Below are 72,089 nucleotides of genomic sequence, written 5' to 3'. Positions count from 1 at the left end.
AATCCTCAACACCAAGCACATCGGCATCATATGGTTGCCAAAATCGAACAATGTGAAGAAAACCTCACCACTGACTTTAACCCCAACAACTTCACCTAAATCTCGACAAGAATGGAGGCCCAAGCAACAAGAAGCAAATCACTCAACCACTCTCATACATTCAGCACCAACAAAAGAGCTTGTCTGTTCAAGGCAAATAATCAGCAGTCTTCCCTATTGCCTCGACAACATTTGAGCAACAAATTCAAGAATCAATACCCATGTCTGCAACAACAATGGAGACTTATGAGTGCATTAAGAACAAAATAACAATGCTCTTATCACCCATCTAGAAGTGAGAAATTAGTGCACAAGAACTCGTTGATCGCAAATCAGGACCTAGTTGTCCCATAAAATCAATATAAAATTTAAAAAAATTTAAAAAAACAAACAAACAAAGCCCATCGAGGTAAAAACCTACAACTTCACGGGGTCAATACGACCTACAGTCTCACGGCTTAAGAACCTGTACTTTCACGATTTAAGTCTCATCCACGAATTAAGCCATATAATGCAATAGCCATTATATATTTGTTAAGCTTATTGCTTACTATTCTTTTGGCTAAATTAATATAGCAGCTGCTCCATGAGTACCTATCCATACTCATGCACTGGAGAACATTTCCACCAAAGCCTCACCATCGATAACTTCCAGGTACATCTCTGGATGGAGTGGCCATGGTGAGCAAAAGCCTGGTCAATGGTACAACCCATCGCCTGGAATTTTCCTTCAAATTACAAACCTCTCCAAACGACGCCACAATCTTCACAAATCAATGATCTTCAATCCTTAGTGAAGATATCTATATTAGCCCCGCAAGTCGACGTAATTATTTCAATCCTCACCAACAAGTGGCTACTTCAACACAGAGAAGTTCAATAAGAGTCTATATGACTCAATTCTTGCACTTCATGTAAATCTGCTTCATAAGAGCACTTAAATATGCATAAAAATATAAAAAGCGCATGGACAGAAGAAGACAGGATCAAATCCTACTTAACAACATTTGACAAGAATCCTGCCACACACAAAGGGACATCATCACAAGCCAATTACTTCAAATGATGAATGTCGCTTCAATGAATCAAATGATAAACTGAGAATCACCATCTCGTTCTGATAAACATTCCTTTGGATCCTTCTCTCTCTTCTCACCCATTATAAATCACATGTAACCTTGCCGATTATTCCCAAAAACAAATTAAGCCCCCTCCCCCTCTCTGCAAAAAAAAAAACAAAAGAGGGGATCACACAAATATAAAAAGGCAATCATTCGCAAAAAACCCCAACCCCCACCACGTTAAGAATTCCCAATACACCACTAACCTATTCATTCATTAACTAGCTTTTCTTATTCCTTTCGGAGGAACAAAGACCATCGAATGTCACTCAACATCAACGCCATCGACAAATCTTGTTCATTCTCCCCAACACAAAGGTCTTCAACGTGATCACGAGGACGCGATCCATCAGGAAGGGGGGGGGATGTTAATCCAATTCTAGGATTAACAAGAGCTACCGCCATTATCTTATATCAAGGAGTCACGGTAGATACACCAAAGGGTCATACATTCAAGATATGAATCAATAGTGTCCAAAGCTACAACTTGGACGAGTGCCCGTAATGGTGTGACGGAGTATTCATGGTAATTCCCGCTTCAAAAGCGTGTGGTGGCAAGATAGGATGAAGTCCTAAGTGATGTACTTCATGGATATATTATGAGAGTAGTCATTGTAATAGCATTAGGTCTCTTATGAGCCTAAAGTGCCCGGCCGGCCATAGTTTAAGTAAGTGTGAACACTTATGGCCATGTATATAAGTGAATTTCTCTCATAATACAACATACTCTCCCATTGTGCAATTGAGTCTTGCTCTTGCTAATCTCTCCCTAATGCATGCTAGTGAGTGTGTGTGTGAGTGAAGTGAGGTGAGAGGAGGGACGAGCACCCATAGTGCAACATGGCGGTGTGACAATGCTTGCGGCTGGAGATGCGGTGCAATTGCTTCTCTCAAGGAGTTGTAGAGCTTGGAGACCTCAAGGGTTATAAGCTCGGCCATCAAAAAAATCCTCACGAGCGACAGTTGCGGTTCACCAAGTAATCTCTTTTTGGATGTGTTTCAAGGAGAGTTAGGGTGAGCCATAACATCTCTCTCTCTCTCTCTCTCTCTCTCTCTCTCTAACGTGGAGGAAAGGAAGAGAGAGGGAGTGGAAGAGAGGACAATGACACAGGTAGATGGATATATATATATATATATATATATATGTAGAGAGAGAGAGAGAGAGAGAGAGAGAGAGAGAGAGAGAGAGAGGAATAGGAGAGGGGAGGGACAGTCAGATAAAGAGAGAGAGTGAGAGGAAGAGAGAGAGAGAGAGAGAGAGAGAGAGGAGAAGCAGAGGGGCATGGAGAATTAGAGAGAGAAAGAGGGAGAGATAGGAGGAGGAGAGGGGGAGGGGTAATTAGAGAGAGACAGAGGGAGAAATAGGAGGAGGGGGAGGAGAAGGAGAAGAGAGAGAGAGAGAGAGAGAGAGAGAGAGAGAGAGAGAGAGAGAGAGAGAGAGAAATGAAGAAGAAGAAGTTGTCGTAAAGTAAATTACATCAACTCCTCTATCAAGCATCTTAAAATTATTTATTATATAAAAATGAATGAATGCTGCCTAATCCATTATATTAAGCATTTCATATCTCTTTTCTAGCATTTAAAAGGGCTTCTAGAGCTATATAGAAAGGTTTCACAAACAACTGAGCATTTAAAAGGGCTTCTAGAGCTATATAGAAAGGTTTCACAAACAACTGAGCATAAACAATTAAGCATTTTAATATTAAAACAATGGTTTCTTTACCTCTGGTTTTCGAACATCACACACAAAGAGAGAATACGTTTTTCACCTAAGAGGGAATAGAAGAATCAGGGAGTGATTAGAGAGAGTGGGTGAGCAATTTGGAAAGTCTTCATGCTTACAAAGAAGAAAAATGAGAGCTACTAATTCTTGTTCTTTTTCCATATGAAGAAGGTGAGATGAAAGAGGGAGGAAAATATAAGGCTCGGGGTGAGGTGGAAGGAGAAGAGTGGAGAGGGGGAGAGAAAAGAGCAGCCCCTACGGGGATGTGGTGAATTAGTCAAAATGAATTATTATAATAATTTTTTAATTTTTTCTTAAAAATAAGAAATACATAATATCACCATTAATTTATACCATAACCATAAAAAATGAAGCATTGTAGGTGGCCACAATTCTTGAGCATAGAGAGGCAAGTCATGGATTCGATTCTCATCTCTTGCACTCTTCTTTTTTAAATTTTATTTTAAGAGTCTTGTCGAATATTTTATTCAAAAATTAATCTTTTTCACATTTGACCAAGCTATGGGACTCATATTTGAATATGAGATTCTTGAATTTTCTGAGAGATAAACTTTAAGAGGCCGCATGACTCCAAATGCCCATTGTTCAAAATTTTTCAAAATCCGATCCCGTTCATGGTTCGTGCCAATTTCATAACTTTTGAAAATATGGACCTAATAGAGTCCAAGTCGAAAATTGAGCATATAGACAGGTTCCTTGGATATAGGATAAACTTTTCAAATGATAAAAATTTGAAAACCAACTTTCTATCTCTAAAATTTATAACTGAGAAAGAAGTGGCTTTCTAGATACCTAGGATGATCCTAAGAGAGAGGGATCTTACACATTCAATGTGTTTGTTTTACTTTGCTCATGGAGAGATCGGAATAGAGATGCCTAAATTCAAGAGCGGATGGCATTATGCATGCATTGGCCGTATTATAAGATATTATAGATACTAGTGGGTTGACCCGTGCTTTGCACGTATATAATTGGCTGTCTCATTGGTGCAACAAATAGGCAAGTGATAGGGAATATATTCTTGTTGTCGGTGGAGTGGACAAAGCTATTGTCAAAGGTTTGGAAGCAGGATTCCCAGCTTGATATTTTTCAAATCCTAGAGTAATAGGAGTCTACTCCACTCTCTCTCTCTCTCTCTCTCTCTCTCACACACACACACACACACACACACATTGCCCCGCAACACAAAAAAACAAAGCGTTTGCAGTCCCTAGCTTACACATGACTACACACAGTGCTCTCTTCCCTTGTCCTACCATGTGTCACTCCTCTCCTTTGTGCTTAATAGATAGTATAAAAAAGTATATAAATATAGAAGAAATAAGAGACTTGCATGTTGCTACAACACATAAAATGAATATTCTTACACGTATGTGTGTCTCTCTCTATGTTATATACACGTGTGTGTGTGTGTTTCTATGTGACATACATGTACATACATCTCTCTCTCTCTCTCTCTCTCTCTCTCTCTGTCTCTCTCTCTCTCTCTCTCTCTCTCTCTCTCTGTGCCCATGAAAAATAAGCATAAACATGTGTCTGTATTACTAATATCATTGAATAAGTAACGATATCCAAATAAACATGAAAAGAATATCCTCTCTATGTAGCAAAAAAATAAAAAAATAAAAAATAGTAAAAGCGGCGAGAATCAATCGATCCATCTAATGATCAGTAGAAAAGTGAAGCTTCCGCTTCCTAGAGCCATCAACCATTGGTAATGTATGACGTTGCCCGTGGTTGATGACGCTAGGATATATATATATATATATATATATATATATATATATATATATATATATATATATATATATACATACATGTATACATGTATAGTATATATATGTACATTTATATATGTGCATGTATATATGTATATGTGCACATATACATATATACATGTATAGTATATATATATACATATATATGTATATATATACTATGTAGTATATATAAACATATACATATATATGTGTGTGTGTGTGTGCGTGTGTGTGTGTGTATGTATGTATGTATGTATATACATACATACATATACTCAGATATGTGTATATACACGTACATACGTGTATATACGTGTACATACCTGTATATACTTATATATATATGCATATGTGTATGTTAAAACATCTTTATCTTTATTTTTTAAAACCAAAAATAAAAAATTTCAATCTAATTCTACTAATTCTCTCTCTCCCTCTTCTCTCATCCCCCCCTCCTCTCTCTCTCTCTCTCTCTCTCTCTCTCTCTCTCTCTCTCTCTCTCTCTCTCTCTATTTTCTATTTATTTAAAAACACAACATCAAGAAAAAAAGAGGTACCTATTTTGTATTTATTTAAAATAAAATGAACATTTAATCAAATACACATATGTAAATATAGACTACACACACATAGACGTGTATATGTCTATATATTTACATCTCTCTCTCTTCCTCTTGATGTATACACACACACACACACACACACACACACACACACACACATATATATATATAATATGCATGCATGCATGTGTGTATGTATGTATATACACATATATGCATGTATATATATGTGCATATATATGTATGTATATGTACATATACTCATATATATATGTATATGTGTATGTTAAAACATCTTTATCTTTATTAAAAAAAATAAAAAATAAAAAATTTCAATCTAATTCTACTCTCTCTCTCTCTCTCTCTCTTCCTATTTTTTATTTATTTAAAACAAAATGAACATTTAATCAAATGCATATATGTAAATATAGACAATACACACACACACACACACACACACACACACACACACACACACACACACACACACACACACATACACACACACACACACACATACATACATACACACACACACACACACACACACACACACACACACATATATATGTCTATAGAGTTACAGCTCTCTCTCTTCCTCTTGATATATACATACATATATATGTATATGTGTGTGTGTGTGTGTGTGTGTGCGTGTGTGTGTGTATGTATATACATATATATATACATGTGTATTGTTATATGTATTTTATCTCCTTCTCTCTCTATATATATAGAGAGGGAGGTAAAGATAATAAAATACACATATTTAAATATAGATAATATACATACATATATTTACATATGTGTATATATATATATATTTACTTATAATTTTTTATTTATTTAAAACAAAACAACACACACACACATATGTATATGTATATGTATTCTATACATATATATATTTACACATTTGTAAATATATATACATATACATATACATATACATATGCACATATATATATTTACACATTTGTAAATATATATACATATACATATGCATATATATATATGTATATATTTACAAATAAAATCTTAAAACACATAAGCACATAATATATAATATAAGTACATAATCCTTAATCTTAAAAAAAACATTTTCTATTTATAACACCCTTTATTTTATAAAAACATTTTCTATTTATAACACCCTTTATTTTATAAAAACAAAATATTCAAACAAAAGGATAACATATTTTAGTCGAATACTATTTTTAAAATATATATAAAAAGAAACTAACGTGATCGCTGTGGCGATGCATGTCACAGGAGCTTGGGTAAGCGTGCAACGATAGTCAGAACCAGGGCCTAAATTTTATGGGTGTTTTACCTATCAAGGGCGATTTTGCGTGTCAAAAAAGGAAAAAAAAATATTACTATGTCAAAAAACATGCAATGCCCTAGAATTAACTTTTCACTCTGAAATACAGTAATTTCAAATGCCTTTTAAATGACGTCATTTTTTAAAAAGTGCTTTTCATTTTTTTTGATATATATATATATATATGTGTGTGTGTGTATGTATATATATATAATACAATGTATTATATAATACATAATGCACACATGACACATCTATAACAACTCCACTAACCACTATAACCACTACTTAGTAGTAAGTCACTAGTAACCACTAACCACTAGTAGCCAATATTAAGTTTTAACCACCTTAGGGATGTGTGTGGCCCCGGTAATAGTGTGGGATTTGTGGGAATTGATTAATTAATCAATATTAATAAATATTCACATTTTATTACATGAATTTACAAAATTACATGATTGCATGATGCATCATTTGCATGTTTTGCCTTGAACACAACTAGTGAGTAGGTTGTACTAGGGTGTCTAAGCCCATTTTGGCAAGCTGGACACACATTTCTGATGGTTGGGCAGCTAGACACATTTCAGATGGCTTTTTCAAGAAATAGTCATAGATATGTCTATATGTAATACAAGGATAAGCTATTGCGTATCTCTTGCATTAGTACTTTCATAGCATAAGTATTACATTGAAGCCTTTTGTTTGTAGATTGGATGCCTTATGTATATACAAGTTTCATCAACAATTATACCTAAATTTTCACTTAAAAAAAAGCTTGTTTGTAGATTGATTGTTTTATTACATATAGTTTTTTAGTTTTTAAAAAAGCTTCAGCTGGAAAGATGGTTGTGGGCGAGCTAGGTTGTGATGGGTGAAGGTTTAAACAACTGGCTTTGGTAATCCTGGACGAAAGTTGTCTCCTCGACTTCTAGTCTGGCTCCTCGGTTTCTCGTCTGGCTCGTCTAGGGGGAAGCCACCACACATGGCAAGCTCCTGGTAAGCTCATTTGCATAGGTGAACGATGAACGGCAAGCTCCTATCAAGTATCTAGATAGAAGGCTGGCATTGAAAGTGGGTGGCACTACGTGGCAAGCTGTAGGATTTGGGTATAGTGAGGCAAAGTTGAGTACCTAGTTCTGAGGTGATGGTGATGCAGTAAAGGTTTTGCTTAGGGAGCTCATGTCAGGGTTGGCCGCTACACCCGCTCACCCTCTCTTGCAAGCCTTGTGCGTTCTCCTTCATAGCACATGGCTATCCCTATTTTGATGTTGCGGATGGCAAACGACCTCCCATGGCAGCTAGTGTGTTTGTGGCAGCAGGGGGATGTAGTGCTGCTACCAAATCATCATATGAGATCCGTCGAATGGCAGCAATGCTGGTGCTTTGTAGCAAGTGCTGCTCTAAAACCCCTCGCTCTTTCGAGCCATCCTCAAGGCCAAGGCCAAGGCCTCAAAGTAATATTCACATATGGGTTCTGCTACATCCTTTCAACCCTTGTTGACAGCGCTATTAATTGAAAGCTACAATCCCTCCTTTCAACCCTTGGCAGAGCTATTAATTAAAATCTGGAAGAGGCAGCCTTTTTAAAAATTAAAATTTTGAAACTATTTGTTTTTATGAAATATAAAAGTCAATGTTAAAAGTTAAAAGGGGCTAAAAGAACACACGTTTCATTTTAACATCGCTTGTGCTTCTGCTACATGGCTGTCTCCTTAATGTATAGCTTCATCAAGAGCATACTTTAGGTTCTTATCTATTCAAGCTCAAATGATTGTAGAGTTGAAATCATACTTAGATCCTCAAATCTCCTCAAGCATATACTCTATTTTTTCTAGAACACCACACTTGTCATGCATGTCATGCTAGCATACTTACCATATAGTACCATAAGCTTGTAGGACCTCATGTCATATGACCCCTACTACACAAATGGTGCACGGCCACTGATAATTCACTACTATGGCCAACAATCAACTGTATGTAATGTCCTCGTTGGTTAAAGCCTAGTAAAGCTTAGCTACTTTTGATGGTGTTTATAGATAAAATCAAAGGTAATATGAAGAGTGCTCCAACAAGAAATAATAGCCAATACCTCCCTATTTATTTTCTTTTTGTTAAATATGATGCTTGCCTGATTGATATGCAATGTGCATACCAATGTTAAAAAAGAAAGCAAAACATAAGGTTAATAGGGACTTACCATTACTATGTTTCAGAAATTAAAAAAGCAAACACACTGTAATGTTAATCGTATGTTTCAAAAATAAAGAAAGCAAAATATTGACAAGGATGGACATAGCTATGTTTCAAAAAGAAAAAAAGCAAACATGTTACACACTGTTGTTGACAGGCAAACATCACATAAGCTTTTGAATAAGAATTAGAATTTAGGAGAAATAAGAGCAATGTACCTAGCAAGGTCGAGACTCGAGGGCGCCTGGCAAAGGTGCACATGTTGAGAGTCGAGACGGAGGTGGACTCTGGGTAGATCATAGAATACAAGAGGGTGAGGGTTGAGGTCATGCGCAGCTTGCAGAGAAATAGAGGGAAAGAGATCGCAAGCTTGATGGCGCTCTTTTACGAAAGTGAGGGTTTTCAAATTGCATAATGCATTCGTTTCACAAAGATGAAGTTAGATTAGTGAATTCAAACTTCAAAGCCAAAGTATATTGGCCTGCCCGGCTAGAAGTTCCATATATATATATATATATATATATATATATATATATATATATATATAAACCCTAATGGTAATTATTCCAAAAATATAAGTTACCAAATGGTAACTTATTTGAAACCTTGAGTTACCATTATGTAACTCGATCCCCAAGCCAAGTTACCAAATGGTAACCCCAATTGGAGCTCGGGTTACAATTGGTAACTTTTTTGGCCTTTGGTTACAAGGTGGTTACCAAATTTATGCAGTGTTTCCCACTCTTTTAATTCGCCTCACCGGCCAGACAGTCGTGTCGTGGGTCGGACGATCGACGCTTCTCCCGGCAACAACCCATTTCCCACTCTCTCCTGGATGCCCTCCAGCTCGCCTAAGGTGCGGATGATCATCCTGCGACAACCACCCATTTTTCAATCTCACCTGGACGCCCTCCAACTCGCCTCAGGCAGCGCTCTTGACTAGAGACTGTCCGCCCCAACATTCGCAACAGCCCTTCTTCCATCCCTGTCTCACTAATGTTTCATCCCCTTGTCAAGACATTGCTGCCATAAAACATGAAGGGACACACAGAGCACGATCCACATCACTCAAGGCCTTTACACACCGCCTCTCTCCCACCTACACACGTGGTGCTGGGCCAATCAAATACCATGCCATGCGTGTCTGCCTTACATACGCCTCGCGCCCACCTAATTCGTTTGCTATCGTGGCCTCCACCTCCTGCCTCTGTTTCACCTCTGCGTGGGCGACCGAGCTTGGCTGCCCAAACTTGCGCGCACCTATCTCCAACCAATCGCCCTCTATTTGGTGGACCATGTTGCATTCCTTCCCACCATTCTGCAATGATAAATCGACCGTGTTGCTTGGGGGCTGCTGCAGACCGATTTCCAGCACACCGCCTCGATTTGCAAAGCGATCTCCATCCAGGTAAGCCTTGCGTTTTTTTTCCTTGCTCCTCTCTCTTCGTATCTTCTGTATTTGCTGCATGCTGTATTTTCTGCATGTTGTCTTTTCTTCTGTATTTTCTACATGTTGTATTTTCTGCATGCTATATTTTCGGCAATGTGCTGTATTTTCTGCATGTTCTGTATTCCTCTCTCTCCGTATCTTATGTATTATCTGCAACATATTGTATTTTCTACACTTAGCATAGTTGAGCCTGATGCTCTGATTACGAATGAGACATGTGGAAGTTTGGATAGTCTTCTCTCATCCCTAAGCACTTCATAGGAACTCTCGATGCAAGAATAATCAACATAGATAGAGAATCGAGAGCAAGAAATAGCTTTGTATTTAGTATATTCATATGATACAACAAAGTACATCTTCTGTGGCCTTTGGCCTTTCCAAAAGGATAACCCCGTATCTTCTGTATTTTCTGTATCCCTCCCTTGGTGTAGATTGGCAAAAGAAGTATTCTGGATCTCTTTGTTCTGCATGTTCTGTATCATTCTTGTTCTGTATCCAACAGTGTGTAAAGGGGGCGCCCATACATAGGCGATCACTTTTTTAATAAACGCAAGAATGGGCAGTTGGTGTGTAATGGGGTACGTCCATTCAAGAGTGCACAAGGCACTTTTTGGCTGCCCACATGTTGGGCAATATTGTGACACCCTTTGGCGGTTTGTATCCAGCCTCAACATGAAACGTGATTGTCATCCTTCTAGGAAGAGGGGTTCATTGGAGCCTGCCAGGTGGTTGAGACGCTCCTGGCCTCGTGGAAAGTTTCTAGTAATATATTATTTAAAGTAGATATTAGGTCATATTATAAGGCACGGATATATTAAGATATATTAAGCCACTAAGTCCCAGGTAATGGAGAAACTGGATAATTAGAACTTAAGCACACAAGGGGGAAGGCCTGGGGAATATAAGCTGCGTCTATTACTCACCGCGTTTGACAGTCTCACGCGTTAGGAGTTACCAACGAGGAGGAAATTGAATCATTATTTTTTTTAATCAAAAATTGTTATCACCACGTCGTGCGACGTGTACGCTGTGTAGTGCATGTAATCAATTACCGCACGTGCCTGCGCTGACTTGGGATGAGGAGACAGCTCATTTCTGATTGGCTAGTCGCCGCCTTTTTAGCGTTTTTTTAACAACAGTTCATGAATCATGAGCACTGCATAAATTTGAAATTTCTTTACAATTACCACTGGTAACAAATTCAAAACCTTTGGTTACCATATGGTAGCTAATTCAAATCCTCCAGTTACCATGTGGTAACAAAATCAAAACCTTCAAGCATAGTATACTTGAAAAATTTATAGAGTTTCAAAATTTTTATTTGGTTTTGTTTGCTCCAAATCTTCTTGCTCAACTTGCCTAAAATAGGCAGCCCTATGCCCTACCTATACTCTCTACCTAGCCCCTCTAGAATATGTGCTCTCCGTCTTTCAATGAACCATCCAATGTTAGTCTTAGTTATACTAGTAAAACCGCCGCCCCGCATGTTCTCTCTCTCTCTCTCTGGTTAGATGATAGATCGCTTTGGTCTCTTCAACGACTCACGAGTCACGAGTGTTCCTAGAAAGTTTCAAAGTTATATTCTTCTTCTCTTCTTGTTCTTCTCTCTTCTCTACTCTCTATCTTGTTCTTCTCCTTCTCTCTCTCACACACTCTCTCTCTTCAATGTAGTCGATAAAATTTATTCTTCAAGATGTCTTTTACCAACCTGGAACATGAAAAAGAGAGACTTAAGCGATCTTCTTTAACATATCAAACACATTACTACACAATTTCAATATTATGTAACCTCCTAACCTTGCATACACTAAACACTCAAAGCACTTTTATCCTCGATTGGTAGAACTCCATAGAAAAACTTTGTCTATCTCTTCTAGCCTTGGTAGGAATCAGTTGCGGCCTCAGTTTGTAACATTCTATGGTTAATTCAAATCAAGCTCGACAAAGAACTTCTAAAAAAATAAACACTTAGAGTACAAACAAGACACCTCTTTGCTTAACCTTGCAAGCATACCAAGTCGTAATAAAAAGGCACTTGTATTGGGTACACGCTAACAATCAAAAAGACATAAAACAAATGACAAATTCACACAGTATCAAAGATAAATATGAGAGCTCTTTTCTTAACATAACATAGCACTTAATTGAACGGATTCTTTGAATGCCATTAAAAACAGAAGCATGGAGCATAATTGATAGATATCACGGATGATGTACACTCTTTCATAATTGATAGATATCACAGTTTATGAGTGATCCTGGAGTGTTCCGAGGATTAATCGTGAGCATGATGAAGCTAATGGAAACGCTGATGAGGTGAAGCCAATGAATGTGCAGCCCAAACAGGGGAAGAATCAGAGAAGAATTGTTTTGGTGCGTGTTTACGGCAAGGACGTCGATAACTTCTTCAATCGTGAGGATGAGATCTGCACCTTTTAAGCTATGTCTAAAGCTCGGCAAGGGCCTCGTCCGCTTTGCCACGGGACGTATTGAGGAATTTCTGTATGCCAGGGTGAGTCGGCTCTTCTTATCCTTTTCTGTGTCGTGATCAAGCATGTTGAGGTGCATGTTCGTGCTTCTAATCCCCGACTAGGCTAGTGGTTCTACTATGTGCATGTCTGGGTGTTTGTGCTTCTGTACAAGTGCAATTACCACATGTGTAAATGTGTTCCTTGTTAGGCTTATAAGCCATCGTTTATAGATCCTTGATAGTTTAACAAGCCTGCTGAGCCAGACATCAACCATGGCAAAGAAACAAGCCATATGTTTTGTTAGCCCACCCCTCAGCCTTATGATCCTGCTCTACAAGCTGTTTTCTAATTTATTCTATGTGACTATCTACCCCACATACCTTAACTGCACAAGACTTACGAGATTATGATGTATCAACTAAGATTGCTGTGAAGCTGAGGGAATTTCATCAACTTTCCATGCCGGTGTCAAACGAGCCTAGAATTTGGAAGCGCCTCAAGTAAGCCTCTGCACAAATATTTTTTGCTCAACTGTTTACATCATCTAATAGGCATTCTCTGGTGCATGCAGTATGCTTCAGTCCATCAAGAAAGCTAAAGTTCTCTGTGTCATGCAGGGATTGGCTCTGAAGGAGGCTCTCAGCATTAGGACATTAATGCATGTAGCAGAGTTTCACCTCTCCATACAAAGATAGAGCGGGCAAGAATCTGGGCATGGCAATAGCGGCAAGAGGGGTTGCCAGCATGACGTTGAGCCCATAGCTCAAACATGTCCATCTACTGAGCTGGGCTCCACTCGAAGGCTTCAAGAAGCATGGCCAGAAAGAGATGCAAGTTGAGCAACACCTCCTGCCACCACTGCCAAAGTGCACGAGCTAGAAATGGTGGCCCGTCTCCTCCACTTTGCTACCTAGAAATTACCTCTCAAGTTAGAAGGAGAGGGGCTCCTCCCACGTGTTGGGGTCCCTGCCAATGGCATACTTGTTTACATAGGCGCATATACCGGCCTGATCATAGCCAACCATGTGCAAGCCTACGAGGCTCCCACGACACTAGCAAAGGTGCCATTGGGTGCATTCGGAACCTACCTGCAGGTATGGTAGCTTGTCCACCAGCCGCTCTCTTCCTACCAGGAACCACCCTGTCTAGCTCCTCCTACACTCCCTTCAGAACCACTGCCCGCCTGCCCGCCTGCCCGCAGGTATGGCAGCTCGCTGCTCTCTTCCTACCACCCTATCTAGCTCCTCCTGCACTCCCTTTAGAACCTCGGGGTGTCGCAACAGCTCAACAAGAGCCCACTCCACTGCAATGGCAATTGTACAAGCTCTCCCCAAGTACATATCCTGTAAAAGACACAAGCCGTGATTGCATCAGGTGTAAGTGATAGAAATTCACTAATCTACAGTCATATACAACTCTAGATTCTAGTAATCTTACCATTATGAGTGCTATTGTCAGTTATTTGCACTTTAGAATTGGCCTTCTACGCCTCAGTTGACACCACCTCCAGCAACACGTCCAACAGATCCTCAAGGCGATCTGGCCCACTCCTCACGTAGTTCTCAGCCCTCCTCCTCTGCTGGATAATCTCCCCCATCGCTTGCTGCATCTTCTTCCCCACGGCTTTCATCCTCCTTTCCCAGCCCTGCAGATCCATCCATGCCAAGGTGGGGATGAAGTCTCCCACGTTGGGCACCCCGAGCAGCATCATAGGGTATAGCCATTGTCTCCCTCTTGTCTCCCTATTTCAACATAGAGGTAGAAATAGGGAGATAAGACAATGGCTATACCCTACAATGCAACGCTCATGGATTGCTCGGGTCATATATAGATGTGAATCACGAGATTATTGTGGCACAAAACAACAACCAAGAGCATCAAATTATCTTGAGACAACAAAAAGAAGCACAAAAGAGATACAAGTTCTGTGGAATGGTAAGCACATAATACATTGGGTGAGACATAATACATTGGGTAAGGAGCTGACTCATTACATACAAAAAATAATAATCAGATAAATGCACAAAAATTATTATGCTCGTGAAGACTTGATGTTTGTTCCCTCTAAGCTCCTCGTATGTAGTTCAATGTAGAACTTGCTGGACAAAAAATGATGCTGGAGTTATTTTGCTTCAAACTTGCTGGAAAAAAAATGATGCTAGAGTTACGTTGAAGCAAAATAACTCAAGCAAAGATACAAAAATTTGAATTGTTTTATGTCTTGAACTGATTCTTCATGCTATCTACCATGGCCTTCGCCCGTGCTCCTTTAACGCTTTCCATATTTGTTCCACTCTTTTCCAGTCCACCTTCTCATATGGAATCCTTGTCATAGAAATCATCATATGAGCATCCAATGTGTCAAGATGCAAGTCGCTTCTTAGCTTTGATTTCACTTCACTTTGTTTCCAAAACCCGCTTTCACAGGTTGCCGTACTCACCGGAACAACCAAAATCCTTTGCCACAATCTCATTATTGTAGGAAAGTCTTCAAACCACTTTTCTTTTAGAAGCCCATCTTTTGAATAACTCACATCTGAAATGCAGTATCTCCAGGCACCAAGCATACTTTTGTGAGGACAAGCATTGTACAAGGTCTCCACAAAGCCTTCTCTTTCAGCATAACATGTTGAGGAATCTGCTCCTCTAGCACTAAAATGCTCGAAAAGAGTCTTCAACCATGTAGAAGTTGATTCACCTCGTCTTCCTGCAATATCTGGATACCCAACTCTTTTCGAGCACTAAAATGCTCGAAAAAAGAGTCTTCAACCATGTAGAAGTTGATTCACCTCGTCTTCCTACAATATCTGGATACCCAACTGGCTCAAAAAATTTCATAGCCTTGAATACTTCAAGGTCCTCAAGTCTAGTGTCTAAAGCTTGAAGAAGACGTTGCACGTGTTGCTTTGCTATGTTCTTACAGTCTTCAAAGTGATCCAGATTCAGCATTTTTAACATTTTCTCCCGTTACCTGATCATGTATTGATCTCCAGGTGATGGGAAAACTTTTAATGCCGCCACCTGATGTTTCAAACCCCATGAATCCAATGGAGCTTGTACCTTTCATGAATTTATTAAGCCTCGAGTCTTTGGCAAACTCACTTTGCGGGTCCAAGTACTTGGTTTGTAATATGTTTTTGGTTTTTTGAAACTTTGCTCCAAGCGTTGAAACATCAACGATGTTTTCCTGAAAAACTTTGCTCAATATGTTCAATTGCTCCAAAACATCAGCAAGGTAGTGAAATAAAAACTGAACTTGATAAAGCAGCATATTCCCATAATCTGGTTCCAAAGTTCCAATATAGCTGGCATTACCTCTACAATTCTGGCCATAACCAAACCTCTTGAAAGCCATCGAACACTGTGAAGTTGTAGAATTTTCAAGTCATGGACTTGAAACTCTTTCAAAAGCTTTGAAAATTCAGCATGTCGATTACTAGATTTTCCCAGCCAAGTGTATACTTTTCCTGCTAATTTGTCCATATACTCCAATTCTAGAAATTGATCAACAGCATCTTTGGCAGCTAATGCCTCTCTATGTGCAATGCAATGAACAACAATTAGAGAGGGAAACAGCCTTTTCAATCTAGCCACTACACCAGTTTTCTTCCCTGTCATGGTGCTACAACCATCAGTGGGTGGCAATGGCGACAAATCTTCTTATGTCGAGTTTCAAATCCTTGAAGAGCTTAACGATGCTATTGAAAATTGTTTTAGCATCAGCCTTTTCTATTTCCAATAGCTGCAAAAAATTCACCTCAACCTCAAGTTGTGATGTTAAGTAAGTCACATAAACAATCAAGTGCTTCTCCAGGCGGCGTCGATCTGTGCTTTCATCGATGGACAAAGAGAAAAACTGACTTCTTCTCAGCTTTGTTAGTAATTCACCTCTTACATAATCACAGATAGCCTGTAGCATCTCCCTTGCAGCCATAGCATTTCCATAAGTCCCATAACTATCACTAATAGGGATAAAAGGTGTCTGCATGAATCTTAAGAATTCTATAAGCCTTGGGATACCATGCAAGCTCTTTCCTTCTAAAGCTTTATAGTAAACTGCCTGCATAATAACACTTATGACTTGAGACCTGTAAACTTCCCCACTTCTTTGCAAGCCTGTATCCATTGCTCCAACTATTTGTCCTCCACTTTTTAGAAGCTTCTCTTTTATCCTCTCGGCACTTTGGTGCTGATTCGTACTTTCATGTTTTCTGAATGCTGCAAGGTGCATAACATCTGATCCTGTGCTTGCAAATTTGTTTCTTTTCTTTGCTGCTATACAGACCTGGCATTTCACAACTAATTCACCATTTTTGGAATCTGGCAGCACCCAACCGTGAAAAAACCTCCAGGAGTCTCTGAACTTTCTTTTTGATCCAACCTTTGGCTTTGAGGTATTAGCTTCTGTGGCTTCATTACTTTCTTCTATCTCAGCCAAAAGCTCATCGTTCCCTTCGGAAGTAGATGACATTTCTCCAAATAACTTTGCAAACATTTGATTGTGTGCATCTTGCTCAGATTTTTGCACCTCGGAAGGGACTAGATGTGAGCGTGCTAAAATCCAGCTCTTCAAATTCAATTGTTTTAAAGTTCCTGTTTTGACAAGATTCTACATAAATATGCAAACACAAAAAAAACGGTAGACAAGACACAAGAGAGGCAGTAGGCTGGTCAAAGTTAAAGCATGATTACCTTTGCTTCTAGCCATATCTTCTTATGCAGATATCTTCTCACGCAAAACATGAATCTTTCAAAGAACCATAAGAGGGTCAGCTGCACATTTTGTGATAAAAAGCTTAGTTTTTTTATCTTATCAATATTTCATGCAAGCATTTAATTATGCTTCTTTAGGATTTATACCCATATATTACTCAGCCAAGAAATACATCATCTATTCATGATAGAAATTAACTCGACATATTAATTAGTAGGATTTCTTCTTTTGATCAGCATTATATTCAAGAAGTTTATGGTCAGTATCAGATTGACTTGGCTCATGACACCATCTCGTTATTTATAACGGGATGGCATAAGTGGCCCGGGTATGAAGCACACACGTGTTTCAATTGGCGGAGGGCATAGCACTCTGGACTATGTACTTGGATCTAAGGAGACCACACATCTTCCAGAATCTAACCATAGTAGTAACCACAGCACTCGATAGGACTAGACCATACATACCTATCACTATCATAAGCTTCTTCAGCTCACATGGTATCCTTTGAGCCTACCCCCACCATCCACTTCACCATAGACCTGGCAGACATATATGAGCACCATGTAAGACAGTATGTCAAATCAGTGTGAGCCGTGTTGATGCCAGATCGCCAGAAGTATCTATATACGTTCAGTAGGGAAGATAGTATATCTTGCAGGAGGTTATGAATGTATGCACACATGTTCTAGTACTACCTCCCAGGATGTGCAGTAGCTCTCTCTCTCTCTCTCTCTCTCTCTCTCTCTCTCTCTCTCTCTCGCGGAAAAGATCATATCTTATATATACCCTAAGTATAGAGATCTCCATGAGTGCTGGATCCGGCCTGCTCATGCAGTATACAGACTGTCAGACATGAATGTGGACTCTAGGTCTCTGATTGTGTATCGATCATGGTGCAAAATGTGACGAGTGGAGGATGAACCATCTCGACGGAGAGTACTCCCATCTGATATGCCCACCTAAGGGATCCTCTCTCTCTCTCTCTCTCTCTCTCTCACACACACACACACACACACACACACACACACACACACACACAAGGCATACAACTAGAATCTCCCTTGCTTCAGCACACTTCATAAGCTGGGAACCACCCCCATAACACAAAGTTTGATTAAGAAGTCCCATCGCTTTATTGCTCAGCAATGGAAGGGAACACTTATTTAGTTACCTCCTTCCGAAGACAAAACCCGAAGAGAGTATCTGAGGCAAAGACAAAAGGGCATTCATCAAATGTAGACTTTCAGTGATGGAACCTTTCTAGCAATGGTATTGTAAAGGTGCACCTCGTGTAAGAAAAATCACTGTCAAATTGCCCCTCCTTTCATTCTCTTACATCTTGGTGCCAATTCTTGGGAGCAATCTCTGCAAATATAGAGTAAGGAGGAGATATGGATTCTGATCTCCACATCTGTAACACGTTTCCTTCTATTCTCTTTCGTTTATTTGCAGGGCCCTGAAATTCAATTGAGAGAGAGAGAGAGAGAGAGAGAGAGAGAGAGAGAGAGAGAGCTCTCGTCCTCTAGGACGCTCGACCTCCCTCTGCTCCCATGGAAGCTTAAAGCTTACTTGCAAGCAAATGAATTTCCTCAGTAGCACAAACCTGAAGAGAATTTTGAAGCACAAGTATAGATTTTGAAAATTCTCCTATGGGTCCAAACTACGGAAAGAGCAGTCCGATAGTAGACCTGCACATATCCCACACACACGCACACCGACGACATGAGAGAGAGAGAGAGAGAGAGAGAGAGAGAGAGAGAGAGAGAGAGAGAGAGAGAGAGAGAGAGAGAGAGAGAGAGAGAGAGAGAGACTTCCTAATGTGCTGGTTGACCTCTATGGCATGGATATAATGATGGGTAAGGATTGGTACAATTTGCAAGAGCTCAAATAGCAATGCATCCTCCATGTGGCCCTGTGAGTGGAGATGTAGATAGGATATATTATAATGATGGCGATGTACTCATGATCCGCCTTTGTGAGCTTCCCTAGCCTCCTCTTAACTGCTCGAACTTCCATATCATTCACCACACTGTTGTTGAATGCCCAAAATGGTGCCCCGAAAGGAATGATTGTGTGGAGAAAAATTTGAAACAGGGTGCCTTGAAGTCTAAAGTGAAAAAAAATGTTTACAGGTTTGAAGTCACCCCAAGAAAAAGCCATGCCCCAGTTAGCATTCACAAAGAGAGCGATGATGGACGCTATGCGACTAATGTTTGTTGGCAGAGACCTCAAACATGGCATCTGTGACATGATGAGATGATTAATTGGGGAACTCTTCCATTGCTTGTGCTTCTGCCACATGGCAATGGAGGGATGTGTCCAGATAGAGAAGAGAAGAGATGTATATAGAGATAGAGTTATAGAGAAGAGATGTAAAAACCCAAAAAACATTCAAAATGCCTTGCAAGAATCAACCCAGCTGGTCAATAAGACCAAGACCAAGGACACTCCATAGAGTTCTTGTGAATTAAATCAATTGGGGTAAAAGAGGGGCAACAGAGGGAGAAAATTTAATAAATTTGCAGCCTTTACATGTGTGAACAGTGAAAGAACACATTGCACTTTACTCTCTGAACTCTCTTGTGTGAATGATGTTCACTCTAGTAATTACACAGGCAGAAGAGAGGCCAGTAGCGCCGCCCAAGTTGCCTCGCTGCCTCGACACACCTACTGCAGCAGAGCCCTTTGCGGTGGTGGTCGTCAGGCTGGGCTTGGTGTACTCTGTCGTGGCTTGCCACCTCTCTCTTGTGCTCAACTCTTCCATGTTAGCAATCGGGCCAGCCGTCGAGCCAGAGTCTACGGCAGCTTACATCGGGCCCTTTGCATCACACTACGTCCAAGGCTGTCTGGCATGTATTTCAGACCCAGACCCCATGTGGGCTGCGCTGGCCGCTCGCTCCATGCTTTGCTACTCTGCTCTTGAGCAGGCGTCTCGCATCCGCTTCCATCACCCTGTGGGCTCATTGTGTGTTGCTGTCCAACCCTACCCTACACTAATCCTTTGAAGTTGCCAACAAGCAGCAGGGTGCAGTGCAAGAGATGATAGAGAGTAGTCAAGCTCTGAAGGCCCAATTCCCCTGTTTTCATTTCCAGACATGGGCTGCCGGTATCATAGAACACGGTGGAGCAGGATACATCAACCCTAGATGCATGGTCAGTGCTGCCCAGCTCACCATGGTACAATGCAATGGTACTTGTATTGTGCGCGAAGAAAGAATTGTGCCCATATTTGGCTCGTCCAATGGTGTCAAACTTGTGATGGACAAAGGTAACACTTTCTGGGCGAAAATGCTTTAGTCTGCATACGCTCCCATAATCCATTCAAGCTTCTTGCTACCTGACTCCAAGAATAGAATGTTGGATCTGACAACGCTTGCCCAAATGGTTGTGATGGCAGAGGTAGATGCAAAGGAGGCGGAGCGATTGGGCAACATGCCTACATGCATATGGCACATCCCTATGGCACATCCCTAAGAACCCCCACCTGAATTGGGTATATGCGTGCCCCCCTATCAAGTATCTAGATAGAAGGCTGGCATTGAAAGTGGGTGGCACTACGTGGCAAGCTGTAGGATTTGGGTATAGTGAGGCAAAGTTGAGTACCTAGTTCTGAGGTGATGGTGATGGAGTAGAAAGAGCTGCACTGGAAGAGGTTTTGCTTAGGGAGCTCATGTCAGGGTTGGCCGCTACACCCGCTCACCCTCTCTTGCAAGCCTTGTGCGTTCTCCTTCATAGCACATGGCTATCCCTATTTTGATGTTGCGGATGGCAAACGACCTCCCATGGCAGCTAGTGTGTTTGTGGCAGCAGGGGGATGTAGTGCTGCTACCAAATCATCATATGAGATCCGTCGAATGGCAGCAATGCTGGTGCTTTGGAGCAAGTGCTGCTCTAAAACCCCTCGCTCTTTCGAGCCATCCTCAAGGCCAAGGCCAAGGCCTCAAAGTAATATTCACATATGGGTCCTGCTACATCCTTTCAACCCTTGACAGCGCTATTAATTGAAAGCTACAATCCCTCCTTTCAACCCTTGGCAGAGCTATTAATTAAAAGCTGGCAGAGGCAGCCTTTTTAAAAATTAAAATTTTGAAACTATTTGTTTTTATGAAATATAAAAGTCAATGTTAAAAGTTAAAAGGGGCTAAAACAACACACGTTTCATTTTAACATCGCTTGTGCTTCTGCTACATGGCTGTCTCCTTAATGTATAGCTTCATCAAGAGCATACTTTAGGTTCTTATCTATTCAAGCTCAAATGATTGTAGAGTTGAAATCATACTTAGATCCTCAAATCTCCTCAAGCATATACTCTATTTTTTCTAGAACACCACACTTGTCATGCATGTCATGCTAGCACACTTACCATATAGTACCATAAGCTTGTAGGACCTCATGTCATATGACCCCTACTATCACAAATGGTGCACGACCACTAATAATTCACTACTATGGCCAACAATCAACTGTATGTAATGTCCTCATTGGTTAAAGCCTAGTAAAGCTTAGTGGGGTTCCCTCTTGTTGTCAGGCTACTTTTGATGGTGTTTATAGATAAAATCAAAGGTAATATGTAGAGTGCTCCAACAAGAAATAATAGCCAATACCTCCCTATTTATTTTCTTTTTGTTAAATATGATGCTTGCCTGATTGATATGCAATGTGCATACCAATGTTAAAAAAGAAAGCAAAACATAAGGTTGATAGGGACTTACCATTACTATGTTTCAGAAATTAAAAAAGCAAACACACTGTAATGTTAATGGTATGTTTCAAAAATAAAGAAAGCAAAATATTGACAAGGATGGACATAGCTATGTTTCAAAAAGAAAAAAAGCAAACACGTTACACACTGTTGTTGACAGGCAAACGTCACATAAGCTTTTGAATAAGAATTAGAATTTAGGAGAAATAAGAGCAATGTACCTAGCAAGGTCGAGACTCGAGGGCGCCTGGCAAAGGTGCACATGTTGAGAGTCGAGACGGAGGTGGACTCTGGGTAGATCGTAGAATACAGGAGGGTGAGGGCTGAGGTCATGCACAGCTTGCAGAGAAATAGAGGGAAAGAGATCGCAAGCTTGATGGCGCTCTTTTACGAAAGTGAGGGTATATATATAAACCCTTATGGTAATTATTCCAAAAATATAAGTTACCAAATGGTAACTTATTTGAAACCTTGAGTTACCATTATGTAACTCGATCCCCAAGCCAAGTTACCAAATGGTAACCCCAATTGGAGCTCGGGTTACAATTGGTAACTTTTTTGGCCTTTGGTTACAAGGTGGTTACCAAATTTATGCAGTGTTTCCCACTCTCTTAATTCGCCTCACCGGCCAGACAGTCGTGTCGTGGGTCGGACGACCGACGCTTCTCCCGGAAACAACCCATTTCCCACTCTCTCCTGGATGCCCTCCAGCTCGCCTTGCAGCCTCTTGGAACCAATTTGTCCAGCGGGCCATAGGTTGTGATGTGGGCAGATAGCTTTTTATGACCCTTGTGGCCACATCCAATTGCAGAGATGGTAGTGTACGCTCCCATTGACGAATGGAGGAAATGGTTTCCGATGATACTATTACAAGGGGAGACGTAGACTCATCGATTTTTTGTTGGGTGTTGACAAGAGTAGGTGTAGAGCATGTAGAAACTTCTATATGAGTGTGTGCCTGGCATGAGGAGCTAGAAGCTTCATGTGGCTCCCCCCTTCCTGAGCTAGGTGGTAATGATCGATATCGTTTGGGAATCCAAACTAACTCTGGAAGAAGTGGTGCGGAGCACTCTATTACCTTTCCCTTACCACGATCTTGAATTATCGTTGGGGTGGCAACAATTGGTTTGCAAGGTTTTACAAGTGATGTAGAGGGATTCAGCTTATGTTTAGGGACCCAAATCTGGTCATTTCCCTCGTAGTACCCTTGGGCTACTAATAATTTTTTTGGGATCCATCGTGATGTTACATTGCCCTTTTTCGGGTGGGTAGCTGCTTTCCTTTTACGAGGCTTCTTGGTGGCTGAAGGAGATTGAGCAGGGGAAGTAGCTGTTAGCGAAGCTTTGGGGACCCATTTGTATGTACTCTTTGGCATAGTAAGCAAAGCTTTAGGGACCACCTTGCCTGTTTTCACTCTTGGCGTTGAAGCGTTAGAGGGGTGGCCTACAATCGAAGATGGTTTTGCCACCACTGGACTTTGTGATTTTTCATTATCTAATATTTGAGTGGATGACTTAGGTGCGGGATTTTGAGCGGTCAGCAGACCTAGTGTTGGTTCTTGCGTTGTGACTTGTCTGGTTGCCCAATCGATATTGCACTTGGTGGCCATCATCCATTTGCACCCTAAGATTACAGTCCCTTCCATGGTACCAGCAGGCATAACCAAAAAGCTTTGAATTATGGTTCCCTTGTCATAAGCAACCGGAGTGTGCAGAATTCCTGAGACAGGGGTTTTCTTCTTGTTGATTCCTTGAACTTTGAGAGAACTCTTGGTTAAAGGTGGTTTTCCCAGTTGACACCACACGCCATATGATAGCAAATTATGTTGAGCTCCTGTATCCAATAATGCATTATACAGCACCTCCCCGTAAGGACTCTGTAACTCAATTGGGTATCTTAGAGGTGGGTCAGATTCCAGTGCATCCTCCTCTGCTTCCTCGAAAAATACTTGCGTAATTCCCAAGTTGGCTTCTCGTTGTCTCCTAGCACGCTGTTGACGTTCTTTGGCTTCGACTCTTGCTTGTATCTTTTTAAGCTCAGCCTGTTCTTTAGCTACCTTCTTTTGATGGATTGCGTGTAACTCCTCCTGGCTCAGGGGGTCATAGTATCTTTTGAATTTACTCCCATTAAGGAATCCAATGGTTTCAACTCCGTCGAGAGTCTCCACTCTGATGGTACCTTGCGGGGTAATTTCACATACTCTATACGGTCCCTTACCAGCATATTTGAGCTTCTTCTTTTCGTTTCGCACTCCATACATCAAGACTTTATCCCCAACCTTGATGTCCTTGTCCTTTAGATGGCGATCAAACCATTTTTTCCTTCTATCCTTCTCCACAAGGGCATTGTATACAGCCAATTATCTTTCTTCGTTTAGCCGCTCAAGGATATACAGACGTTCTGCTAAGGGATTACCATCCCGACCCTCTTGAGTAGCAACACGAAGACTTGGAATGACAAATTCCCACGGCATGACTGCTTCTTGGCCATATACCATTTTGAATGGTGTGCAATTAATAGCCACTTTGTACGCAGTACGATAGGCCCATAAAGCTGTCGTAAGCTTTAGATCCCAATCCGTGCGATGAGCTTCAACTGTCTTTGTCAAAATAGAGATTAAAGTCTTGTTGGTACTCTCGGCTTGGCCATTCGCTTGCGGATAATAAGGAGTAGATTTATGATGGGATATCATGAAATTTGTTGTGAGCTCCTTAATCACTTCATTTATAAAATGCATACCATTGTCGCTCACAAGTTCAAAAGGACAACCGAAGCATGTGATTATATTTTCAAAGAGGAACTTGGCTGTTGTCCTCGCATCTGCCTTACGTGTCGCTTTCGCTTCAGCCCATTTGGTCATATAGTCAGTGGCCACAATAATATAGCGAGATTGTGTGTTTCGGGCCGCTGGGCTAATTGGACCTACAAAGTCTAAACCCCACTTTTCAAATGGTTGGTTTACTTTTATTGGATGTAGGGGCATCTGATCTTTCCTCTGGGGTTTCTTATATCGTTGGCATTCATCGCAACCCTTCACAAAGAGTGATGCATCTTGGAACATAGTGGGCCACCAATACCCTGATTGTAAGATCTTTCGCGCAGTTAAATCTCCTGAGAAGTGACCACCGGCTACGCCCATATGTGCCTCTTGCAAAATGTATAGATACTCATCCTCTCGGGCACAACGCCTAAGAACGTCATCCTTTCCTCTTTTATAAAGAGTCCCGGCTATCAGGCAATAGGGTTCGCATTCTTTGATCAGCTTCCGAGCTAGATCTTTACGAAGCTCCTTGGGTGGAAAGCCATTAACCAAAAAGTTAACAGTTTTCTCACTCCATTCAGGCATTGTCTCCACCATGAACAGGGAAGTGTCAGGTAAGTCATCATCAACTCCCGTAGGAGCTTCACCATTAGGTATGCGAGACAAATGATCAGCCATAATATGTTTTTTGCCAGGTCTCACAACAACAGTGAAATCAAACTCAAGAAGAATCAATAGCCATCGTGTGATTCTTCCTGTGGAGCATGGTTTGTTTACCAGATACAACAATGCTTGATGATCCACATAGAAAACAAACTTGGTGGCAAGGAGGTAATAACGAAATTTCCTTACTGCATATATCATTGCCAACCCTTCTCGCTCCGTAGTGGTGTAGTTCATCTCAGCATCGTTCAACTGGCGACTGGCAAAGCTAATGGGGTAGTCTAGCTTGTGTTCTCCAGGTTGAGTTAACACACACCCAATAGCAAAGTTTGATGCATCAATATGCACATGGAAGAGTAAATCCCAGTTAGGCATTCTCAAGATTGGAGCACTCGCCAAGGCCTTCTTTAATAGCTCATAGGCACGATCACATTCTTCGGTCCAAATAAACTCGATGAGAAGCTTATACAATGGTCGAGCTATCTCGGCGAAGAATAGAATAAATCTTCGATAATAACCAACGTGGCCCATAAAGCGTTGGACTCCCTTGTAGTTGGTGGGTGGGGGTAATTCCAGAATGACCTTGATTTTACTCTCGTCAGTGGAAATCCCATTTTTGGACACTATATGCCCTAAGATAACTCCGTGTTTAACCCAGAATTGGCATTTGAAAGGATTCAAGGAGATGCGATATAATCTACACCTTTCAAATATTTTTCGTAAACACATCAAGTGCTCATCCCAAGAGGAATGAACACAAAGATCGTCTAAGAAAGCTTCACAGAAGTCCCTTAGATATTCCTTAAAGGCCGTGTTTATCAATCGTTGGAATGTTGCAGGTGCATTGGTCAAGCCAAAAGCCATGACGCGAAAGGCAAACACTCCAAACTCCGTGATAAATGCTGTTTTAGCTTGGTCCTCGACTGCAATTGTGATCTGATTGTAACCCGAGTACCCATCTAAAAAGCTATATGCCTCCTTGCCTGCTACTCTTTCAAGCACATGTTCAGAATATGGCAAGGGGTAATGATCCCTTCTAGTGGCCACATTAACCTTTTTGAGATCAACGCACACTCTAAGTTTCCCATTCTTCTTTGGTACGATGACTATCGCAGACACCCATTCTGAGTGCTCAATAGGGTATATGAATCCACATTTTACAAGCTTTTCAATTTCCTCTTGTACAATCTTTGCGTACTTAGGATTCATTGGGTAGGGACATTGCTGGACTGGTTTAGCAGTGCTAATCATTGGAATCGTGTGTTGCACCACTGAGGGTGGAACACCCTTCATATCATGATACGTCCAAGCAAATATGTCCTTGAATTCTTTAAGAAGCTTTGTAAGTGCAGCTTCTTCCGCCTTGGTGAGGTCTTGAGCAATATAAACTGGTTTAGACTCCTCACCCGGATCTGCTAAGTCTATCTCCTTAACTACCGCAGGGCCATCGTAGACACCGCTACTCCCATTGGTAGGCGTTCGTTGGGCTTTTGTGTAGACCACTTTACGTTCCCCTGTGGTGAATGATTTGAAATGCTCGGGTGCGGGGTGTAAGTCTACTGGTTCTTGTTGTGTCCGGTTTTTTTCTTTTAATTCCGCCTCCTTTTGTTGTTGAGCCAACTCTTGGTTTTGCCGCCTTCTTGCAGTACGACTTAGTTTTGGCTTCTCTTCGATTTCTAATTGGGCGACATCATGAGGTTGCGGAATACACCACATGACACTTTGGAGGTATTGTCCCCAATTATCTGCTATCTTCCGATGAGCATCAATGGCTCCTACATAACTAAGCCATTCTGTAGTGGATCTCTCCTTATTTATTGCAGTTCGTACATTAGCTCGATAGCGTTGGCGCTTATGTCTCGTTTTCTTCTTACCAAGTTTTTGATTTTTGTTTCTATCCGATTCGGACTCACTTGGTCGATCTTCACTTTCGGATGAACTGCAGGAGGCCGCTGTCCTAGGCCTTGAGCACCTTGCTTCCACATTTGGGTGAATATTTGATTCATTTTCCCCATCAGGCTCAGGGTCAGTTTCTTCTTGAGATTCATACTCAGAGTTGCATTGGTCAGAGTCTTCGCTACTTTCAGTGTCGGTGGAGTTTGCCACTTTCTCGCCATCAGGGGTCAAGTGCATAACACCTATCATGTTTATTGGCACTAACGGTGGCATATCTTGCCCCTCAGGTGTTACCCAACTTGTGCCTCTATTTCCCCATGTGTCTATGGTTGCCGCTAGGTGTACCCAATCCACGTTATCCGACTCAGTCATACCCGGTAGGACATCCATGTAAGGAGAGTCTTTCCCATCATCAGTCTCTTTTTTGCATGTATAGCAATACCTTAATGGGGCGGAGTGAATAGTGGTATCCGATCGATTATCAATGATAACCTTGCTTCCTAAAGGATGTGCACGACCATTCTCAAGATCAACTCGAATGACAGAGTCCTGGAATTATAGGTAGACATGGTTTTTCGACCAGTCATGCACCATTTGTGCTTCCCTCATGAAAGGACGTCCTAAGATCATTTGATATGACATAGGATGCTTGGAGAAATCCATTACAATGAAGGTATGTTTTACCTTGTATCCCAGGACCTTGATCTTAAGGTCCCTTAACATTCCAATAGGTTTAGCTATGGTTCCGTTTGCCATCTTAACCACTATGTTTGTGACTTCGAGGTGAGGCCTTCCCATAGATTCCCAACAGTTTTTAGTCACAATGCTCACTCCAGCACCACCATCAAGGATTCCCTTTAGAGTTAATCCCTTGGTAGTAATGGGGAGGGTGGCATTAGATTCGTCACCTTCAAAGTATTGTCCCAACTTGTTCACAGGTATTTCCACGACCGAATCTTCATCAAAGTTGGGTTGTAGATCCCAATGTTCCCCTTCATCTTGAAGCGTGTCGGGTCTATCCATATTTGCAAATTGTGGTAGCCCCGCCTTTAGTTCTCCATTGAGAAATGCCCGAAGAGCTAAGAATAGCTCAGGATCTCCGTATAATTTGGATATGATCGTGGTTCTGATCTCAGAGGACATGAAATCCATTAGCTTAGACACATTCAATGGTACTTTTCGAGACATCGCCTCTTGACTAGGGACTGGTGAAGATGGAATCACTTCCTCTTCAATGGGGTCAGGCAGTCCCTCACTAAACATTCTTTCCAGCAAGAAGGGTGTTTGCCCACTTCCGGATGTCCTATCCTCGCTTTCTTCCCGAATGATACTAGGTATAGCTAACGGTTTATGGGTCCGGTGAGGCTGAACTTGCGTAGGAAACACTGTGTCTGGAATTTTGATTTTTCTCGGGTTTGGCTCCAGTTCTCTTTGTGTTTCTTCCACCAAACCCCTTAAGTGTTGCACTTGTTCAATCTCCTCAACTGGGTTTGGGTAAGTACCAATCTTTTTCTTGAGGGTTTTTGGCCCACGTGGCTTGTCTTGGGGAGTCTCAGTTAGTTTGGGTGGTCGAGAGGGCATTAACTGACTTGGTTGTGGGGCCGAGGAAGTTTCCTTCTGTTTCCCCTTATTTATGTGCTCACTTGATTCTCCTTCATTGAGCTCCCGAGTGGGTTCCTCCCTTAAGGTAGTGTCTTTGGTCCCCATGGTTTCTATTGAATCAGAATCATCTTCAGGATCATTCATATACACGGGGTCGTCTCCCGTCCTTATGTTAGTCTTTGAACTGGGCTTGGAGCTCGTGGCATTAAGCGATCTCTTTCGCCGTGTTTTCTTTTTCTTTGCCTGAGCGATTGATGCAGTATCCCTCTCTTCAAGAATGTAGTTTTGATTTTGAAGCATTGACCGTGTAACTACATTCACGGGTACAATGGGTGTGGTTCCTCGTGCTTGGTTGGTGACCTCAACCAAATTCAATGGCGTAATCTTGGGTGCATTAGGATTATGTGGACATTGAGCGATCAAATGATCTATGCCACAACGATTACATGTAAGTACCGGCATTCCCGATGTGCTCCCTTGATTTGGTTGCATTTGAGTAGCAATCTTCTGTAGCCTATTAGGGCACTCCGCTACACGATGTGGTCCTCCACACTCGTAGCATTGAAGAGGTGGTCTCCTCGCCAAGGTATTAAGGTTTTTCCCCCTTGTGGCAAGAGCAGCCGCTTGATATACAGGCTTAACTTGCCCGAAATGATCCTCCATGTAGTACTGGGGAATCATTTCAAACGTATCAATTCCGTATGGAACAGTGGGGTCTATCTCCTCTTCATAATCCCCACATGCACTATGTGACTCACAACCCATCTGGTTTACAGGGGTAATCCTTGGATGTGGAGGTTGTGGTCCTAGCACTGGCGGTGGTAACGGCACAGACTGGACTACATTCGGATTCCTTGGAACTATGTGCTGTGACGGTTGCTCGATAGGTTGTGCAGGCATTAGCGCGGGTACTTGAGGTGTGTTTGACCAAGCTAGTGGTGCCTGGTTTGCCAACATTCGCTTAAGTGTTAGGCAATCTTTAGATTGATGGCCATACTTACCACATGCATTGCAATTCCCATTGAATTTGACTCTGAATGTGGGACATTCACTCGTGCTATGTGGTCCTAAGCACACCGAACACCATTGTTGCTCTCTTCTTGGGTACATATGGCTATTCTGAGGAGCTCGATTACCCCTAAAGTATTCTTGGAGAGCCTTAGTAAGGTCGGTCACAGACATTTCAGATATCTTGGGCTCCTTGGCAATAGGTTTCACCGTCATTGGCTCGTGCCCAGATACTTGCGAACTAACGGATTTTGTTTCTGAAGACACCTTTTTACCTGCAATCATCAAGTTGTCTTCTAACTGGATTGCATTGGCAGTGACTGCTTCCCACGTTGTAAGACCTCTAATGACTAGGCCATTGTAAATGTCCTTGTGGCGCAATCCTCGGATGAATCTATCGAGGAGTTGGTTGTTATTGAAGCGTTCATCGGGAGTGCAGCGAGAATTTAGATGCTTCAATCGACTTATAAAGTCTCTCACTGACTCCCCTTCCTCGCGTTCAGCTTTTTGGAGTTGAGATGCTACTCCCCAAAGCACACCCTCACGTATGTATTCTTTCAAGAACAATCTCTTGAGAGTGGGGTAGTGAGTGCGCTCTTCAACCCTTAAGGTTCGATACCAATCTCCGGCCTTCCCACTCAAGGTTAAGCCTAGGGCTTTACACTTATGCAGCTCATTGTGCTCTTCCAAGGAATCACACACGTGTTCAAAGACTTCAATGTGCTTCCTAACATCCTCGTTACCACTGAAGTTTTGAGTGAGCTTAGCCACTTGTACTGCCTTGCTTCTAGGTTCTCTCTCAGGAATACCCTGCATGTTTTCTGCAATGGATCGTCCGATCGTCTGAGCAAATGCTGCGAGATCACCTAAGTGAGCAGGCATAGTTGGTGAAGGCACTTCTGGGATAGCCTGGCTGATAGGAGTTGGCGTTGGTCTGAGTAAGTTGGCAAATGACGTAGGATATGATATGTGGCTAGGCCTAGCTCCTCTTGGATAATGGTGGTGATAAGGCGGTCGTGGAGCATACGCCATTGGCATACTAAGAGGCGTAGGAGCTACCTGAGCATGAGTAGCGATAGGTACATAGGGTCGATAGGCACTGGCACGCACTGTTGTAGGTACTGTTCCACTAGGTAGCGGTGTCGTACTAACTACAGCGGTAACAGGTGCACTTTCAGCTATGCTCATCATTGGGGTAGGCATTGCGGATTCCCTAATGGAAAGTTGAGGCTCCAAGGTTGGAAAGCTAAAGTTACTACTCGTGGGCTCAACCTGCATTGAGACTCCAGGCGAAACAACATATGAAGGGTCTATGGGACTCACCGAGGGAGTCTCCAATTGTGATAGGGTTGGTTGTTTGGCCTTGCCCGTATCCAAAAATCTCATAGGGCCAGTGGAAACTAGGTCCACTCCCCTATTTTGCCTCTCAATTTGGATAATTCTATGAATCACCTCACATATCATGTGTTGTTGCTCCTCTAGATTAGTGGCGCTAGATGTAGATCGTAGGACTTCTAACCAACCTACATGGTATGTGTAACCCGTGTATAGGTCCGTTAGAGTCTCTGTGTGTAGATCATATTCCCAATTTTCATTGAGAAATGTCCCATCTAGACTTGGTGTGCCAAACGGTTCTCTTGAAGTGGACGCAATGTCACTTCTTATGGATTGGCTTCTAGGGACCTCTACTTTAGGAAGAGCATCGGAATGTGGTAGCTCAGTAGGGCCCTCATTAAACGAAGTGGGTAGAATATCCACATGGACACTCTTTGGGAGGGTAGGGTCTACATAAGATGTGAATGGCGAATCTACTACCCCTCCTTCCTCATTTACTTCGCTTGTCGCATGTTCAGAGCGTGTAGCTCTACTAAAGGTCTCTATTAGACGACTAAACATACTAGATCCAGGTTGTGGGGCCCACACTGGCATGTTTTGGCTTGTCTCCTCAGGGTTCTTGGTAGGGTGTCCTTCCATGGCTTTGGAGTCAGAAGATGAGTCACTATCCACTATTCGTGGATCTTGGGTCGCACTCCCTTGGGTTCCAGCCGAAGGCCAAGATGCCAACGTGGAGGGATGGTGTGAGCCTGCGTAGACTGAAACGCTTTCTAGTGGTTTAGGCTCTAGCACCCGACCAGAACGTAGATGCATGTGACGTGGGTACCCTACGTGCGTTGGTAACTACCCTTGAAACTCACACAAGTGGTTTCTTAGGTGTTTCGCACCCCGTTTTTACTTGTTTTTGTGTTGTTTTTAACCCGTTTTTGACCCCCTTACTTACGGTCGAACTTGGACTAGGGCGTGTGATAGCTCGAAACGAGCGTATCGTTTAAAGGATCCTAGTGTGCTTTACAGCACCGTGTTCGTCTATCTAGAGCTCCTGTAGTCCTCAAAATAGTCCGTTTCCTTTGGGGGGAAGGGGCAAAAGCCTATTTGCTTGTGGAGGAAAGGGTGAGGGCTTTATCCCACATGCTCACTTTACTCCTTGGGGAGTGGGCTACATATAGGGCACGACTTCCCATAAGCTCTCACTTGAGAGAAAGCTATGGAGGCTCACTCTCCTATATATATATATCAAAAGACTGAGACCGGGGTCGTGGGTCGTGGGTCGTGGGTCAATTGGGGTTCTTTCTTTTCAAATTTTTTTTCTCTGATTAGAAAATCTTTCCTCTCCACACGTTTGGTTCTTTCTTTCGAAATAAAATTTAATTTTTTATTTTTTGTTTTTTATTTTTTAAAATTTTTATTTTCTTTTTTTTTTGGATAAGTTTTCTAGGGTTTCTAGCCTTGGCCGCAGCACAGTTCGTGCACACAGCACAGATCTGGGGATTCAGAAACCCCCTCACACGCAGAAAACCAGATAACCGATCGTGCGCCCACACGCGGAGCGGAAAAATAACAAAAGAAACAGAAATGCAGAAGACAAATTGCAGAAACAGAGATTGCAAAACACAGAAACACCTTAACAACAAACACACAGTCGCTTTCCTACATTGTAGATTAAACTTCACGCAGTAGCCGAGCTGCAAACTGGAGCTTAGTGCAGGGCAACTCCCCGGCAGCGGCGCCAAAAATGTGCGCTTTTGTCGCACAGGTCGTAGCTGGGGACTTGCCGGACACCGTATTATGCGAGCCACGAATGGCTGCAAGCATACAACCAGGGAAGGAAGCTCAAACAGAATGCCAAAGGGTGTGTCACTCACCGCTCAACCGCTGCCTTGAAGGATTCCCGCGTCGCAGCCGTGAAGGAGGAGCCGCCGTCGCCGCTCTACCGCCTCTCCGCCGCCGTGCCGTTACACAGTGCTCGATCGCTCTCTCACTCTCTCTCTCTCTCTCTCTCTCTCTCTCTCACGCAGGAGAAGGAAACCAAAGAGATAAGGCAAGAGCACTCTTGTATTCACAACACATGAGAATGAGGATTTTAGGGTTACATTTGACTCATATAGGTGACTTGGCCGTTCACACTTGGGCGTCCATACATGGTCGGCCGACCTTAACCCTTATCCTACTGATATCCAAGGTACGCCTCTCATCGGCGATCACCCAATCCCTTTATCCTTAACATATGGTGCCGACAAGCCCGGCCCATGACTCAGAATATTTAAATTAATGACGTAAAACATAGTGCGTCCGCCATGGGTTAACACCTCTCTCTTCGTATCTTCTGTATTTTCTGCATGCTGTATTCTCCGCATGTTGTCTTTTCTTCTGTATTTTCTACATGTTGTATTTTCTTCTGTATTTTCTGCATGCTATATTTTTTGCAATGTGCTGTATTTTCTGCATGTTCTGTATTCCTCTCTGTACGTATCTTATGTATTATCTGCAACATATTGTATTTTCTACACTTAGCATAGTTGAGCCTGATGCTCTGATTACGAATGAGACATGTGGAAGTTTGGATAGTCTTCTCTCATCCCTAAGCACTTCATAGGAACTCTCGATGCAAGAATAATCAACATAGATAGAGAATCGAGAGCAAGAAATAGCTTTGTATTTAGTATATTCATATGATACAACAAAGTACATCTTCTGTGGCCTTTGGCCTTTCCAAAAGGATAACCCCGTATCTTCTGTATTTTCTGTATCCCTCCCTTGGTGTAGATTGGCAAAAGAAGTATTCCGTATCTCTTTGTTCTGCATGTTGTGTATCCAACAGTGTGTAAAGGGGACGCCCATACATAGGCGATCACTTTTTTAATAAACGCAAGAATGGGCAGTTGGTGTGTAATGGGGTACGTCCATTCAAGAGTGCACAAGGCACTTTTTGGCTGCCCACATGTTGGGCAGTATTATGACACCCTTAAGCCTCAACATGAAACGTGATTGTCATCCTTCTAGGAAGAGGGGTTCATTGGAACCTGCCGCTCCTGGCCTCGTGGAAAGTTTCTAGTAATATATTATTTAAAGTAGATATTAGGTCATATTATAAGGCACGGATATATTAAGATATATTAAGCCACTAAGTCCCAGGTAATGGGATAATTAGAACTTAAGCACACAAGGGGGAAGGCCTTGGGACTATAAGCTGCGTGTATTACTCACCGCGTTTGACAGTCTGGACTTACACGCTAGACTTCAACTTTGTTGGCTTGATCGTATCAGTATGTTGCAACTCACGCGTTTAAGGAGTTACCAACGAGGAGGAAATTGAATCATTATTTTTTAATCAAAAATTGTAACTCAACCGATTTTTCTTAATTTTGGTTGGTACAAATACACTAGAATGTCGTTTTTTCGAGCACTGATACCAACTGCATGCATGGGGATTGCATGATCTTAAATATTTTTTTATTCATGCAAGATAACACATTGAAATGTATATTAATTACATGGTATTATATCTCATGCATCCAGGATTGCATATGTTTGATGACAGTAAATCTCATTCATGCAGCATAGCATATTGTATGTATAAAATATTTAATCCTTACAACAATACATTGCCTTTGAGAACTACACAAGTGCTTTTTTGTACAACACATTTTATGAAGCCTGCCCAAAATTGGGATTCTCATAAATATATTTGCCATTATTTATTCACCAAGGTAGTAGGTGAATCCCACAGGCTGTAGAGAGGTCATCATGAGCTGAGGATCAAGAATTAATGGAGTACTTAAGCCATTAAAGATATCCAACTCACTAAACAGTGAGTCAGCTTCCTCAAAACTGGCTGTAGCGCTGCTGTCCCAAGAGGTATTAGAGCTGTATTGATCATGCCTTGGTGAATAATTACTCTGATTTCCTGCTGATTCAAAGTCATTAGAGATAATTATGTGATCATCATGAGCTAATCCTGCTTCATACCAGTCACAATGGGCAAGGGACGACCCTTCATAATGCTGCTGTACTGTTAATTGAGGAGTAGTGATTACTGTAGTAGATGGAGGAGTTGGCAATGCACTGCAGCTTGCTTTTTTCTTCTTGTGCTGCTTTGATCCAAGTGTTTTTCCATGATTAATCCCTTGATTATCATCAGGCTTAACACTAACTAGGTTCTCGTCAGCCTGTTCATTAGCATGGTTCCCTGTTAGCTTCTGCACAAGAGCTCGGAAGTTAGCAGGGTCTGTCTTGATGAGCTTGGGGGCAAAAACATGGACCACTCGAATGATTGGCTGCTTTTTGGCGACCGAGTGGGACACAGAAGAAACACCGCAGCTGGGAGACAAGGAGCTTTGGGAAGAACTCTCTGATTGAGTAAGCTTAGGGGCCATAACACAACTAATGGAGCGTAATTAGCAAAAGAAGGGGGATTAAGTAGCGAAATTAGAACCCTGTTAAACCAAGAACACTGAAGGATAAGTAACTCACCCACTAATCACATACACCAACTGAATCAAATGATGGTAAAGATGATAATATTAAGGGGATTAACGAACGTAATTAGAACCAATAACCCTAAAATCACCTTATAAGCGTACGAACGAAGTATAAGTTACTGACCCACTAATCACATGCACGAACAGAATCAAATGATGGTAGATTAGCTGGTAGAGAGGGCAAGATGGGGCTAGAGAGGCATAATTAAGGGTGTGATTAAGCGTAGTTAAGGGGGTAGAGGCAGCAGATTAAGGAGAGCTTAACACACACAACACAATCTGCCTTTACGATGCAAAATCTGCAATATATATAGAGAGAGAGAGAGAGATGGTCACATCAAATAGAAAAAGACCCACAAGCCGTAAAATTATCTAATTATTGGGGGGGAGCTTGAAAGTTGAAAGCTCAGTCGCTGATAGTTACGATACTTTGCGAGTCAGGAAGTCAACATTTTTTGCGCGTCTTGTTTTCTAAATTTAGATGCCCTCTACATTTGGCGGAGGTTTTCAAACTTGGACTTTGAAATGGCCCACACGTTTCCACATCCTCTCTTTGACCCAACGGCCACGTTTGAAGTTTGAACACATTATTTGACCTTCACACCCACCCTGCCTACCTTCGCTTACAAATTACATCCCCTTTCAAACTAAACCTCTTTTTTTTTAAATAAAAAAAGAGGCTTCTCCATTGTGCAACTTCCATGATGCCACTGTTGCCTTCACGGCTCGAAAAAAAAACGGAATTCTAGTGTATTTGTACCGGCCAACATTAAGAAAAACCGGTTGAGATTTTAAGTAGCCCTTATTTTAACGAATGATCTTTCATATATTTTAGTTATAAAACTGGCATATTGTAGAAATTTGGAAAACAAAATCCAAATAGATTTAAGATTTCTCCTTATTCCAATTAATGTGTTTTTTCGAACATTGCTTCTAGGCTTGATTTCGTTGGGTGAACCATTCTCAACGTTTCTTACACACAATTTTTTTGGGAAACATAATTGTAATTATATTTCTTGGGAGAATTCATCTTTTGTGTGAAGAGTTTACACATAATTTTTTCAAATGCACGTCACAAAATACACTCTAAACACTGTTATATATAAGTTTTTTTAATTTTAAAAATCCAATTTTTGAAAAGCAAGATAGCCTGTGAAAAATCAAGCTTGCTCACACAAGAGTGCCTTCGAGCGGGCCTACATGGAAGCTAACATCTACATTGTGTGTGTGTGCACGTGCGTGCGTGCGTGCGTGTGTTGGACATTCATGATATATTAGTGTATACTTGAACTATTAGTTTCAATCATATTTATTTTTTATTTTTTGCATGCCATGGTATGTTTCACACACACACACACACACACGTACGCATGCACGCACGCATGCATATAATGATATGGTACTAGTACATCTTACCTACTTCATATAACCAATGTTGACGCTTTCATTTAAATGTTTGATGTGTGTGTGTGTGTGTGTGTGTACATTTAACCTCCATATACATATATATTATATTGATACTAGTACATCTAACCTCCTTTAACCTAATTAATATGTTGACGCTATATTGATACTAGTACATATAACCTCCTCTTACCTAGTACATATATATATTGATACTAGTACATATATTAATATAACCAATGTTGACTCTTTCATTTAAATGTTTAATGTGTGTATGTGTGTGTGTGTGTGTGTGTGTGTGTGTGAGAGAGAGAGAGAGAGAGAGAGAGAGAGAGAGAGAGAGAGATTTTAACATGTTCATGTTTAAGACGTTAGAACTGACTTGAAATTCATCATTGAAGCATTTGAAAATTGGGAAAGCTTTCTCATCTCTTACATCATCTTCTCATTTTAGTTCTTGTCATAGCACACATTTTAATATTGTAAGAATTTATAGTCTTTGTTGCTACACTTATTTCTAGCCTTGCATTATTTTCTCACCAAATCAAAGTCTCTTGTTTCTATTTTAAAATAAATACATTAAAAGCTTCCTTGACTTTTGCCTTTTCCCACTTGCTATGTAGTCAAAAAAACCTTAAGTTATATGTATTTTAAAATATAAACATCACATCATGCTTTCGATCATTGCATAGGTCACCTATTAGAATCCTCCTTTAAAATTAGTTTCATACATTACTATGTAGTCAACCATAATTCAAGTTAAATATCTCTAACAAAGGTAGTATGCTACAAATTGTATCATAGTTTGAAGTCTAACATTCTTGTACATTAAATATCTTTGACAAAGGTACCATGCTACAAATTGTATCATATTTTGAAGTCTAGCATTCTCACGAATTAAATGGTGAAATTTTATCAACTTTGATGTTACAACTTATTTTTTGAAAGTTGCTATCAATCATAAATTGATCTTTATGGTCATGATTAAGAGATTGTTTAAGTGTTTTTATATCTATTGTTTCCTTGGTAATTATGTTTATTTGTTTGTTTTACTTAAAATAATTTATCTTTTATATGTCATTGTATTTAGATTGACCCCCACACACTCAATGGAAACCCAACATGTATTTAAATCTCCAAAGCGTGGACAACGCTTAAAGAGCAGTGCTACCAAACAAGCAAGCCACAAAGTAACAAGCACAAAGAAGAGGAGGAAAATAATGCAAGAAGAAGAAGATGACGGCTGGCTACCTTCATCAAGAAATCTAAGTCGATCTTCTAAGTCTATAAAAAAAGGTGCTTCTTTGAAATCCATGAAAGAAACAAGGGAAGTAGAAGCGGCGGTGGAAGAGGTAATTGAATAAGAAGGCAAGAATGAAGATCACTACATGGTCACACATGCAGCTTATCTGCTCAACTAGAACTCCTACAAGACAGTCTAAACAGAGTAAAGGTAATTGTTATCCACTTTTTAAGTAAGCTTGCATAAGGTCTTATTATAAGTGGCAAGCACAACCGAGGTGCAACCTCTATGTGTACATTATAGGTGAAGAGATCCACTCCTTTGCCACCTATTTCCTTGTGCATAACCCCTCTTTGAGAAGAGTGCATATTAGGTACAAGAATTTGACAACGGAATTCTACACAAATGGCTATATTGCCAATCAATGCAGGTTCATTTTCCCTATCTCCTCATCTCACAATCCTATTACATAAGTATCGCAGGATGATGTCAATAGATGGGATGACATATGCCGAATGAAAAATAAGGAGTTTGATAATGTGATCAAAGATACAGAGTGGACATTCTTGTCCAATAAGATTTTTATGTGTGGGACAGCAATCTTCATGTTGTGGCATGGATGGAGGAGCTTAGTAAATGTGAGTCATCTTAAATTGCTAACTTTTTAAACGCGATGTTAACTTTTTTAAAATAGCAATGGACAAATTAGGTTCACACTCAATGTAGCATTCAAGAATGACATCCATGTGTTGACCCTATCCTTATTATTGAATTTAATGAGGATAGCGAGAGGGAGGTCCTCACACAATTATAGCTCACTTGAGTAGGTAAGGGAACGTACACATTACGAGAATATATGTCTTAAATCTCTTTGACTTAGGATGGTCCAAGTGTAGTATGTTTTATCTTTGTCATAACTCATAATTTGTTAGGATGAATAAAGTGGGCTATGTTTCATCGTCTCTTTGCGGACAAAGTGGGCTATGTTTCATCGTCTCTTTGCGGACAAAGTGTGCCTCATTAGGGCACTCGAATTAGCAAATAAAGAAATAATTATAAACCACACAAGAGCGATGAACAAGGCATAGATGGAGAAGCATGCCTCGATGTAGAAGAAAAAGGGTTACCCATCTTGGTGTACAACTATGAACTTTCATAACTATTCCAAATAGTATTCTAGGTACAATGTCCTATTTTCTAACATTTGTAATATATGATTAACATTTATATATTGTCATACTAATGTAGTAACCTATGAAATATTGGATGAATACCTTGTTGTGCCAACCGAGATATTGACCCTCTTGTAGATACATTGCCTACAAATGAGTTTGAAGACAAATGGAGAACTATATTTCATAAAGATGAGAGAAAGTGGAGGCATAGACGGTTGGTCTCATGATTGCAAACCTTGCATAAGGAGAAGGTTTCTTTGAGTAAGAAAACCTACGCTCTTCCCTCAATCTTTTTGGTAGACAACGACATATTTTGGTTTTAATGTTACGGTTTGATTTTGGTGTTGTGTGTTACAATCGACTAGTGCATGTAAATTGGGATGACAAACTAGATTGCTTAGTAGAGGATAGGTTGTATAGCTTGGCATCTAGCACATTACCAAATGATCAGAAAGCTATGATTTTAGATATCTTGATATCTCGCAGGAGCACCCAAGAGCTCCACTCTGTCGTTGCCTCTGTACTCCAAACGTAGCTCGACCCTCCTCTCACTCAATCTCACACACACATACAATGAGCACACAAGAGCTCAAATTAAAGTAGGAAAGCAAGACACAAGAGAGCAAGAGAGTGGAGAAGAAGAGCGCTCTATTGATTGTGCATAAGAGAATGAATCGTGAGAATACAAATCGACCCTTATCTTGGCCCCAAGCATTTACACCTTGGCCGGCCATACTTAAAATATAGGTCCATGGTTATCCAAGACCGCCTAGTATTGTTCAAACACTTAATCTAAGCATGCAATCTCCATAATTAATCCTGTGGCACGCATTTCATAGACAAGTGGTGATCGTACACTTAAAATATACAATATTAACATTTTTAATGTCAACGACCAAATGAAGTAACGGTTGGAGAGGTCTCCAATGAGGGTTGAAACTTACATAAGAAAATACTTCGAGGCTACCTCCCAAAGCATGTGATATTGGTTATTGCCTTCGAGTCACAAATGCAACTTTCCATTGTGGGTGCACTAGCTCTTCCATCACATCCTCGCTCCGTTGTCACACTGGAATGCTCCTTTGCTAAAGGGGTGAAGGGAGAGCGCTCAATGCCTAAGGGGTGAAGGGAGAGCGCTCAATGCCTAAGGGGTGAAGGGAATGCTCCTTTGCCAAAGAGATTAAGGGAGAGCTCTCAATGCCTATATGGAGGCAAGAAGAGATGGTCCTTTGTGATGGTGGTTCTCTCTCACAAAAGGTGGGGGGGAGAAGAAGAAGCTAATGCAAGAAGAAAACCTACAATCAAACCTATCTAACATGCATCTATCAAGCAAGATTCAATAGCATGCAAGCAAGCATGCAAGCATGCAAGATTCAATAGCATGCAAGCAAGCAAGAAGAGGGAGACCTCATCAGAAAACTATTGCAATGGAATGATTGTGTCTTTCTTATTGTCAAAAATGACTTATATACAAGTAACTAGTTTTCATACTAGGCCGACTAAACTAAAAAATGGACCAGCCTCCATTACTAGTCTTAAGAAACTATGCACTCTAAGTCCTTAGACTTTACCTATGTGAGGGGATATGTTTTGGTGCTGTCTTACAAAAGATAAGTGCCAATTTGCATGGTTAAGATAGCAAAATAATCTTACGGTAGGTCAGGCAAGCAAAACCATGTTAACCAATGGAGTGATTAACAATTACCATGAACGAGTCATGTATTTTATACCATACTTCCTCACCTAGATAAGCTAATAGCTGCTATTACTATAGAAGTATAGAGAGAATAGCCCACAAAGTTATAGAAAATGTATAGATTTTTATCAACCTTTAGTCTTAGACCTAAAACCTAGCGACCATGGAGTCAATCCTCATGGAGGTGTGCAAGCGCCCATCCATATTATAGACTTTCATGTGGAATAGATGGTGAAGACAACAAATGAGTATGTAAATATGATACGTAGAGAACCTAGATGTTACCTCAATGTTTTTCTTGGGCTTTTGTTTTTAAACTGATGTAAATTAAGACTAATTTAAAAAACAATGATGTTTATTCTCCATATAATGATGTAGCCTTTGCTTTGATTTAATGTGGAGACATCACTATCTTCAAGAGGAAAAGGAAGCAGTACTTTCCCACTTCGACATCTTCAATTAACATGCCAATATACCTAGACACAACAAAGTAACTCCACACACAGTATCAATAAAGAAGTTTACATGTAACACGGTGATAGTAGCTACTTTCATACTGTTGAATGTTAAAAACATCCGTGTCTCTTTTTTGAGTTGAGGAGGCACCATATTCGAGAGGAAAGAAAGAGAAAAAAGCAAAAGATGAGAAACAAGAGGGAGAAAAGTAAGAGGTTGATAAATAAAATGGAAAGAAAGGAGATTGAAAGAGAAAAGAAAGAGGATAAGCAAACAAAGTGAACAATAATAGGGAGATCAAGAAAAGAGAGGGAAGATAAAGATATCAATAAATAAAGTGAAAGAAAAGAACAAAGGAAGAGATATAAATAGGGAAGTGGGACAAATATAAATAAGAAAGCAAGACAAGCTTTTAGGGTTGCTTATATAGACTAAAGACAGAAAATAAAAAAGAGGAGAGAAAGAGATAAGAAGGGAAAGAAAGAGAAAGACAAGGGAAGAGAAAGAGAATAGCTTTTCAAAAAGAAAGAAAGGAGAGAAAAAGAAGGAACGGCACACTAAATACAACATCATGGATTGGTAAGCTTATTATCTTAACTCAATTTTAATAAACCGTGATTAATAAGAGTATTTATTGGGACTTTGTATTTTTTAAAATAATAGGAAAGCTCAGACAGAAGTTTCCCTCGATGGGCTTAACATCGGATGGATATGGCTCTCTAGCTTGTTTCTACTGCAAGGCCAAATCTGTAGTATAGAGAAGCATGTGTAGTACTATAGTGTACTATTGTATGCCTTATGACCCACATATGACCAGATTGATGATACATCAACAAGGGGAACATTTGCATGAGGTGCAAAGGGGCACATCAAGGAAAACATTGTAAACGATAAGAGAACTTGTGTAAGAGGCAATTTTAGAGGTGGCTACAAGTGGTCCAAGGAAGATACAAATGGATATCACCAAGCAACTAATGTAGTTGTTAGGAAGCATACGAAGGATGAATCAAATATTAGCAACACAGAGTTGGCACTATTATTGGAATACGTGCATCTCCTAATTTAATGCCAAAGGTAATTTTAACTCCATATTGATTTTAATTTTTTTGATTGTGCTTATCAACTTAATTTTATATAGATTGTTAAGTTATCCAATTCTCTTATAAATTCAGGAGGATGGTACATGCTTCTAGAATCAACGGTATAGTGCAAGGTGTAGAGTCACGTATCCTAGATTTGAAGAGACAATGCGCTTTTGAGTTCTTCCATGGTAGTCGTTTTCTTGGGCAAGCTTTGGACGAGTCAGAGCGGTTTTACGTGTTTAAAATGTTAACCGTAGTAGGGACCGCACGGATTTAAACCTAGTGAACCGTATGCGTCAAATAGGAGATTGTGGTTTGAAAAGGGCTTGGGTTTGTTTTGATCACATCAGGCATGTGTAGGGATGGACAACAATGGCTGCACATGTATATAATCCAAGGTACAATTTAGTCTTGTAAAATTACTAAAAATTTTGAACTTCTTTACAGCTATTTTATAACTGTTATATGATGGCATGCAGCTTGCAAGAGCTTATGACAATTGCTTCGCGAAATAAAAGAAGAAGACACAGTGGCACAAGTTCTATTATGGGAGATGATTAACAATGTTGTGGTGCACAAAGGCTTTCCCAAACAATATATTTTTTGGCTTCATGGATGATGAGGCTAGAGCCATTTAGCGCCAGTAAGGACAGTCTATAACAATGGACGAGAGAATATATTGGAAGGTCATGAGTAGTCGTGTCTTTTGCATTGGGAAAAAAGCTTGAGCATCCATACAATTCAATATGTAGGACAGTCTATAACAATGGACGAGAGAATATATTGGAAGGTCATGAGCAGTCATGTCTTTTGCATTGGGAATAGAGCTCGAACATCCATACAATTCAATATGTAGTCATGGATTTTTAAGAAGAGCACAAGAGACTATGCCGTCCATTGGCATTGTGCATTGAGTGAAGAAGAGGCACTTTTGAAATACAAGCACTTTTGAGTGAAGAAGAGGTATTTTTTGATAAAAAACAGAAGCAGGAGAGCACACACAACAGAAGCAAACCCTAATCCATATCCATCAATCATAAAAAAGGAGAGAAGCCATAGTCATCATCTCTCTCTCACACACAAAGGAGAACACAACATAGTGTTTTGTCCACACTACAAAGTAAACCTAATGTAATGTCCACACCACACATGACCAGCTGGACGCGGTCATAAACACACCACACGATATCTATCTACCATACTGTCACTCTGTCAGCACCCATGTGCTATCCTCCAGCTGTATACGAGCTTGACATTTCAACACTCCCCCTCAAGCTCGACATGTCCATCTCTAGGACTCCCAATCTGGTACGGAAATACTCGAACTTATCCTTACCAAGTGCTTTGGTAAAGATATCTGCAACCTGCTCATCTGTCTGCACATATGTCAAATCAACATGCCCATCTAGCACCTTCTCTCTGATGAAATGATAGTGGACCTCAATATGTTTGGTCCTGGCATGATAAACTGGGTTGCTAGCAAGCTGAATACTACTCATGTTGTCACAATGAATGACAACTCTCATATCACTCTGTAACCTGACATCATCTAGCAACTTCTTCAACCACATAGCCTCACATGCAGCTATGGCTGCTCCACGATACTCTGCCTCTGTGGTAGATAAAGCAACTGTAGGTTGCTTTTTACTGCTCCAACTCACAGCTCCACTACCAAGGCTGAAAACATAGCCACTGGTAGACCGCCTGTCATATGCACTACCGGCCCAATCTGCATCTGTATATCCATAGACATGCATGTCTTTTCCTGCCTCATAGAAAAGACCATAATGTACGGTAGTTTTGATGTATCTCAGAATACGTCTCACAGCATCCAAGTGAGGTTTACGAGGACTTTGCATAAATTGACTCACCAAACCAACTGCATAACTGAGATCTGGCCTCGTAATGGTCATGTAGATAAGGCTACCAACCATTTTCCTGTACATGGTGATATCATCAAGCTCATCACCCAAATCAGCCCTAAGCTTCATGTTTTGCTCTAATGGTGTCAACATTGGTTTGCATGCTGTCATACCATACTTTGCCAGCATGTCAAGTGCATATTGCCTTTGCACCAACCATATACCCTTGCTTGTTCTAATCACCTCAATGCCAAGAAAGAACCTTAAATCACCAAGGTCTTTCATATCAAACTCTTTGCATAAAGAGGCCTTAACCTCATCAATGCCTTTCCCACAATCACCTGTGATAATCAAATCATCAACATAAATGACTATCATCACGATACCATCATGTGTCTTCTTCACATAAAGTGAAGAGTCTGCATTTCCGACCACAAATCCAATACTGACAAGATATCTGCTGATCTTGTCACTCCAAGCACGAGGTGCTTGCTTCAAACCATAGATTGCTTTCTTTAACCTGCAAACAAAAGTCGGATATTTTGGATGTACATATCCTTCTGGCTGTTCCATGTACACCTCTTCTTGTAGTTCACCATTCAAGAAAGCATTTTTTACATCCATTTGATGTAAAGCCCAACCTTTTTGTGCTGCTACCTCACTGTAGCCATCTTAGCCACTGGGCTGAAAGTTTCATCATAATCAAGACCATAAGTTTGTGCATATCCTTTAGCGACCAGCCTTGCCTTATGTCTCTCTAGGCTGCCATCTGACTTGCACTTTACCTTATACACCCATTTGCAACCAATTGCATTCTTTCCTTGCGGTAACTCAGCCAATTCCCATGTATCATTTTTGTCCAAAGCATCCATCTCTTCATCCATGGCTTTCTGCCATACATGCTCTCCAATAGCCTCTGTATAGCATGTAGGTTCCACATGCTTTACCATAGATGTCATGTATGCATAGTGCATAGCAAAATCTCTATATGTCAATCTTTCCACTGGATATCTGACTCTCTGGGATCTCCGCAATGCATGCAGGTCACTCTGTACACCTGTAACTCGAGCATGTGGTGGCACATATCTGTCCTGCCTAGCACCAGGTGTGCGTAAAACAGGTATACCGAGCTCCTCAACCAAATAATGCTCAATTACTAGCTCACAAGCAATGGGTAGAGCGGTCTTCGAAAGTGTTGCATTATTTTTCAATATGTGTAACAGATGCCTTGCTTATTCACATCCAAGATGCAGATACACCGAAAGAAGCATGGGGTATATTGTGCCGAATGTATGAGACAGACACTGGTGCAAGGAAGATACAACTAAAGCAACAAATTCACAGTGTAACACGAAGGAATAGGAGTATACATGAGTATGTTCAGGAAATCAAGGGTTATGCTGATTCCTTGTCATCAATCCATGCCCCGATGGATGATGATGATTTGGTTGCTCTCACATTGCGTGGTTTAGGCAAAGAATACAAATCTTTTGATACTTCCATCTCAGTAAGGTTGGGAGGAATGCCAGACTTTAATGAGCTTGTGTCATTGCTCATTGTGGAGGAATTGAAGCTTGGCCTTGGTGGTATGAGTGTTACAGGTGGTGCATCCTCGTCAAGCAATGATGAACATGCAAGGAATCAGGCTTTTTACTCATCTAGAGGCTTTCGAGGTAGGGGGAGATTTACCCCTCGAGGCCGTGGAGGCCGTGGTTGGAATGACAGGTCTACCCAACCACAATCAAATCAGAATTTTCAGAATTCACGGATTTCAATCCCATAGGGGGAGATTTGGAACAGGTGCTCGTGGTAGAGGACGATGGCAAGGTCCTCAACAAAATTTGAATGGGATTGAATGTCACTATTGTGGCAAACTTGGACATATGGCAAAAGATTGTTACAAAAAGCAAAATGATATGAGGAATGGAAGACCACAACATGGAAATTATGCATCTACTAGTAACAATGATGGGAGTTCAAATCACCTTTTTGTAATGAAGCACATTATGGGGACAATGGATTCTCAGAATGCAGGAGATGAGTCATGGTATATGGATTCAGGTGCCTCAAATCACATGACATGTCATGGTGAGTGGTTTGAGAAGATGCAACCATTGGATACAAATGGTTATGTGGTCACAGGAGATGATACTCAGCATCTTATAACACATGTTGGCAGTGTGCCTTTGAGGATGCATGATGGAAATGTGAAGAATATATGTACCATCCATCACAAAGAATTTGGCATCAGTGGGCCAAATGGTTGAGCAGGGATTACAAGTAAGATTCAATGAGAATGGCTGTTTTGTGGAAGACTTTAAGCATGGCTGTAGATTGATTGCCAAGGGCAAGAAGGAAGGAAGGTTGTTCAAATTGGATGCAGGAATACCAGAATTGAGCTCAACCATGTTTTCAAAGAGTAATGGGATTGTGCAGGACATTGACATGTGGCACAAGAGGATTGGACATGTCAATATACAGAGATTAAAGAACATGCAAACAAGAGGCATTGTCAGTGGATTGCCTCGATTCAAATATGATGGACATATGCATGTTTGTGAAGCCTGTCAGTTTGGAAAGCAGGCAAGGTTGAGGTTTCCTAGAGAAGGAAATATGAGTAAGAGGCCACTTGAGATAGTACACAGTGATGTATGGGGCCCTGCACAAAATCCATCTATCAAAGGAAGTCTATACTATGTGACATTTATAGATGACTTCAGCAGGATGACATGGATATATTTTTTGAAAGAGAAGAGTGAAGTGCTGGAAAAGTTCATGGATTTCAAAGCTCTTGTAGAAAAGCAATATGGCTGTTGGATTAAATGTTTGAGAACAGATGGAGGTGGTGAATACACCTCAAAAGCTTTTGAGCATTTCCTGCGGAAGCATGGGATAAGAAGACAGTTGACATGCAGGTATACACCTCAGCAGAATGGTGTGGCTGAGAGAAAGAATCGAGTCATATGTGAAGTGGCAAGGGCAATGCTCAATGAAAAGAGCATGCCAGATTACTATTGGGCAGAAGCATGTGCTACTGCAGTGTATATCCTGAACAAAACACCTACAGCAGCCATTCATGGAAGCACGCCAGAGATGCGGCTTACAGGTTACAGGCCAGACATTGGACATCTCAAAGTCTTTGGATGCGTAGCTTATGTCCATGTGCCTGATGAAAGAAGACGGAAGTTGGATCCTAAGGCAGAGAAATGTGTATTTGTTGGATATGCACAGGATCGAAAGGCCTACAAATGTTATAACCCTCAAACTAGACAAGTAGTCATCTCACGAGATGTGGTGTTTGATGAGCTTGCTAGTTGGTACAAAGCAAAAGATGAGGGAGTTATTGACTCACTTGAGGCAGATGTGTCTGTGAACTTGCCATCACAAGCAAGTTCTAGTTCTACTACTATGTCTGGGCCAGCAGTAGAAGCTGAGAGTAGCAGTGTACGTCCATGGTCAGGATGTTTGAGGCATGAGAGTGTGAGCACTGGGAGTAGTGCTATGGATAAAGGCAAGAAGAAAGTCGAGGGAATTGGGATCACAGGTTATGAGTCCTCTAGTTCTGAGAGTTTGGATGAGGAGCTCGAGGTAGGTATGGCTCCGGGTCTTCCTCCGAGACAAGACTCCATAAACCTTTGCCTTTCAAAAAACTCTTCATTTGAAACTTCCACACTTGAAAGTTAGTGCGGTCAAGCTTCTCTCCAACAATCTGTATCGGACCATCTCCCATTGTTGCAAAAATATAGTAGATGTACCCCTTTGACAAGTTGTATGCCGGACCTGTAAAAGCTTCAAATCTCTCCAAATCACATCAACAAATGCTTGCAAATTGTGTGCATTAACATCCCACAATGATTCACCAACAATGTACACTCGATCAAAGTTGAAACCAAATGATACTTCTTCACAAAAAAATTTCTGGTTTTTTTTCTCGCCAGTAATTTCTCGCCAGTAACCAGTCAAGATTATGCTCTAAATCCTTAAAATCTTGTCCAAATTCAATGATTCAACTTGCATTGGCTTCCCAACACATTGCTCCAACATATCCTAGAAGGGTTTGATCAAATTCTTCAAGGTGAATGAGAACCACCAATTTTTGTAGCTCCCTGGTTTGCTTTTTTCTGCATCTGTCAGGTACCACCTCTCACTAAAAGTGCTCTATCTCCTTCAAATCTTATCCAAATTCAAAACTTTTTGAATCAAAAGTTTAGCAACTCATAGGAATCTACTTGTACCAAAGGAATTAGGCCAATTTGATATAGACAAGGATTAATGCCTTGATTAAAAATGCTCTGTTTCTGGACAGACTTTCTGCAAACCTGCAAACCTCTGCTAATTGAGTTCAATGAGCTCCAAATACATCAAGTGAGCTGCCCCAAATGTTATCTTGCTCTCAATAACACTTTTGCTAAGTACTCCAAGCTTTAAAGCATCCAATTTGGTGTCCAAATGAGGGAATTAGGCCATAATCTTTGAAACCTGTCCAAGAATCTGCTCCATGATGCGCCGCCTGCTCCTGGGGGCTCTAGAAGAAGGGCAAATGCTCATTGACATCATCAGCACCTTAGCAATGACCTAAACTAACATGTGCTTGAAGGGTTTGGCTCAATTCTTCCTCTAGCTTCCGCAATCGATCCTCCACGGGGGGTATGTCCACTGTTTTTGTGAAAAACCAGAAACTTTTGCATAAGTTCACTTCCACTTGATTTTCCTCAAATCTGTATGCATCAATCTGCTTCAAGATTCTGTATGTTGCTTGTGCCCACTTTGCTAATACATGTGCTAGTTCAAATACACGTGCCTTTGTGTATACATTTGCCAAGAGTACATTCACTTCAAGCTTTCCATGAAAGCTTAGAGAAAAACCAGAAATTTTCTGCTTGCTTTATGCACTTCAATCTTCACTGAACATACTCTTTGGCACCTGCAATCCGCTCAAGGGAGTTTTGCTACTCTTACCAGTTAGGCCAAGCTTCAGATCTGTAACCGAGGTGAGCTCCACAGCTTCTCCTTTGCTCCAAGCTCCAATGGCTTCCTTCACAGCTTTTTCTTCTTCTTCCCTCTTCTCTCACTCACTCTCACAACACAGCTAATGAGCTCTAGGCTCTGATACCATGATAAAAAATAGAAGCAGGAGAGAGCACACACAACAGAAGCAAACCCTAATCCATATCCATCAATCATAAAAAAGGAGAGAAGCCATAGTCATCATCTCTCTCTCACACACAAAGGAGAACACAACATAGTGTTTTGTCCACACTACAAAGTAAACCTAATGTAATGTCCACACCACACATGACCAGCTGGACGCGGTCATAAACACACCACATGATATCTATCTACCATACTGTCACTCTGTCAGCACCCATGTGCTATCCTCCACAGCTGTATACGAGCTTGACATTTCAACATTTTTGAAATACAGACACATTAGATCGTGGTGGATGAACAGTAAAGTCACTGATGCAAACTTACCAGCCATGGATTGCTAGCTTAGTTGGTGGCATACTAGATATCCCCATTAGAGGAATCACCTTGTAGGGGTAAGTATTACTTTCTTGGTTTTGAAAATATATAACTTGCATTTGGATTCTCAATTGTTAAATTAATCTTTTGTTATGGAATGTGGTTGGAGCTTATAACTTGGATTCTCATCAGTTAATATAATCTCATATTTATAGGATGTGGACGATGCCATTTTGTCACACACGCCGACCACCAATCTAGCAGAAACTAAACATGTAAGTTGGTTAGTAGGAGAGGGTTTCAAGGGAACCATCTCTTTATATGATTCTTTTGTTTTAGATCTCGCTAATTCCCTCTTGCAATCCACAAAGAAGCATGCATTCATGGAAGGTAAATATCATGGAGCACGCCCTACAATAACAAAGTTAATGGAGAAGGCTAGATCATCAAAAGCTCCAAGCTCTCATCTAGCAGATTGGTGGGGGAAGTAGTGAGTGGCACACCATTGCATGTGCAACCAAACTATATGGGTGAGTGATAACATTACAGTTAGTCGACGTCAAAAAGCCATAGTTGTAAACCTTGAGGATGACAACTCATCACATCGTTCAGAGTATGTCACTAAAAACCAAGTAGGAGACTAAACTTTCCACCCACTATTCCTACAACTACACAAGGTGGTCAGCGCAATGCAGAGGGATTTACAATTGAAGTAGAGGTGCAAGAAAATGTGTAGAATGACATACACGACTCAATGTGGGCTATACGTCAAACACCTCTACTACACAACAAGGTCACTTGCCAAGGATGGTTAGGTGGCCCCAAGATGGCAAGTGTAAGAAGAGCATCAAGAACTATGGACAAAGGTTTTCCAACTCCATCTTTCTATGGTATGAGAGAGTGGTTAGGGGGCCAGAGGCATCAATTTATGTGGTTTTGTAACAACAGCATGGATAATAGACCACTGATTGTATGGCCAGTTGGACGAGGTACAAACCTTATTATGAATGAGATCCAAGAATTGGAGGCTGGTGGATTTGTGTTGCAAAAGGGACTACACCAAGGAGAAAATGATGCAGCCCATCAGTCAACAAAGTGTAGAAGTGATATATCGGATATGGCAACCAAGAGAATAGATTCAACAATTTCAAACACAACTAAGGTCTTTAAGTATTTGGTCATTAAGGCTGAGTAGATGGAAGTATTTGTAATTGAAACTGAGGAACAAGTACTAACGTAGTAAAAAATACATGATGACTATGGGAAAGAATCTATCATGCACATATCCTGATTTTCTACGGCTAGTAGACCATATTGTGCATGCAAGCACCTTTATTTTGATTATGTGCGTATTTTTAGGCTAGATACGAACCATAATATGTTTATACATCAACCCACTCTAAAAAAGTAGGATTTAATGAGAATGTTCACCTAGTAGTAGGAGAACAATGTGAAAAGGACCTCTAGGTTTATGACATTGCACTATTGTTTTAAAAATGTCCTTCATTTTGCGATAGTAAAATGCCCTTTATATCATGGTTCTATCAACTCTTTATGAAGGTCTATTTCCTTTTTAGTTTTTTTAATGTCTTAGTATGACAATCAATATGGTTGTATGTTGGTTGGAATATCTTCATTTATGATTTTAAGGTATTCTCAATGTTGATGTCAACATCGTTTTATATATTATCAATTATTGGAATTGATTTTATTAAATATAGCATTTATTCATGAAATTAATTTTTCTACACAAACCACTTATCCATGCTATCACTTTTCTAAATTTAGGAAATATCCATGCAAATCACCTTTTGCTTTTAGCATGTTGTATCTATATATATAACCCCCTGGATCTTACTCTAACCCTCAGTCCCATATCTCATTACCTCCCTCTCTCTCACTATAACTCTCTCCCTCCTTGTTTATCCTTCTTTACTTCTCACTCTCCCTCACCCATCATTCTCTACCTCACCTACCCTCATTCTCACGGTCACCTTCTCCCTCATTCTCTATCTTTATCAATATCATCATATCTTCATCAAATTCCCCCAACTCTACTCTCAAGGATACCCTTGAAGCTATTTACAAGGATTTGTGCAAGAAGTCAGGTGAAGATGTGCAAGAATATCTCAAGATTACAATAGAGGCCCGCAATCTTTGGTGCAAGCTTCTAACAGATGAGACCATCGATTCTGGAGATCTATATGTGTAGAATATGAAGATTGGAACCACCATCGGCACTTGGCAGAGTTACAGCTACATTGCTAAAGATAAGGAGGAGCCCCTCAAAGAGGAGTTAAAGAGAATAGAGTAGCTCATAAAATCACATAGATGTAGGAACCCTTATGTAGTTATGTCAGGTTGTCTTTAGTAAATAGTATTTAAGGCTATAGTTGTCATGTTGTCTTTATAAACAGTATGTAAGGATGATGTAACAACCGTTCTGGAATAAAGTCTTCTTTTAACTATAATTTTCCTTGTCATTTTTTTCCCAGAAAAAAGACTTCTATTAAGTAGGAAAAATCCATCGTAGGATAAAGCTCCAAACGGAAATACAACATGCCAAGCATGGGAGAAAGACCCAAAGCAGGTCTAAAGACTCCTCAAATAGTAGGAGAAAATAACCAAGGTTGAGGCTGAAAATGCCATCTCAACCCTGTACTAGACTCAGAGAAGAAAGGGGATATATCTCCTGGAAGAATCAGCCCTGGATGATCCTTGCATATACTAGCCCATATGGCCATCAACATATGAATATAGTCTATCCAAATACATGCCAATGTGTAAGAAGTGTTGACCTGCGAGCTATCCAAGGTCTCAGTACATCTGGCTTTCCAAATATGCCATGTTGCAATACTAGCCAAAGTCTCCCAAGAGGTATCCACAGAATCAGAGACTCTCCTAAAAGGAGAAGTAGGAACATCATCTAAAGAACATAACTGAACATCTTTCCACCGCACCGAGAACTCAGTACATCTGGCTTTCCAAATATGCCATGTTGCAATACTAGCCAAAGTCTCCCAAGAGGTATCCACAGAATCAGAGACTCTCCTAAAAGGAGAAGTAGGAACATCATCTAAAGAACATAACTGAACATCTTTCCACCGCACCGAGAAGGCCCAAGAGGAGCCGTGCCTCTCGTAGAAGACCTGAGGCCCTGAAAGAGAAAGCCATGCAATTGAGCCCCAGGTCATGAAGAAAGGGGAATGAGAAAAAAAACTGCAAATAGTCCTTGCTTGTTTGCAATCCCATAAACAATGCTAAATAGACTCCATATTGTAGATAAGCATAAGGGACAAGTAGCATCCGCCCCAAACCTAGATCTCCATAGGTTCACTGCAATCTCACCATGAATGGAGAGCCAGAAGAAAATAGTGATTTTCCTATTCATCTGAGATTTCCAGAGTCTCCTCCAAAAGATTTTATGCAAGTCAGGAGAAATCTGAAAAACCTCCTAGTGAGGATCTCTAGAAGGCCTCCAATCCCTGAAGCTAAGTTGAAACCTCCTGGCATTACTAACCGTGAAACGAAAGAAAAGAAAAGTCTTCTCTCGGTGCTCTGCATCAATCCATTCCCACTCCCTAGGGTCCCACTACAAGAGTTTTATGGGAGAACCCCCATAAATCCATAATCTCCCTGACCCAATCCTCCTTGCTTTTCCTTGTCATTTTTATTATTTGTCTTGTCAAATTTACATTATTTGTTGTTTTTAGGAAACAGCATGTGACCTTGATGTAATTTCTTTTGGGGAATAAATTTATTTTTTGTCCACAATTGGCTACAATATTATCCTTTCCAATTTTGCATTGCTCATTGTTTTTTATGACATGAAGTCACATGATGCAAAGGCATCTAATGACATGCAATGGCATGCGCAGGCGCATAATGACATGCAATACTCCTAAAGTGCATGCAATGACATGAAGGCACGTGCAACACTATGCATTATAAAGTAGTACCATGAAATAACATGTATATGTAATAACATCGTAGAGAGAGAGATGAGAGAGAAAGTAAGACGGGGAGAAAGAGAGAGGGAGGATGGGAGAGTGAAAGAGGACAGTGGGATAGTGACAGGAAGAGGGAAAGGAAGGAGAGAAAGAGGGGAGAGGGTGGGAAAGGGAGAAAAAAATGTCGGGAGATAAGGAGAGATAGAGAGTGAGAGGGAGGGTGGGATAGGGAGGAAGAATGAGAGAGAGGGAAGGAGAGATTATAGATACGGAGGGTGCGAGACAGAAAGAGCAAGGAAGGCGTGAGGGTAAAGGAAGGGAGAGGAAGGAGAGAGAGAGAGGGAAGAGGGTGGGAGAGGGAGAGGGAAGAGGGTGGGAGAGGGAGAGGGAAGAGGGTGGGAGAGGGGGAGAGAGAGAGAGGGAGTGTTATGGCTCACCCTAACCCTCCTTGAAACACATCCAAAAAGAGATTACCTGGTGAACCGCAAGTGTCACGGCGGCGACAGGATATTTCCAATGGCCAAACTTGTAACCCTTGAGGTCTCCAAGCTCTACAACTCTTTGAGAAGCAATTCCACCGCATCTCCTGCAAGCATTGTCACACCGCCGTGTTCCACTACGGATCCTCGTCCCTCCTCTCACCTCACTTCACTCACACACACTCACTAGCATGCATTAGGGAGAGAGATTAAGAGGATTAGCAAGAGCAAGACTCAATTGCACAATGGGAGAGTATGTTGTATTATGAGAGAAATTCACTTATATACATGGCCATAAGTGTTCACACTCACTTAAACTATGGCCGACCGGGCACTTTAGGCTCATAAGAGGCCTAATGCTATTACAATGACTACTCTCATAATATATCCATGAATTACATCACTTAGGACTTCATCCTAACTTGCTATCATACGCTGTTGAAGCGAAAATTGCCATAAATACTCCGTCACACCATTACGGGTGCTTGTCCAAGTTGTAGCTTTGGACACTATTGCTTCATATCTTGAATGTATGACCCTTTTATGGTGTATCTATTGTGACTTCTTGATGTAAGATAATGGTGGTAGCTCTTGTTAATCCTAGAATTGGATTAACATTCTCCCCTTCCTGATGACAATCGCATCCGTGTGATCGCATTGAAGACCTTTATGTGGGGATAATGAGCAAGCTTATCGATGGCTTTGATGTTGAATGACGTTCAATGGTCTTTGTTCCTCCGGAAGGAATAAGAAAAGCTAGTTAATGAATGAAGAGGTTAGTGGTGTATTGAGAATTCCGAATAGGGTGTGGGGGGCTTTTGCGAATGATTGCATTTTTATATGTGTGTGAGCCACCCTTTTTTTTTGGCCCACTTTGTTTTTGGCAATCATCGGCAAAGTTACATGTGATTTTTGTTAGTGGGGACACTAAGAGATGTTAATAATGGGAGAGAAGAGAGGAAAGGATCCGAAGGAACGTAGACTTAATCATCAGGAACGAGATAGTGGTTTTCAGTTTCTCATTTGATTCATTGAAGCGACCTTTATCATTTGAAGTAATTGGCTTGTGATGATGTCCCTTTTTGTGGGCAGGATTCTTGTCAAACGTTGTTGAGTAGGACCCGATCCTGTCTTCTTCTGCCCATGTGCTTTTTATGGATTTATGTATATTTAAGTACTCTTATGAAGCAGATTTACACGAAGTACAAGAATGAAGTCATATAGACTCATATTGAACTGTTGTGTGTTGAAGTAGCCACTTGTTGGTTGGTAAGGATTGAAAGAATTACATCGACTTGCGAGGCTAATATAGATAACTTCACTAAGGATTGAAGATCATTAATTTGTGAAGAACGGTGGCATCGTTTGGATAGGTTTATAATTTGAAAGAAAATTCCAGGCGATGGGTTGTACCATTGACCAGGCTTCCGCCCACCATGGCCCCCCCATCCAAAGATGTACCTTGAAGTTGTCGACGGTGAGGCTTTGGTGCAAATGTTCTCCAGTGCATGAGTATGGATATGTACTCATGGAGTAGCTGCTACATTAATTTAGCCAAAATAATAGTAAGCAATAAGCTTAACAAATATAAAGTGGCTATTGTGTGATATGGCTTAATCCGTGAGTGATGAGGCTTAAATCATGAAAGTGCAGTTTCTTAAGCCGTGAGATGGAACTCCTTCAATTGTAATTCTGTGAGATGGATTTCTGTGAATTTGTAAATTTTGACCCTCTCTTTTCTTTTTTCTTTTTTCTTTTTTTTTTTAAACTTTTTTTTGGATGAGTCATCTATGTCATGATTTTCAAACAACAGCTTCTTGTGCGCTCATTTCCCATTTCCAGAGGGGTGACAAGAGCATTGTTATTATGTTCTTGATGTGCTCCTAAGTCTTTGTATTGCTTCTTGCGATGAACCATCGACTAGCTTTTTCCTTTTAGCATAAGTTCAACGCATGTACCTTAGTGGGGCAATTGGGATTTCCAAAGGCTTCACATCTTTGTTTAAACATTTGAATGAATTGAACAGGGTCTGTTGTTCCGTGATATTTGCCCATAATTTTGAAAATTTGTACGGCCCTATTTTTGTATGAGTCGTTGAGGCCGTATGTGAGTGCTCTTGTTGGAAGAGACTCAGTGAGTCCTTGGGCCACCCCCTTCCTAGACTAGTCAGTATGTTCAAGGTGTGGGTATCTAGGAAAGAGTTAGTACTTGTAGGATTTGCGGGAATGTTAGGCAAGGGACCAAAGCCCAGTTGAATCGAAGTGATAAGGGGTGTAAAACCCGATGACACGCTTGTTATAGGCATGGCCAATGGCATTGAGAGGTGAATTGGTGGCATAGATCTTAATGGCTTGAAGATGCCAACCCCATTGGGTTGAGTCCTTGTGTAATCCCTGGCAATCCCTCTATCATGGCCATGTCAGAGTGCCTAAATGCTCCTTAATGAGAAATCAGTTTTTTTTTTGCTTTTTATACTTTCCCTTGGCCCGTTATAGCCTCAAGAGGCTTGGCGTACTCTTCGTTGGATCAAACGGGTGTCCGTTTGCCTTAATTAGCTTAGGCGCTATATGCACGTGAACCTCTGAGATATTTTTTCGAAAAAAGCGTATGCTAGGAACTTCCCAGATGGAAGAGGAGGTCCTAAAACATATTCTCCATCACTATCTCAAGGACGAAAAAAATATTCAAGAATTTTTTCCCTGTTTCGCAGCACGTTTTTTAGGGTGTTTTAAAAGGAAATTTGAAAAAGTCTACATGAGGGAGTTGTAGTATTTTTGGAGTACTACAACTTTGTTTCCCTAAGTTTTCCATGATTTTGTCATTTAGACCCTCAAAAAATAGCCCAAATATGGCTTGTCATCGTTTTCGCGTTGTTTTTTACAATTTTTTGTGGTTTTTGGGCTGTATTTTGGCTTGATTTCCAGGTTGAATTTTGAGGCTACAGGTCGAAGGCCAAAATGATTGATTTTGACTTCAGACGATCAGTCCAAAGTTGAAGAGCTCGATGTCAGCTTTTCGATAAGCCTTAGAGCGCCTTCATCGGATATACGGTTTAGGAGATACGAGCCTCCAAACAGGGGTGTTTTCCAGAGTCTTTTTTCCTCCACGTGAAACTGGTGTTTCACGTGGTTAAACGGTTTTCATGTTAGACTATGAAAAATTAAATTTTATTTTTTGTCACGTTGTGAACTAGTGTTTCACGCCGTGAAATGGTTTTCACACGTGAATGGGACTTCATGTGGAAATTAAATTTTGATTTTTTTAATTTATTATTTTTTGTGCCGTGTGAACTCCGCCTTCACGTGGAAATGAAATTTTGTTTTGTTTTTTTTTTTTTACCGCGTGAACTAGTGTTTCACGCATGAACCGGACTTCACATGGAAATTAAGTTTTAATAAATTTTTTGGGCCACATGAACTAGTGTTTCACACCGTGAAACGGTTTTCACGTGTGAACTGGACTTTACGTGGAAATTATATTTCGATATTTTTAAAATTTTTATTTTTTTTCCCACATGAAACTCTGGTGTTTCACGCCATGAAACGGTTTTCATGCGTGAACCAGACTTCACGTGGAAATTAAATTTTGATTTTATTATTATTATTATTTTTTGGGCCGTGTGAACTAGTGTTTCACGCCGTGAAATGGTTTTCACGCGTGAACCGGACTTCACGCGTGAACCGGACTTCACGTGGAAATTAAATTTTGATTTTTTTCCCCCACATGAAACGCTGGTGTTTCACGTGCTCTTGAAGCAGGAATCCCCATAAATACTCCATCACACCATTACGGGAGCTCGTCCAAGTTATAGTTTTAGACACTATTGCTTCATATCTTGAATGTATGACCCTTTGGTGTATCTATCATGACTCCTTGACGTAAGATAATGGTGATTAACAGGGAGGGAGGGTGGGAAAGGGAAAAAGAGTGAGAGAGAGAGAAGGAGAGATTATACATAGGCAGGTTGAGAGTGGGAGAGGGAGAGGGAGAGGGTAAGGAAGGATAGAGAGAAGAGGGTGGGAGAGGGAGAAAGAAAGAACAAGGTTGGTAGAGACAGGGAAGGAGAGATTATACAGAGGGAGGGAGAGGCAGGGAGGGAGGAAGGGAGAGAGAGAGAGATTATGCATAGGGAGGGTGAGGGAGACGTAAAGAAAGGAGAGAGGGAAGAGGTAGTGGGAGGGATAAAAGGAGAGAGAGAGAGAGAGAGGGAGAGAGAGAAAGGGAAGAGGTTGGGGGAGAAATGAAATGAAATGATAAATTAACGTCTTCAAAAGGCCAAAATGACCTATGAGACCAAAAAGGTTACAACAATTGGTGGATCTGATACAATGTCTATGTAAGGAAAGCTAAAAACAACTAAACAACTAACTGAAACTGAAACAACTATGAGGAAAAGTACGGTACTATGAGCTCCTAATGGATAACATCTGGGAGGAAGCGTTGATAAGGGAGAGGGAGTGAAAGGGGGAAGAGGGTGGGAGAGGGAGAGAAAGAGGGTTGGAGATTGAGAGAGAGAGAGAGAGAGAGAGAGAGAGAGAGAGAGAGAGAGAGAGAGAGAGAGAGAGAGCGATAGAGAGAGAGAGAGGAGCTAAGTTGTACTAGAGGGGAGAAAGTGGGCTGGGCCTTCTAGGTGATGGTGGAGGTTGTAGGAGGTAGTGGTGGGTTGGGTTGGAGGTAGTGGTGGAGGGACTGGAGAGAGAATGTCCACGTTTCTAAGAGAGAAGAGTTTCTTCCAGTAAAAGCTCCCTCCAAAGCTCTCTCCACCAAGCTCCCTCAAAAAATACACTCTCGACTGGGCCACAAGGAGTGTCTTAATGGCAAAAAAGTTCTAACCCTACATTTTTACACCCCACAAACATTGCCTCTACATCAAATGCAGGGCTGTTGCAAGATCAGGGTGTCCAGTTTTATCCATGGACTGGGACAATGCTTGGAGAGCAAATTTTGGGGGACAAGGTACTTAAAATGAGATCAAGCAAATAATAAAAAATACGCTTGCCCTTAAAATAACCCAATATAACTAAAATTAATATAAATTATTCTAATTAATCAAAATTCATCAAAAATATGATGAAATGATAAACAAATGATCTTTCCATACTTAGAGTGATTCAATTTATTTTTCCATAGATGCACCATTACAAGTACACTAGTCCCTCTAGGTTTTAGATGATTCACATCAAAAATGTAATTTTACTAATTAGATTATTAATATTTGCAGGCCTTCTGATAGTCTGGAAGAATTTTGAAAAAGAGATCATTAAAAATCCAACCATTGGATTTGCAATTTTTACTAACCACCACATTCTACTAATGTCTCAGTACCTACCCACTCTTTTGATCTACAAGATTGAGGATTTTAAGTAGTAGCTATTGTGGGTACAAAAAGTGGCGTATATTATAACACTTTAAAGACCTTGAAATATTTAAAGAAAATAGACAAATATCTTAAAATTTTCTCAAAAAATCAAGTTAAGCTCCATATTATGTGAAGATCTAAGGTACAAAGTGGGAATCTCATATGAGTTTATATGTAAAAGATATTAGCACTTTATGGAATCAGTTCAAATTTGGGACAGGGTGTATACATTGACTTTGTACCTAAGAAAATGAGGACTTTTGACTATCTAATGCTTAATCAAATTATGCAACTATATTTTCAACTTTGAATATGATGTTCCAACAAAAGAACTTGAAACGAAATTCCTTCATTTACTAGGAGAGATTAGCCACTAAAGGTAAACAAATGCCTGTTTTTTTATTGTTTACAGGGTGCCCGAGTGGACAAAACTGGGCACCCTGATCTTGCAACCACCCTGCATTGGACTAGCAACAAGCATTTGAACATCGCAACAATAACCGCCTCAACATCCACACGATCCAATGTCATTCCCTCACAATCGATTCAATGTCATTCCCTCCCCATCGATTCATCTTCAAGCTCCACATCTACATCTACCTCCATACCAAACCAACTACCAGCAGGACATTAGTACAGAAAGCCACAACTTACCCTTAAGTGGGTCCCTAAATCCTTTCCACTAGTTCTCAATTGCCAACCCACTATCAAAAAACGTAGGAGGTCCCATCGTAATAAAAATCAATCCAAACCATAGGTTACCTCTTGATGGATTCCAACTCGTCTTCTTTAAGCTCAAAGATACTACAAGGGTAACACATGGATTTGCGTGCCCAAGAGGATGTAGATGTCTATAGCCTCATCATTCACACACACATCTATCAGCTAATTAATAATATTTACCAACCCCCCTAATGCCAGAGTAGACAAGGGAAAACAAATTGATATACCTTTATTGCCAACTTTCCATAAGATTTGGATTCTAAAAGCTGTTCCAAAAATACCTACCCCTTAAGAAAAGAAGACTCTGACAAAGCCTCCAGTTTCATGAGGCCTCTACAAGTTCTTCAATGCATACTCAGCCTCCATTTTTAGAATTACTTTAGGGGAGCCCAATTCTTGCACGGAAAGGCCTACTAACCAACAAGTTCTCGTATCAATGTCAACACCTCTCGAAGAACCTGCAAGTCCTATCTATGATTATGAAAGCATATTACCACATTTAATCCTCGATTACTCAATAACATCAACAACCAGGTGCGTCCCAAAGAAAGAGTCCCAAGTGGATAAAATCTAGAGAGAATGGCTACATAAAGCGTACATAAGCCTCCATGAAGTCCAAGGATGACCTGCAATAATAGGAAGGGGGTGTTTCCATAAAGCCTAAATATTTATCCCCCCGCATTTCGCTTCTCAACAAATTTCATGTCCATATGGCGGGAGCCTATTAGAAAAAGCTACCCCATGACAGTATAACATGCACCAACATGTACATCAATATAGCACCTATACACATACTAAAAATCTGACTAACCAAAAAAATTAAAAAATATGATGAGAAAGAGCACATGTCAAAATAAGAGAATGACGTACGACTGCTGTGCATGGAATTTTTGTGGATTGATACAAGTGTCCTTATCTTGGACCCGGATTTCCTAAAATAGTACTATCAAGGATAGCTAAATGTTCCTCCTTTCCAAACCCACTGTTATAGGCTACCACACCTCCAAGAAGGAACTCAATGCATTCACTTTTGGAAAGAGCAATAGAACACAACTGTCGTAGAGCACTTTTACCAATTCTTCGAGCTCGTGTCCCTTGAGGTCTCCAAGCTCACTTGAGAAGCTCCAATCCTCCAAGCTCCACCTCCACGCTGTCACTGTAGAGTCCTTACACCACTACACAAGGCAATCACTCTCTCTCACTCCTCCACACAAGCATACGAACATACAAGTATAGAGAAGGCACATGTGCTAGAGTACTCACTCTCAATCTCTCAAGACAAAAGCAAGAACTCTTATAGCACAATGGGGGATTGTGTCCATTCATTATTATGAGAAAATTCCTTATATACAATTGGCCCTTATTCACACTTGGGCACCCAAAACTTACTTAACTAAGGCCTTGGGTGGCCAATATCTCATAATGTATAACTTTAATAGTGCCTTTACATGCAACTTACTAATGTCCTCAAATGGAGAAGCATATTTGTTAATCCAAAATGGGATTAACATCCCCCCTACTTGATGTAGGTTATATTCTCAGAACCTATTACCAAGGTCTAAAGACCTGGTCCCTGAACTCGTGAGGATGATAGAAGTTTCGATGTGATTGAAGCTTTTTGAGGGTTCTTTTGAATGCAGCGTGTGATCTCCAAAACCCAGTGTCAACCGTATCTTCGAATGTGACATGCATGTATGCGGGTAGACACCTTAGGTGATGATAATATATCATCATGCTTCTATCACTAGGTCCTTGATTCATGTCGAATTATAGCTGATCAGTACCATATCCATCATATCTTTCTTTAGGTTGATCTATGAGGACCACGACCAGTTTCAAGAATCGGACACTGCGACAATTGTCGGGTCTGGAATGCGGCACCATGCATGTATCCAAGTCAGCAATTACTTTCTTTTCTCTCCTATATCTGTAAATGTTGCTGGGAAGTTATAGTAGCAGACATGTGAATCTCTTTGCTTTGCCTCTTGAAACTCCAATGGTGTCCACCTTCTTTTCAGTGGCATGTACAAAGGGTCCACTCTCTGTGTTGGTGGTGCACACATATATTGATGGCTATATTCTAGAATGGTAAGGTACTCTCTCCTCCAATCCGGCTGTATACTAAAATCTTCTAGTTTGGGGTTGGAATCATTTGTGACAATGGTTGTATATCCCCCTCGTGTGTGGACTTAATTAGCCTTTCTCCACCTGCGGAAGTAATAACTGGTCATGAATGTAATAATTCTGATTTCTAGTAGATCTTCCAAGTGTGGGTTTGCCAGCTTTGTATGTCATTCCACATTTGACCATAACGTGCTCTCTCCAGCCAAAGACAATAACTCTTCTAATTCTATTTTTGGTGCTCAGAGAGGGTATGGTACATACGGCTACTTCGTTGTAGTAACATCCGAATAGGCTTGACAGAATCTGCCGAGTAGGTTCAAAAGGTGTTATTTGCATTAACACTTTGAACATTAACTTTGGCTTGAGTAGAGGATTCCCTGCTTTTATTAAACCCTCAAACTTTGCAAAAAACAAAGACTCAAAAAACCCTCGAACTCTGTAAAAAACAAAGACTCAAGAATAGAATCATCAATAAATGGCTCAAGAGTATCTTGTGGTAGAGTGTGACTAACCTCTTGAGTTGGCTGTGGTGGAGACGGCGGGTCGGGTGCTGGCAACTCCTTGGGGGTGAGAGTGTTAGTGGGAAAATTAAAGGTTGAGAAAGAATTCTAGAAAATATACAATCGGCCTGAGATTTGGTATGGATTAAGTAATTTACTTGCAACATTTGAATATACATGGAAAGTAGGATTAGGTGATGAACTTGATGCTTCTTCTTGACCCTCTCTGGAACTAGGGGTGGGTGGCTGGGTTTGTGGAGCTTCATAAATTCTTGCAGCTCAGTGATATTCTTTGGAGATATGTTAGGATACTTGGGTATGGATTAAGTAATTTACTTGCAACATTTGAATATACATGGAAAGTAGGATTAGGTGATGAACTTGATGCTTCTTTTTGACCCTCTCTGGAACTAGGGGGTGGGTGGCTGGGTTTGTGGAGCTTCATAAATTCTTGTAGCTCAGTGATATTCTCTGGAGATATGTTAGGATACTCAATATGTATTTTATCAAAATTGTAAAGTACGGTGGTCAACATGGCTTCTAGATGTTTATGTATATTCTAATATAGTTTAAGAATGCCAAAAGGATGATATAAAGTAGACTCACAAAGATTTAAATGTTGGTGAGTATTATATACTTCTAACCACCCATGGCTTATGATCCACTGGTAATTATGAGCTACAACCTCGTAATTAGCTGGTGTTTCAGGAATATCATCAGGAACAAACAGGTCTAATTTGTCAACACTGTTGTTCACGATGTCTATGTTTTGTAGCACTTGACACCAACTACAAAGGTTGAGCACAATGGGGTGAAATGGATAGAAGAAAATATCCTTAGGATCAATCAGTACTAGGTCCCCCAAAAACCCCCATGATTATAGTAGGGTCAGCATATCATGCTCTGTATTTTGTTTAATTAGTGTTAGTTCTCCAAGGCTCATATCATCGGACAGATTGATATCATATTGTAGCAAAAAGAGTGTTAGTGTAGACAAAAAGAGAGTCAAAGTTTGAGGAGGGGCCCGAGGGGTTATTGGCAAACGAACCTATCTCTGAGGCTCGCTCAAGGAGTAGTCGCATCTCGTTGGTTGGCTCTTGTCTTTGGCTGTGTTCCTGGATTACCAGTTGGTGCTTCAATTCCTATATGCACGAGTCATTGGTGGTGAGAAGATCCGATATACTTGTTTCTTGCATCATTCTCGCGGTATCCAATTCTTCAAATTGCCTTGTTGTTGCCTCCTGTGCTTGTCTCACTGCAGCTTCCATTCCTTGAGCCTCTGTAATCTTTTGAAGTCTTTATGCGACCAAGGCTTGACTTGCTTGTTGGAGCTGTTGTGTAATTTGCAGCATTGTCTCTTTGTGTGTATCCATCATCTTCTATATTTCCAAGTTTTTGGTGCTGATGGTCTCACCGAGTGCCCGTACTTTTTTTGCATTTGCTATATTGCTTTATTATCTTTCTTATTGGAGTTGGAGCACTCTATGTTCTACCTTCTTAAGGGTTGCGGATAGTGAATTCAAATTGCCTTGTAGTTCCTCTTCCTTAGCTTGGGAGGTATGCTAGAGCTCCTGTAGTAGCTGTTTAGCCTGGATAGTTGCTTGTTCCTTGTTATGTGCTACTTCCCTTTGAATTTGCTCCTTTGCATTTGGTATCTCACTTCCTGCTCCTCAGCAGCCTTTAAGCTTTTTAGGATTACATCTTTATGTGTTGCTTCTGCTACTGTTAGATGCTCTTAAAGTGTTTGAACTTGATTGGTAGCATCCTGGACCTGCTTCCATAGCATTGCATAGCTGTCTCATGAAGCATATGAGTTGTAAGAAGATGGAATCGCCATACTCTCTACTCTTATTCCCAAAGAGAAGCACTTGGTGCTGCTGCTGCTCCTTCCACTCTAATGGGCAACTAAATCTTAAAATTAGTTGTTCATATAAGAACTTAGCTGTTGTTCGTATAAGAACTTAGCTGTTGTTCGTGCATCAGCTCGCTTAAAGGCTCTAGCTTTTGCCTATTTCGTGAAATAGTCCGTGGCCATCATCACAGATCAGGCTCGTGGATGGATGCGCAGCTGGACTAATAGGTCCAACAAAATCAATTCCCTATTTCTTAAAAGGTTATCGTATAATAACAGGGGTAAGTGACATCATGCCCCTTTATTGTGGGATAGCAAATTGCTGATACTCTTTACACCTTTTAACAAACTCTATGGACTTGAACAATGTAGGCCACCATAGTCAAGCTTGAAGCACCTTGCGAGCTGTAATCTCTCCAGCGAAATGTCCTCCAGCCATGAGTGTGCTTCGTGACAAACTCGTCTTTCCTCACGCATCTCCTTAAGACATTTTCCTTACCTAGCTTGTATAGTTATCCAACAATGAATTGATAAGATGCACCATCTTAAACTTTAAGCATAAGATGGTCCAAGCATCAGGTTTGGGCCATTCGGGATTGTGAAGAGGGGGGTTGGGGATCTCTTCTAGCTTGCCAAATAAATCTAGTTTTTTATCTACAAAATATGAGTGAGAAAAGAAAAAGATATTGTTCTGTACAAGATCACTTGGGCTTTGAGATACAAACATTGCCTCTCCAATGGATGCATGCATAGCATAGAAAACTCCAATGAGGCTTTGTAGTGGTTGTTCCTCAACATAATTAGAGAGGGGAAAATATCTATAGAGAGACATAAGAAAATGGAGAATCATAAGAAAATTTGAAACAAAAAATCCAATATTAGCATGTTGTTAAAGCTGTGTTTTGTACATGGTGGAATCATGCACACTTCTGTTGCTGCTGCTGCTCAAATAGCAAGATCATAAAAGTACTTCAGCAGATCGTGCATTATTATGCAAGAGGGGGCAGTCTTGAAATGAAGTGGTGAAGTGTGTATCACACGTGATGATAAGTAGGCCTGAGCTTTGCGGAGCTCAAATGTTGCTTAAAGGTTTGATCCCTTTGGAGCTCTTGCACTTTTGGTCAAGAATAATGATGGGTGTATGCTTACAAGTTATGTGCATGGATCACAGGGCCTTAAATAAGCTTGCCAACAGAGAACATCCTTCCTTTTCCTTGCATTGATGATTTGCTAAATGTAGTGAGATTAGTTGTGTTTAGAAAATGACATAAAATATTATGAAGTGGCGATAATACTCAACGTGGCCAAAACGTGTTCCGTATAAGGAAATGGGTAATGGTCCTTCCTAATAGTTGCGTTGATCTTTTTGAGATTGACGCAAACCCTAAGTTTTCCATTCTTCTTTGGCACTATTACGATTGGTCACAACCAATCCGTGTGTTCTATCTCATAGATGAAATCCATAGAGTAATGAGTTTATCAATTTCCTACTTTACAATTGCCACATATTTAGGATTCATCTGGTATGGTTTTTACCTGGTTGGTCTTGATTCGTCCATGATTGGGATCGTATGTTGCACCAGTTCAGGTGGTACACCCTTCATCTCTTTGTAGTTCTAGGCAAAACAATCCTTAAACTCTTTAAGGAGAGCAACAAGCTCATTTTCTTCAACCGAAGTCAAGTCCTTAGCGATATAAACAGGTTTGGTTGCCTCCCTTGGTTCTGCAATATCAATTTCCTTAACTTTAGTTAGGCCATTGTATGATGTGGATAACCCAATTTCTCATCAATGGGTTGCCAATTGACCATACAGACAGAGGTAGTGGGAATAGTCCTAGATTCCACGTATTGGGTTCCTCGTCGTCGCGGTCGCATCACATCTATGGTGGCTAGCACATGCATCTAGTTTTCACTGAAATCCAAAGGAGAAAGTGATACATACATTCCGCTTCCCCTTCCTCTTTGGAAATTTCCATTGGGTTGGCATATTTGTACGGATGTGGTTCGCTCGGTTATGATCGACTCATTACCAAACAGTTGTACTTCCATGGGGTGTGCTTTCCATGTTCTCAGATCTATCTTTAGAATTTACGAATCTCTTCAAACATACACATGGTCTAATGACCAATCGTGCACAAATTTGGATTCCCTCATGAAGGGTCTCTCTAATATTATGTCATATGAGTCTGGTTGGTGCAAACATAAAGAGTTTGAGTCGCACATTTGAAGATGTTCCGTCTACCATTTTAATGATAAGATCTGATCTTTTCATATCGGGATTTCCCCAATTTTCCCAACATCATTTTGTGATGATGCTGACCCCCGCCCCATCATCCACCAGGATAGCTACTGCCTGGTATCCGTTAATGATGAATTGGGATCGTAGAAGAATTAGTGTTGTCACTTTTGTAATAACACCCCAATTGATTAACCGGTATTTTGACGACTCTGGTCGTTCTTTCCCTCATGTGTTTTAAGGTTCTTTCCTGCTAGAGGTGACTAAATCTCCTCTGTAGTAGTGTCGGCTTGCCTTAGCCCACCCTCTACCCATTCTTTTATGTCTACCCAATGTTGGTGAACTACATAGTAGTTTCCCCGATGACATTTGCACGGAAGTGGACAGTACAGCTCTGCGAGACTGTCTATGTCTCTACTACACCCTCCTAATGTCAGTTTGCCAATAACTCTCCTATTCTAGTTGTGCAGACCTAGTGAAAATTACAACGTTTTGTGTGTTGTACACTACTTGTAGCATGCCTAGCTGCTCGCTTTCTTGACCTATCCCAGTGGGACCCACATGTCCAAACTCTTCATAACTTGATGCCTTACATGTATACATATTGGGTGTACTCATTCAAGTATCAAAACCCATGTCGATGTCATATCCAACATCAAAAACATCAAAACAAGAGCTGCTGCAAACTACAGGCCCCATGCCTCTATAGCCACCTAGACCATGGTTTGACCTGGTGATAGTCCAATATATCTACTAGATGCTCGTGATGTCAGTTTGCCAATTTTACTCCTATTCTGGTTGTGTGGACCTGTTGATAATGATAACTTTCTGTGTTGTACACTACTTGTAGCTTACCCTATTGTACACTACTTGTGTGGACCTATTAAAAATCACAACTTTGTGTGTTGTACAATACTTGTAGCTTACCTTGTTGCTCATTATTTTGACCTATCTCAGTGGGACCCAGGTGATGATGGCTTACCTGTATACACATGGGTGTCCTCATCCCATTACAAGGTAAGCTACAATACTTGTAGCTTACCTTGTTGCTCACTATTTTGACCTATCTCAGTGGGACCCAAGTGATGATGGCTTACCTGTATACACATTGGGTGTCCTCATCCCATTATAAAAAACCATAAGGATACATCTATAACATCAACAACATAGAAAATAAGGTTCCTGTAAACTGCAACCCCCATGCCTCTATTGCCACAAAACCATAGCTATGATGAGTCCAAACACCTTGTTTTTGTGTACGGTTTGATGTGGTGATAGTGCAATATAGCTACTAGACCGTCGTGATGTCATCTTGCCAATAACACTCCTATTTTGGTTGTGCAGACATGGTGAAAATTATAACTTTGCGTGTTGTACACTACTTGTAGCCTGCCCTACAGCACGACATGTCCAAACACTTCATAACTTGATTGATAACTTGTATACACATTGGGTATACTCATCCGAGTATCAAAACCCATGTGGATGTCATCCGTAACACCAAAAACATCAAAAACAGAGTTGATGTAAGCTACAGCCCCCATGCCTCTATTGCCACCTAGACCATGGCTGTCAAAGTGTTTAGACACCTTAGTTTTACCTAAGGTTTATCTTGGTGATATTACAATATATCTACTAGACGCTCGTGATGTCAACTTGCCAATTGCACTCCTATTCTGGTTGTGCGGGCGTGGTGAAAATGACAACTTTATGTGTTGTACACTACTTGTAGCTTACCCTAATGCTCACTATTTTGACCTATCCCAATGGGCCTACATGTCCAAACTCTTCAGGTGATGATGTCTCACATGTATCACATTGGGTGTACTCATCCCATTAGAAAAATCCATGTGGATGTCATATGTAACATTAACAACATCAAAAACAGGGTTGCTCCCCCATGCCTCTATTGCCACCAAACCATGGTTGTAGATAGGTCTAGACACCTTAGTTTTGCCTAGGGTTTGACTTGGTGATAGTGTAATTTATGTACTAGATCCTCATGATGACATTTGGCCAATAACACCCCTATTCTGGTTGTGCGGACCTGGTGAAAATTACAACTTTGTTTGTTTTACACTGCTTGTAGCCTGCCCTGCTGCTCAACTTTTTGACCTATCCCAGTGGGATTCACATGTCCAAACTCTTAAAAACTTGATGGATCACTTGTATGCATATTGGATATACTCATCCGAGTATCAAAACCCATGTCGATGTCATCTATAACATCAAAAACATCAAAAAATGATCGAGAATTGGATACATATACTAGCCACAATAGATGTAATGGGAAAGTTTGGAATAAAGTTTTTGGAACAAGATTAGAAGGAGGAGGAAATGTCAGTCACCCATGGTACGTATGATAAGAGCATCAGTGGGACAACTCATGAGAAAGCTATTCAAAAGAGCAAGAGTTTGGATCTGATTGTGGGAAAGAAACTTTGGATTCAGTCGCCACAAGGTGGTCGAAGTTTCAAAAATGAGTAAAGAAGAAGTGTTATCGGGCTAATTGCATAGTAGTGAGATTCTTAAAAGAGGCAAACCATTGAGAACCATAGAAACAAGTGAAATGTTAGAAATCACCTCGTCAATATTGATTATCTACTCTCGCAAGATGCTAAATGGCTAAGATATGTCAAAGCCACTATAATTCACAAGGAATCTCTAAGAATTGAGGAGAAGAGTTAAGCTAGATACTGCTACAAACACCTCAAGAGCTAAAAGTGAGTCAAGAAATCCCCAAGCTCACAAGATCAAAGAGAAGGAAACAAAACAAAGCGTTGGCTGAAGTTGAATTTGAAGAAAAAAGAGCTTTTGTGGGAAAGGAGGAGAATGATAAGGATCTTGACTTGTGGAAGGTTCCAAGCCATTCACCAATGGATACAATGCTTGTAGGGTGAACAAACTGTCAGAATCGTGTATGCGGAAGCTTAACACACGCAGTGAGAGAGAGAGAGAAGTTGACGCAGAGAGAGAGAGAGAAGAGTTGACGAACAGCTTGAACTTTATTAGCAATGAACTGATTGAGAAAATACAATGGTGGGCATGGGTATTTATACCCTTATGCTGGAAATGGCTGACCCAAAAGCATGAAATAAATAAATAAATAAATGCCTTTGTTAAACCCTGTTCCCACAAGAGGTACAACTTTTAACACCCTCTCTGTAGCTCATAGTGGACATAGATGAAGAAACCAAGTCGATGCAGATGCAACCATGGACACCTCAGTACCGGCTGGATACCGAATACACCTCGAAAAATGCACCAAACAACCTGTCTCCTCAATGAATGCCATCTTGAGCTTCAGCTACCACATAGAATAATGAATTGCAGGCAACTCCACATCCATGATCCCCATTCGTTGAACTGCGAACACATCACGTTCAAAAAAATCCTCTGAACCTTGAACTGTTGACACACGACGCCAAAAATTATGCTACACAATGAACCAGGAACTCATCCCGTCCATAGTCTGCTACCAATGAACTACGAACACATCACGTCCATAGATTTGTCAAGCTGTTCCATGCCAGATGCATGTGCCTTGAACTCCGACACACGGGTCCAAATCACCTGTTTGAGAGCTCAGAATAGCCCTCTCTTCCACTCACGTGCCTCTCTCTGGCTGAAGCATGTGGTGGAATTGTTATACAACTAGAATGCAGAATCCTTAGCCAATGTGGCTTGGACCACATAAGCTCGATTATGGAATTCCAATTCCTTTCTAGTATCACTGTCACGATTGTTTGCCTTCTGTCTTCCTCTAGCTTGGAATGTTTGCTCCGAATCTTCCACTGAGTTGGATGCATACACTTTACCTTGGGACATTAATATTGTCTCATCATCTTCTTTGGAGACTATATCATGTTCCTGAAGAAGCTTTCTAAAGATCAAAGCAGCCACCTGTAGACTGGATAACATGATGAATGTTGTGTGGTTCATAGCCAATAGCTCATAATGGATGATCTTTGCCTTCATTGGATATGACTCTAGGATCAAATCCCTATGCGCAAAATCCATTCCATCAAGCTTGTTTTGTTTGATGACCTCGGAGGTGAGCGATGGAAGCTCGATGAATGACTTCTTGGGATTAGAGCACCTTAGGGAAGCTAATGCATAAGCAGTAGTAAGGGCCTCATTGCCGATCCAGATAAGCACATTGCTACCATAGTGATAGAAAGGGTGGCATTCCCAAGCGCCAGTAGCCTTGTCCTGCCGGTGCACAAGCTCCTGCTCTGCTGTTCTCGTGAGCCCCTCTGCCAGGCCACACAGAGAACATGCCCGAATGCGCATAGCTCGCTCTCTTAGCCTCTCCTCCAGCGCCCTCCTTATCGCACTCTTTCCATCAAAGTGCTCTTTACAGCCGTGCACCAGCCTGGCCATACTCAGCAGAAACAAAAAAAACGCTACACGCGAGCTGTCCTCTTCTTTTGCAGGAGCCAAGCGCTCGACTCGAGCTGCCGCTCCTGCTGAGCCGACTCCACACTCCACGCGAACTGGTGGTCCAGGCGCTCTGTCCTCCTCGCGAGCACCCGACACGCTCTGCCTCCTGCACAGCCTGCGCTTGCTCTGCACTCTTCCCTAGACATTGGCTTCGTGTTATGCTTGCCTGTAGACTTCTCACGTCCGTGCTATGCACGCCATGCAAGCT

General features: G+C 40.9%; 1 protein-coding gene across 1 annotated transcript; it reads right to left on the bottom strand.

The window, feature by feature from the left end:
- Nucleotides 1-35,013: 35,013 nt before the first annotated feature.
- Nucleotides 35,014-36,123, bottom strand: LOC147603266 (uncharacterized). The gene has a single exon (XM_086796692.1). The coding sequence runs from the start codon at nt 35,723-35,725 to the stop codon at nt 35,048-35,050; it is 678 nt and encodes a 225-aa protein (XP_086652818.1). The 5' UTR covers nt 35,726-36,123; the 3' UTR covers nt 35,014-35,047.
- Nucleotides 36,124-72,089: the final 35,966 nt, after the last annotated feature.

The sequence above is a fragment of the Cibotium barometz genome, chromosome 64, assembly GCF_041138505.1.
Source record: "Cibotium barometz isolate CiBa-2024 chromosome 64, ASM4113850v1, whole genome shotgun sequence".
NCBI lineage: Eukaryota > Viridiplantae > Streptophyta > Polypodiopsida > Cyatheales > Cibotiaceae > Cibotium > Cibotium barometz.
The sequence above is the reverse complement of the archived record's forward strand: the minus strand, read 5'-3'. Positions and strand labels throughout refer to the sequence as shown.

Bases quoted from the DNA above. Each gene is read 5' to 3' on its own strand.
- LOC147603266 (XM_086796692.1), bottom strand. From the start codon at position 35,725: ATGGCCCCTAAGCTTACTCAATCAGAGAGTTCTTCCCAAAGCTCCTTG.